Source organism: Magnolia sinica, chromosome 3, assembly GCF_029962835.1.
Source record: "Magnolia sinica isolate HGM2019 chromosome 3, MsV1, whole genome shotgun sequence".
NCBI classification, from domain to species: domain Eukaryota; kingdom Viridiplantae; phylum Streptophyta; class Magnoliopsida; order Magnoliales; family Magnoliaceae; genus Magnolia; species Magnolia sinica.
Window position 1 is genome coordinate 25,167,961 of NC_080575.1, and position 72,089 is coordinate 25,240,049.

At 38.0% G+C, this 72,089-nt stretch overlaps 1 protein-coding gene across 3 annotated transcripts; it reads left to right on the forward strand.

Moving 5' to 3' along the window:
• The first annotated feature begins 12,417 nt into the window (after positions 1-12,417).
• LOC131239718 (lysine-specific demethylase JMJ25-like) lies at positions 12,418-54,895 on the forward strand. 3 transcript variants are annotated; one of them, XM_058237555.1, is made up of 13 exons: positions 12,418-12,994; positions 13,101-13,231; positions 44,762-44,858; positions 45,476-45,608; positions 45,677-45,740; positions 45,863-46,616; positions 47,896-48,225; positions 49,112-51,139; positions 51,251-51,323; positions 51,471-51,556; positions 51,999-52,118; positions 52,585-52,646; positions 54,348-54,895. In XM_058237555.1, exons 1-13 carry the CDS (start codon positions 12,494-12,496, stop codon positions 54,484-54,486), a joined length of 4,518 nt encoding a protein of 1,505 aa, XP_058093538.1. In that variant the 5' UTR covers positions 12,418-12,493; the 3' UTR covers positions 54,487-54,895. The 3 variants fall into 3 exon arrangements, with proteins under 3 accessions (XP_058093538.1, XP_058093539.1, XP_058093540.1); XM_058237557.1 differs by lacking the exon at positions 12,418-12,994 and adding an exon at positions 17,583-17,800 and having other exon boundaries at positions 13,171-13,231; XM_058237556.1 differs by lacking the exon at positions 51,999-52,118.
• Positions 54,896-72,089: the final 17,194 nt, after the last annotated feature.

The following is a 72,089-nucleotide window of genomic DNA, read 5'->3' on the forward strand; positions in this document are numbered from 1 at the left end:
GAGAGACTTGTAAGGGAGAGAGAGAGAGAGTGAGATAGGGTGATGGAGTGATGGGGGATGGTTTGGGTTGAAAATGGCAAAAAGAGGTATGGTTGTTGTTGAAATTTGGAAAAGAGGAGTGGTGAGGTGGAAAGAATGGTGGACTTTAGTAAAAGGTGGTGATGGGTTGTTGTACTTGAGGTATGGGATGCTTTAATGGTTGATTGATGGGACTAATTGTAGAGATTCCCTCGAAATCCGCAACGCGCGGTGTTTCTTCGGAATAAACGCTGATCGGCATCTTCTTACCTGGGTATCGGTTCAGTGCGCAAGTCACGGCGTCGGAACCGCGGCGACGACGCGGTCGCCATGATATAACTTTCGGACCAAGCCGACGTCGGTGCGCGGGACCTGGCTTAGGATCGTGCGCAAATACCGAATACGGTGCGAAGGTTGCCGGAATTTGACCGAAAGGATCGCGGAAGCTAACGGAACAGCACGGATTAGGACACGGGTCTTACAAGACGCACCTCGAGCTCCAAGTTATACGAATGACTCAAATGAGATCAAAATTACATGAGCCCCACAATGATTTATTTATTATATCGATACTATTTATCCATTTTTCGTGATCATTTTAGAGCATTTGAAAAAAAAAATGACCCACAGAACCAGCCCGATCCAACTCGGTTCGAGTCAGGCCAACCGTGCATCGGATCGGTTTTAGTCAGATATCCCGGACTCGGTCCCAAATCAGATTGAGTTCGGGTCAGCCCATGTAGATTTTGGACCAAATTGAGTTGGACCCAATCCGATCCGACTCAGTTCGATGCCCAACTCTAGTTTTAGTTGCATGGCTAGTTCACATGACTCAGACTCAGGCAGCATTGAAATCCCCATGGTGTTGTGGCCCCACCATAGCATATATGTTTTATCCATTCCCCATCCATTTAGTAGCCCTAGAATGAGCAGATTTAAATCTCTGAGACCATACCACATGAAATAATGGTGATTTAATGTCAACTATTAAAAACTTACTAAAGGCTTACTAATGTTTATTTGCCATTTAACTTGTTGTCTAAATCACCCAGACCTAGATGACAAGGAAAACAAATTTAGCTTGATCCAAAACTATTGTGCCTTTAAAAAGCTTTTAATGGTGGGCATTCCATCAACAATGTTTTCTTTAATGTGGTCAATCTTAGATTTAAATCTAACTTATTTTTGGGTTCAGCCTTAAAATGAGTTGGTAAAATTGATGGACCACGTGGATAAAATCCATATATCATGATAGGCTAACAAACCTTCTCTAGCAAGGATTGTACCAACCTGGTACAAATGCTTGCAACATCCTACGCATTCATGAGGCAGGGGTACCTATCGGTGTCTAGTTGAATTTGGACCATTAGATATCTTGATTAGTCTGATTTTATACTGAAAAGCAATAGGCAATCTTGGTTGGTCTCACCGGCCTAGATTTCACAATTATCACCACACTAGCAAATCTGAGGCATTTATGTTGGCTCCCTCGATGCCACTTTGGTAACAAACAACAGGGCACTAATTCAAACAGCAAAGTGTCGATTCAGTGAGGTCGAGACCTAACTAAGTTACATCAGGTCATAGCCATTGGGCCCACCTATCTAGTGGCGATGCAAATCTCTAGTGGACCACAACATAGAAAGTATTGATTAAAAAGCCTACATTAAAAGCTTCTTAAAGCCAGTGTAATGTTTTATTTGACACCAGCTAGTTCATAAGGTCAAATAAACCTAAACAAAGGGAAAATACAAATATCTAAAGATTTTGTGTTCCCATATCACCACTCTTTCCTAGTATGGTTCACCTTAGATTTTGATTAGTTTTATTTTTTAGCCTATGCATTAAATGAGCTTGTATGATCTTGATTTAAAACTTGTGTACCCTTAAGAAGTTTTCAATGATCAATCATCACCTTTCTCACGCCCCAAACTCGGAAACCGGGCTTATAAAATTTTCGATCACCAAATCTGGCGCCGACAGCCTCTGTAATGCCCCATTCTCGGATTCCAGTACTCATATGCCAGATTCCGATCCCGAGATCCTACAAGGAGGATTTTTCAATGTACTTTTTTTGTAAGAAGCATAACCACAAGTTTACCCAAATCACAAAGGTAACATCATCATCACATATCCACTAATATAAACACTTGAATACAATTCTAAAAGGGAAATACATATATATGACAAATCCAGGCTCCATAAGTCAGTTACATGCTCCAAGCTCTACGTTGCTGCAGCCTAACATCACCTGCACGCATCTATCGTGCATAAGCTTATAGAAAGCTTAGAGGGTGGTGAAAGTGTGTGCACAAGATAAGTGCCAAGTATACCATAAAGTCCATAAATCATACATCATCGGAATAAGCGAAAATACTAACAAGATCATGAATTATATGATATCAGAGTAAGAGGAATATACTGGTAAGTCCATGAGTGCTATCAGCCGTACCAAGGCTATGCGATGCAAAACATAATGAGACAATAACAGATGCTGAGGATGCAATGTAATATACGATGCGAATGAAATGACCATGCAAGAACATGAAGTCGGGATGATAATAAGTAGTATCGCAGGCTACGGGGTCCACTACAAGGGACTTCTATCCAAACCAGTCCTATATCTAAATTTGGATAGTCCGACTCAATGTGGTAAACTCCTGATTTCAGGTTAGTCGCGCGCCCAACTGAAATCCTGGCCATGCGAAGGTACACGTAACAAATAGTTACGCACCACTAGCCCAAGTAGATAGTGCATGAATGAATGAATGGATATGCAATTTCTACTCAATAAGTCCACATATTAGTACGGTTACTCTCTGAAAAAAATCACCAGGGTCTATTACACTCCACACCGACTGCCTCCTCCTTAGCTGCACAGCCCAGTGAGTGGAAGAGACCTCACTATTCGCCTAGCCAGCAGTCTGCCAATACCTACAAGGCTCGTCAATAGCGGACCCATTTACGAGCTGGTCATACTCAGCCTAGCTTATAGCCCCCTCACTTGGGCGGATAAGGCCACAACCCCTTCCAACCAACCACGATATAATGAGAGACACGGCCTCATGGTATAGGCACCGACGCTCATATTCCACTCGGTCTAAACGTTGGAGCATCTCCTGGTACCAAGAAAGTTCTGAGATTTTCACCCAAGGATATCCTACGTGCCCACAGTGCTAGAACCAAACATTTTTGGTGTCCCATCTGGCCATCCATGACGTGTCTTGTTCACACCCCAAGTGCAAGGTTGTGATGTAGTAATAAACTCGGTAAGACCGAGGTCGAATCCACAGGGACTGAAACCTGTACGTTATCTGAAAATAACCAGATCTAGAACTAGGCCAAGATGAAATCTAAACCAATTGTGATTTGAGGAATAATGGTGAAATATTAATCTAAACTTAAAGAATTCAGAGAAAGGGAACTAGGGATTCGGAGGATTCACTTGTAGAGATTAGGGAGATCTTATGCCTGCTTCATAGATATTATACTGAACTTACTTGATATAGTTTTCAAGAGATGAAAGGTATAAGAATTAGGTATGATTCCATCACAAATCTATGCCTAAGAGACAAGGTAAACAACAAAACTTAGACCAATCCATACCCATCTAAAAGATGTATGAGTGTTAGGAGGGATTCCATCATCTAACCATGTCTATGAGACGATGGCGAACAACAGGGTTTCCGAACATCAAGATAAAAGAAAAAGAATTATTCAAGTCATCACAGATCTACTGTAATTTAAATCACAACAAATCATTAATGACTAAAAGAATTTCTTAAATCAAAACAGAGTCAATCAGTTCAGTTTAAATCAAACCTGTAGAAGCTCCCATCACGCCACAAGCTTCAACTCTTAGCCCTAGCTAAGGGATTTAGCCTAACATAATCATAGGAAAAAGAAGAAAAATAAAGAAAAAATACATAAAAATTCCAAACACTTCTCTCTCCGCTTCTCTCTCTCTATCTGACGTCCCTTATTCAAGCATACACTCTTCTCCACGTTTGGAACTCTTTTTATAGCTTTTGGAGTGGTGGAAATCGGATTTGGGAAGCTATCGCATGCGCAGCAAAAGCCTTTTTGCAGCCGAGTTCGGGGCTTCATAACTCTCGCGTTCCTTATATTATTTCTATAAAATCAGCGTCTCTTGGAAGTATTTTGGCTGGCCTATACGATGGACTATTTAGATCTGCCACATGATCAAAGATGGTGGGCCACAACTGCTTGGAAAGTCCGATTTCGCGGACGTGCGTAGCCTTTCGCACGTCCGGCGCTGACGTGATCGGTGGGCCCCATAGAGGTATTTTCTGGAAAATTCACCCCGTCCATTGGATTCAGGATGAAATTTCGGTCAAGAATGAGTGGTTTTGAACGTCCATTGACGCGAAATCAGAGAAGAAATCACCCAAACATCAATTTAAACATTGCAGGGCAGTCCACTTATGGCCTCTATATCGTGCACGTGTGCTTGTATGGGTCCAAAAGTTTAGCATGGGTTTGAAGAACTCATGGTCCTCTACAAGATGGACGGCTTGGATCATTCACTAGGATAATGTGTGGGGCCCACTGGCGTCCGCAAAACGGCCAGCGTCCGTCCGTTTACAACGTGAAACGGCAATTGCCGTTTTAATGAAGAAGATGCGGGTCAGCAACGCTGACCCGCCTTACGTGGTTTGGTGCGGCTCGGCACATGTGTACCTCATGTACACACTTTGGTTATACGGGGCCCACTGTAATGTATATGCAAGATCCGATCCATCCATTTGTTTCCTCATCTTATTTAAACCGCCGAGACCAAAGTTGAGACAGTTCCAGATATCAGGTGGGCCCAGAATCAACGGTTTATGGGCTGATCTATCAGTTGGGGCACTTCCATAGTGATCTGAGAGCTGAAATTTGATATGTACGGTTAATTTATGGCCCTCAGGCCATGTATAAAGTTTTGAGCCAATCAGATGGTGAGAACTATGTGATCTTGCAGTTTTCACCAATTTCGGGCCTCTTTAACGTAAATGGCTTGATTTGCTTGGATCCCTGGTGTGTAATTCCATCGATCTTGGTTCCCTGGAGTCCGTCCCTTGCCTTGGGTGTCATCAGAGCGTCAAATCCATGGGTTAAGCACCCTTTTTCAGTTCATGCTTGTAAATACACTCTGCATCACAAACACGATTAAATCAGGCTATTAAACGGTATCAATGATTGTAAATCCATGCAATAACTGGGTTTGATATGCAATATTTGACCCTCAACATGTCTGTGGAGGCCACGGCCCTGAGTCGCTAAGGCGTACAATGATCAAGTCACATATATGCGAGATGCATGAGTCACACTATCCAGTCATACAGCAATCCTGCGCGTATGGCGCGATAATGTAGGCACTTCGTCTCATAAGGAGTCCCGTAAATAGTCTACCCATAGCTTAAGCTATGATCAAACATTTCTCATATCAAGCATACATATGATGCGTATGGGCATGAATCATGAAGCTATACTAAGTATGTTATATGGTGGTGAACTATCCTTCCAATGAGGATGAGCCTAAACGACCAACACATAACAAGTATGAGCCTATCAATGGGCCTTAGGGAGAGTTATAATGTGGACATTTAACCAATACTAATCTTACAATGTGGACGTCAAACCAATATTGCTCCCAAGGCATGGCTCGCCATAAAACATCATTGTATATACCACGGTAAGATTACACATTGCAATGGTCCTATATACATCTCATTGGGCCTCGACCCATGGGCCTCAGATACATCAATGGGCCACATCAATGGGCCTTATGTATATTGCAATGGGCCATATCCCATGGACCTTTGAATTCATCACAATGGGCCTTAACCCATGGGCCTCAAATACACTACATTGGGCCTCATCAAATGGGTCGTATCAACGGGCCGAATCAAATGGGCCGAAACAAATGAGCTTCATGTATATCAATCGGGCCCACCCTTATCTATTTTTGAGATCCAACCTATTCATAAGTTAACATAGGGGTAGATGAACAAAATTATAAGCTTGAGTGGAAACTGCTATGACTCCTAAGAAGTTTGAATGGTGGATGTTACTGTCCACTATTTTAAATAATAACTTGAACTTTAGATTTGACTCATTCTTTAGCTTATGCCATAAATTGAGCTTTCAAAATAGATGAACTGTTTGGATGTAGCACATGCATCATGGTGGGTCCCATAGATGGATGGCCTGGATGAGACAGGGGGACCTATGGAGCTTGGTGACGCCACTCCATCAGTTATGGCTGGAGTGAGGGACATCGGTCGTCCCACCACATGGATGACGGGTGGGTATACATGCATACACTAGTGGGTCCCACGTGGGGCCCACCACAAAGTCTACTTTCCATCCAAGCTGTTGATAAGGTCACGCAGACCTGGATTGAAGAGTAAAAACAAATTTCAAAATGATCCAAAACCTCTGGACGCCCAAAAGGGTTTTAATGGCTGACGTTTAATCCCGTTGTTTCCTATGATGTGGGCCACCTGAGCCACGTATATGGATGATTTTCGGGGTGGCCCACTGCCCTAAGGGGGCCTACAAAATGGATGGTGTGGATATCCAACACACATCACAGTGGGGCCCACGAGTGGGACCCTGTCCCGCCCATCCGTCCATAGTGCGGTACGCCTGCGCCTCCTCAGCTCTGACAGCAGCAGCAGGCGCTGCTGCTACTTACATAATTTTATTTTATTTTTGAAAACCGTTTTCTTGCGGTTTTTCTCATGTGCGGCCCGCATCAGGTAAATCCACCCCAGCCATTGGTCTTTACTACTCAAGACAGACCAAACGAGCCCAATATTCAATATATCTTGGCGCATTAAAACATTAGGGTGGATTTCAATGGTAGACACACTGTTTGCTATGCCATGGCCCACCCGAAATTCGGATCAGCTTCATTTTTCGGCTTAACGCCTAAAATGGTCTAAGGAATGGAATGGATGGCTTGGATTAAAAACATACATCAAGGTGGGGCCTGCATGAGTGGCCCACCCAAAAGTCTTAAAAAAAAAACCAAAACTGTTCGTTGTGAGTACACAGCACTGTCGTTAACACTTCATTTACAAACGTCCAGCGTCCCTAGACCGTTTGCACACAATTAAGGTGGGTCCCACAGGGACGTGGCCCACTAGATAAATCTGATATTTGTGTTTTCCTATCTCCCTAAGGTAGGACCCACATGGTTTGAACGGTGTAGATCCTACACGTCCATCAAGTGGGTCCCATGAAGGTGGATGTCTTGGATAAAATGCATACATCAAGGGGCCAACAAGGGGAAAGAGGGAGAGAAAGAGAGAGATCGAGTGATGGAGGGACCCCGTAACTATGGGCCCTCCCCTACATGATTTAAAACATACATCAAGTGGGTTCCATTTCATATGGGCCTATCGATCAAAATCAACAGTGGAGATCCTTTCTCTGCCGAAATAGAAGGTCTAGATGACCCCTTTTCAAACTAGAAAGTAAACATCATGATGGGGTCCATGGAGAATGGCCTTATCATGGAATGATATTGAGAATCAAGGTGGGCCATCGGCCACATCTTAGGGTCTAAAGTGAGATCCATACCATTAATCGTAGGCCTCACTTGGCACATCATAAAAAACATGAAAACTAGCCTATAAAAGCACCCATCGTTCGATCTTCTCAGTCCGATGGAATGCCGGTCTCCTTGTGCTTCACTTTGACGAAAGATAGTGAGGTTTGAATGGTTAGGATGAAGGATTTTTGGAATAGGGAGTGGGCCACATATATCACACTTTTCTCTCACTTGGGAAAGCCATGGACATCCACTCTTTTGCTCTCTTTGTTGCCTGAAATTTGTGTTGGAGAAATGAGAGAGAGAGAGAGGGTTGTTGTAAGAGAAGTGATGGTTGATGATGGTGTACTTGACAAACATGGGTGTGTAAGGGAGAGGGTGAGAAAGAGTTGACTTTGGGGTTGCTTGACTTGAGGAGAAAGAAAACATTGATTGATTGATTGATTTGAGTGATTGATTGATGGGACATGTCGTAGAGATTCTCTTGGGATTGCAAATGCACGATGTTTTCTTCGAAATAAATGCCGGCCCACATCTCCTTGCCATGGTAACGGATCGGCACGCGAGACGCGGGATTGGAACCGCGGCGACAATGCTATCGCAATGGTACAAGTCTCGGATTAAGCTGACTCAAATCTACGGGATTCAACTTACGGTTGCGCGCAAACGTCGATTATACGTCGCAGGTTGCTGGAATTCGACGGGAAGGATCTCGGGAGTCGACAGAACAGTATGGACTAGGATACGGGTCTTACAACCTTAGATTTTGATTAGCTTTAATTTTTAGCCTATGCATTAAAATGAGCTTGTATGATCTTGATTTAAAGCTTGTGTACCCTTAAGAAGTTTTCAATGATCAATCACCACTCTTTTCATGTGGTATGGTTTGCTAAAGATTTTGATCAGCTTCATTTGCAAGCTCATACACTAAAATGAGCTCATAAAATGGATCCACAACATGTATATATAACACATGTCAAGGTGGGGCTCACAATATTACTAAATGGATGAACTTGTCAAGTCTCATCTCACTTAGGGCGTGTTTGGGCAGTGGGATTAGAAAGGATTAGGTGGGATGGATTCATCTGGTCATGTGCCAATTCCACTTCATCTTTAGGAAGAATGGAAAAGCTTGAAATTAGATTCGATGGAATTGCATTGCGTCCAGTGCTAATTTCACTCAATGTTAGTAAGTTGTGTAGGTCCCACCATGATGTGTGGCCTATATCCACACCGTCCACCCATTTTTTGAAATTATTTTAGAGCATGGACCAAAAAATCAGGTAAATCTAAAGCTCAAGTGGACCCTACCATAGAGAGCAACGGGAATTGAATACTTACAGTTGAAAACTTCTTTAGGGCCACATAAGTTTTGATCTACCTCATTTTTAGGCTCATGCCATCAAATGAGGTTACAAAACAAATGAACAGTTTAGGTATAACACATGTGTGTTATTCCCAATAATTTCAAATGATGGTGGGTATATCCATTCAATGTACCACCGTATTACCAACAAAGCATGACATTAATCTTATCCCATGGCAACCGGGACAATCCCTGCCATGGGTAATAATTATGTTTTTTTGAATCCCATTTCACCTAATCCCTTCTAATCCCACCGCCCAAACACGCCCTTAGGGCCTGTTTGATTTTCATCGTTTCACTGGGAAAAGGTAAATACCCTGGAAATGGGTGATTATTACCGTTTCACCTGTTTGAATATTCACGAGGATTTCACTTCTTGGAAACTGGTTCAAAAGTAGTAGTGGCCATTTTAGGACCCCATCTCGATGTATATGATATATCTATTCCGTCCATCTATTTTATCACAGCATTTTGAGATATGAGGAGAAAAATGAGTTAGATTTAACACTCAACTGGCTCATACCAAAAGAAACAATGGCCCCAAGAAGTTTTTAACGATAAGTATTTAATTCACATTTTTCTATGGCGTGGTCCACCTGAGCGTTGGATATGCCTCATTTTTTGGCTTATATCATAAATTTATCTGATATAATGGATGAACAGTGTGGACATATGATATACATCATGGTGGGACCCACAAATGTTTTACAATATTTGCCACTTTTACCTCCAAAAAGTAGGCCATCAAATCAGTTACGAGGAAGTGTGCGGCAACTAAGGAGGGAAATAATTATTACCATTTACCCGGATATTTCCTATTTCTTTGAAAAACAAACAGGCCCTTAATGACACCCCAAAAGGATGGAAAGTAAATACTACATCACGGATCCCTACTTAGGGCTTGTTTGTTTTTCAAAGAAATGGAAAATACCTGGGAAATAGTAATTATTCTAATTTCACTGCGTTTGAAAATTCATGGGAATTTGTGCCTGTTAAATTGGTTCAAAAGAAGTAATTTTAATTTTTTGAACTTCAAGGTAATGTGAATGATATATCCATTTCGTCCATCTGTTTTATTACAATATTTTGGAGCATGAGACAGAAAATGAAGTGGATCCAACACTCAAGTGGCTCATGCCAAAAGAAACAGTGGCCCTACAAAGTTTTTAATGGTAAGTATTTGATTCCCTTTTTTGTATGACGTGATTCAATTGAGTATTGGATATGTCTCAATTTTTTACTCATGCTATGAATTCAACTGGAATAATCGATGAACAGCGTAGATAAGCCAAATGCATCACAATGGGACTAAAGTTATTTTGTAATATTCTTGGTTTTTATGTCAAAAAGTAGTTATTTAAATCAGCTAAGTTGTAAACGCAGGGACAGTAATTATTACTTTTTTACACTGCATTTACCATTTCACCGGAGATTCAAGACGGAGGGATTAGGTTGGAGTAGGTTGGAGTAGACTAGATAGGGTTTTGAAATCCCATCCTGTCATCCTGTTGTCCTGTTTGGGCGGTGTGGTTTTGACGATGGATTGAGCTAATCTCTGGATTTGGGAGCGAATCCGCTGGATTGCGAAATCCCGTCGTGTCATATCTCGCCTCTTTGCCATCCCACGCACAGTTCATTATCTCTCTCTATCCTGTGTGCCCATCCAAACGCGGCAATACCTGGGCCACTGGATATAGCAATCCAGTGGGATTGCTTCTAATCCACTGACAAATGTATTGATGACAATGAAAGCTGTGCAATCCACCCTACTCCTGTCTAGTACAACCTAATCCCTCCGTCCAAACACGCCCTTAGGAATCCACAGGCTTTCAAGGGTGATTGTAATGTCCGAATTCCATCTATTTGAATTAAACACCTGCTGATGAAAACTTTTTAAGGGTAGCAGAGGTTTTGGATTAAGCTGATATTTGGTTATTTGGTTTTTCTCATGAATAGGTTGGATGACAATTAAAGAACAAGGTGGGCTTTAGATATGTTTCAAGGTGTAGTCTACTTGTGACTGGGATTGCCTTATTTTTTAGCGGGTAGACTTAAATGGAAAGATAAATGGACCGGACAAAACCCATATATCACGGAGCCCCCTTAGGGACCGGCAGGGGTCTGACGCCAACCAACACGCCGTGTTCCTCGATCACCGCACCCGCGCATGATAGCATCAGTACACCCCCGCACAGGCACTTCATACTTACTTCCCACGCACACGCTTGCGACATCCAGCACGTTCATGAGGCAGTGGTACCGATCAGGTGGTCTAGTCACGTATTTTGATTTTGGACCGTTGGATATACTAATAATCGCAGCAGCCTTGTTTTGAACCCTTAGGGTGTGTTTGGAGAGTCAAGTGGATGAGATTAAATGAGAGTAGGAGGGTTATTGCGCGCCATTCCATCACATCTGCTGTTTGGGATGGCGGGATGTATTTCAAACGGATTTAGCCAATCTCGAAATGCAAGTTTTCACCGCTACGTATGTGGGGTCACCGAGATATCAATGATATCCCCTCCCTCCATCATTTTCACCCGCCTGCATTCAGCTATGAATCTATTTTGTGGTAGATATAAACCAACGAGTGAGGCGCACTACAAGAAGCAGGTGCTGCCGTGTATCCGGTGACTATTACAAACCGATGAAATTAACAGAGATAACCACTGACATCTCCATCGTTACCTTAAAAACCATTCCATTCCTCCTAATCCGATGGGATCGGTCCGGCCAAACACGCGAAATATACATTCTCCGTAGATCTCTCAAAACGGCCCGAAGTTGAAATTATCGCCACATCACCACGGATAGCGCAGGTGAGACCCCGTACTCACACGAGACGGTGCGGCCATTACCATGGGTTACCGTGAGCCCCACCTTGATGTATACAGGCCGTACATCCGTTTTTAAAGATCATCTTAAAGCATTATCCCAAAATATAAAGCAGATCCAATTATTAGGTGGACCTTACCATAAGAAGTGTTTGACCGTCCTACCATTTAAAAACTTATTAAGGTGCGTTGATAAGGTCACATGAGCCTGGATTGAGGGAAGGGACAAATATCAGCTTGATCAAAAACCTTTGTGGCCCATTAATGGTCAATCAAAACTGTTTCTTATGGAACGGTCCACCTGATAATTGTATTTAATTCATTTTTGGGATACTGTCCTAAAATGATACGGAAAAATGGATGAACGGCATGGATACGTAATACATATATCAATGTGGGCCCACTGTAATCCCACGGTAAGGGCCGCATCGTCTTGTGTTAGGCCGGGGTCCCGCTTTCCATCAGCACGTGCGAGGCGTTTATACTGGGTGCCAGCCCATGCCACGTGTCCAAACATGCTTCGTTCTTGATGGCCGTACCCGCGCACGATAGCATTCCCTATTTTACGCAGTTTACTGGCTATTTAAACCGCCTCTGGTTTTCCCTCCAAGTATTTCATACCTCCCACGAGAAAAACAAGCTGCTCTGTCTTGGCGGGACGAGCGGTTTTGAAAAATACAGTCCTGCAGAAAAAACTGGTTTTATTCCACCATGGAAGAAGAGGAAGAAATCTCTATCCCTCCCATGAAACTCCGCTGCGGTCGAAGCGATGGAAAGTCATGGCGATGCAAGAACTGGCGAATCCATGACAGGAGCCTCTGCCAAGAGCATTTCCTTCAAAGCCGTGCAAAAGCTGAGAAAAATCTCAGGACTAAGGTTCTTAAAAGAGCGAAAACTACGGTTAGGGGTCCGCGATCTCCGCGTGAGAAACCAGGTTTGAAGCTTCGGAATGCGGAGAAGCTGGGAAATGAGGGTTCCAGGAAGAGATTCAGAGAAGTGGAAGATAAGGAAATTTTTCCTGAGAAGAAGCGGCCACGGAGGGCGGAGGGTTTGGATAGGCCGTTTCGAAGGTATGGAGGGTGGAAAGTGGAGAGGGAGATTGGGGTCAGAGAGAGGAAGGTGGGGAAGATGAAGTTGAAAGAGGAGGATGACTTGGAGGAGGTGGTTAATTTCAAGGGCTTGAGGCGGCGTTCATCTGCAAAGAATGCGGAGGTGGTTGGCTTGGTTTTTCATTTTGTTCTTGTTATTTATTTGGACTCGTTTGGCTTTGTGTTTTTCTTTATTCTTTTTTGTTTAGGGATTTGGTTTTTCGTTATAGGGTTTTCAGCCGAACCGTGTGACAGGAGAGAATGCTACTATGTGTCATCAATGTCAGAGAAGCGATCAGAGGGTGGTTCGGTGCAAGAAGTGTAGAAGGAAACGATATTGTGAGACATGCCTAAAGCGATGGTATATACTCATTTTCCTTTTTTTTTTTGGTTTTAACCTTCTGTGCAGGGCTTTCTTTTCAACAAAAGTTGACTGGAGAATGTGCACGCTTACATGAATCCTGTATGTTGAAACTTATGGACCCCACTGTGGATGGAGCCTGACTCAGGGATCATACTGATTGAATGAACGCAACTTTTGAGAGAGAGAGAGAGAGAGAGAGAGAGAGAGAGAGAGAGAGAGAGAGCTCATAAAATGGCAGGTTTCGAAAAGGCCCCTGTACCTGTAAAGTGTTTATAGCAAGGTATTCCATAACGGTAACGATGGCTGTAACGACCACCATTGTTACCTTTACGATATGGGGTGTATCAACTGTTATGGGGGGCTGTAATGGCTGTTACAGTCTCTCTCTCTCTCTCTCTCTCTCTCTCTCTCTCTTCTCTTCTTTTCTTTTCTTTATTGAAAAAGATAAAAAAAAACTGTATCAGCCCCTAATGGACTGTTATGGGGCCGTTTGGCCTTTAAGAGGGGGGCGTAATGGGCTGGGCTTTACAGGTCCATAATGTGTAATGGTTGCCAGCCACTGTTACCTTTACATAATGGCCTTTACTGCCCTGTAACAGCCTTTACGGCACACCATAGCTTACAGCCTATGAAGGGTTTGCAAGTAATTATAGGTATCCAAATAGCCTTCGCAATGTCTCTACCTGTAGGCTCTTTACAACTAAAGGATTTTAGAGGCAACAAGGTACAAATGAGACTGAAGGAATGTTCTCCTTTGGTGGTTCCAAGTATGTTCAACTCCCTAACAATGTGATATTACGGTTTTGACTGGTTCCATTTGAAGGCCTCTAGTCATGGTTTTGAAAAACAGATACATTTCAGGACTATTGGTTGTTACATAACCGTATTGGCCAACCCTGTTATGTGATACGGGGTGAGTTGGTATGTTATGAAGAAAATGGGCCACCCTTATTATTATTATTATTATTTTTAGTTTCAATTTTTCTCTCAAATTTTCACTTCTTTCTTCATTTCAAGAATGAATTTTATAAGATAATTTTAAACAAGATCCAATCCTATTTTGAGGATTAGAGCACAAGATTTGAGTGGGATTTGATGAACATCAAAAGTGGAGTGGATCATTTTGGGAAATATCAGAAGTGGTAAACCTTTGCTTTTTTTTTTTGTCTTAATTTTGTTTTATTTTTATGTAGCAGGTTGTAATCCACCAAATTATACATGCTTTGGGTACTATTATGGCCTATTTGGTCATCTTTTTGCAGGTCAATCTGACTGTGCCTAGCAGACAACACTCATACAAAATAGTTGCCCATTACACCATCAAATACATGTCCAAAACAGTAAAAGAGTACATCTTTAGGGTCCTCTCTCTCTATACATGTATTGTGAATTTCTCTAGCAAAAAAGGGCCAATCTGGGAATGTATTGGCCAATACAGCTCCTGTATGAAGTAATTTCGCTTGTAACATTCTGGCTAACTAGCTTGCCACTGCTAGGGGTGATTTTGATGGTTAAAACTTTCCCTTTAGATACAATCTACTCTAAAGGACAAGCAGATCAGTCCAAGGCATTTTAAGACCATCTTTGATTCTTATTTTGATGTCGATGCTGGTGAGTTGCATATTTAGAGATGGAATAGTTTGTGTTCTTTAAACTTCCATATATCAATAAGTATTGATTAGATAATTTTTAGTCTTTCCACCTTCAATCCAAGTCTATTGTAGTTAATGTGTCCTCTTCTTCAACATTGAAGGATGGTTGAAATGTTGTTGGTTGAAGTTGGGCCACGTGGATATGGAATGGACAACTATTGTTGATTATATAAGTTACTTGTTGCCATGGTATTTTTTAAAAGGATAAGGCAATAAATTTGTTGAAAGGATACCTGATGCAAAGCCAATAAGAAAAGAATACAAAGAAATGGAAAAACAAAGTCATAGCACAAACAAAGAAGAAACATCAAGAGCATTGATGTGTTTTGTCCCCGAACCCCAATCCATAACATCCCTTTTTGATTTCCATACAACATCCCACGGTCCTTGTTTGTTGAGGAAGCCTCCCCCACCACACACGAAAAGAAGAAGAGAAAAATCTAAAGGATAACAAGAATGATCAACTACCAAGTTGCTAACCTCCCTTGAGCAAGAACAATATGATGCACCTTCCAATAGCACAATTCAAGATGGGAATCCATCCCATGAACCAGGCCCAAGCTTCAGTGTTCAGCCCATGATTTTTAGCCTAACTGCATTTAAGTGTTTTTATAATACATGGCTTTGGGACCATTTTGCATGCATAGAAAATGGAAATAAAGTGAAGCATGCCTTGGAAAGGTTTTTTTTTTTTTTTTTAATTCTTTTTTTATTTAAAAAAGGATTTTGACACTTGTGTTTTTGTCTTAGAAAGATGTTCCATGCATTGGGAACCCATGGTTGTTATTAATGTATTTATAAGGGGTTATAATTGGTTCATATAATGGACCCATTTGAAATGTGAGAAAGAATACATTTTGAGTTCTAAAAAACATATATTATTTCTTGTAAATTTCTAGTAGAAAAAAGAGTTGAGTGGTTCCTCTTTGGTTGTGAGTGAGTCCAACCCATATCGATCGAGTGATTGTTAGTTCATTGGCACCATTCACCATCGTTGTGACTGTAGAAATTTTCAGTTTCGACAGGTTTGTTGTTTGCAACATTTTTGGTACTTCAAGTTATAATTTTCTGGTAATTCATCATCAAGTCTAATTTCATCCTACAAAATTTCATTTCATTCCTAGTTTTAGAAAAAAAAATATTAAAATTTCTGAAGTACCAGCTACTTAAAATTGACAATTTTTTGGACAATTTCAAAATGTCCTAAAATAAGTCTCATTTAAGTGTAGATTTTATTTTTGTTTTATTTATCTCTGAAAGTAGACTCATCGAGGTTCATTTTGGATTTTGAATCACTTCAATTGGAGTTGTATTTAGGAAGATGCGCCATTTTGAAATTAGTGTTTTTAAGCTGTCCATTGCAAATACATCATGCGGCATCATCACATCCAAAGCAAATCGACTCGACTACTGATTGAGGCATCACCCAGTCAAGATTGAAGATCTTTATAAATGATGGCCACACTTGGTGTGCAAAGGAGTAGTGAATAAGTGATCAATAGACTTGGCCTCATGCACAAAAGACAATGTTGGGGAGAACCCATCGACCTCTTCTAAAGATTATTTATGGATAAAATGTGCTTCCTACCAACCAACCAAACAAAAGATGGCACTTTCAGAGGGGCAATATAGAACCAAAAAGCGTAGAAGAAATCATGGTAGCTAATGTTCAACATATTCCAAATCATCAAATAGAATGATTTGCTGCCATGGTAATTGATTTTCAGTTTAGAACAAGATGGATGATGACTTGGTGCAACTCACAGAATAAAGGCAATAACCATATTGAATATTGATGCATCGTTTCTTTATGGTTCTTGCATCCTTAAATTTCAACTTTAACCAAAATGCACCATCTCGTTAGTATTCCTTCCATAACACCACATCAAGTTGTTATACAATCACACTACACACTAATGGTTCTCGAATTGTTGGACCTTAAATGATACTTTTTTATACATAGATGATGAAGTCTTTCAAAGATCTATTCTTATTTGCATGATCCTTCTAATCGGGTGCCACTCCTGTTTTAGATTGTGCTTCAACTCTTGCTCCCACTCATATCTCTAACTGTTTATACTCGCTAACATTTTGAAACAGACATTCCTCCAATATCCACTCGTGCACTCTAATCTCTCGTCTCTTTGCTTCCCACTTTGTGCATTTCAAGTCCTATTTTGTTTGGGATTGCCGCCACCCTTAGATGGTTTGAAGTTGGTCCTCTATAACTAATTAGCAACATGGATTTGTTTGCATTTTGTCTATTTTGTGAACTGATTGCACTTGTTGCTTGTCTTGTTGGAGATTTTAGTTTTCTTTTTGCTTGGATTTGGGGATGAAAAATGAGTTGTATTCTTCAACTTCAAATTGTTTGATAGGTGCTCAGTGAAAATTGGGACATGCCATATTTGCGAAGGAAAATGAGCCATATACAAGTTATGGGGTGGCCTTTGGAGCCTATGCTTTATTGGCAACAAAGTACAAATGAGATTGAATGCATCTTCTCCTTTAGCAGTTCTAAGTACATTCGAGTCCATCCAAACTTGGCTTTATGGTTTTGACTAATTGCTCTATTTGAAGGCCTCTACTGGCAAGCACCTTTTGACGACAAATGGATCGGTTCAAGGCATTTGTTAGGCCATCTTTGATTGGTTTTTTTTAGTTTTATTTTTATTTTTATTTAAATGTTGATGCAGGTGGAACTTATATTTATAAATGGAATAGTGTCTATGAATTAGTATTGTTTGGTGTCTTGGCAAGGGAACAACCAATGTTTTCAGGGCTCTCCCCCATTAATCTGAATCCCCGTGTAGGTAATGTGGCCTTGTCTTCAGCATTGAAGGATAGTTGAAGTAATGCTAGTGGAAGTTGGGCCCTGTGGATATGTAATGGACCATCACCATTGGTGACAATGGTAAGTTATTTGCTACCAGTAGTTTTTTTGAAAAGGTGAGAAACACACACTCTTACTCCCTATGCACGCATGTGTTCTCAAACCCATGACCTTAGAGATGAGACACACAGTGTCTACCACTGGGCCAAGAGTAGAGACCCTATTTGCTACCAGTAGTTGATTTGTAGTTAGAATAAGATGAATGCATACACAAAATGCCCTTTAAAATATGTATTCACAAAATAAAGGCAATAACCAAAGTGATTTGTCTCATTTATATCTTGGGGATCGGTTTCAACATTGACTTCAATTGGAGAAGCATAATCTTCTATTCCTATAGTATTTCTCCTGTAATACCAAACTATGTTGTCTTGCCTTTATAGTGACATAGCATAGAAATTGTTTTTGCATTTTTCCAAAGTTCGACTTCAACTTAGATAGTATCATCCCATCAGTATCCCTTCCCTCCCTTATCACCACATCAAGTTGTTTTTATAGTCGCACTGAACACATTGTTGTTGCATTGGGGCTTCAATTGATGCTTTTATTTGCATAACTAGTGAATCCTTTGAAAGTCTATCCTTGGTTGCATGATCATTCTAGCCAGTTGCTACTCTTGCTTCAAATTACAGTTTCATATGTTCTGACTAGATGCCACTCCCTCTTCAAATTTAAAGCTTATTTTCCCAACTTCAAATTGCTTGATAATTTGGTGAGTGACAATTACGCCTTGTGAGGGTTGTGTTGGAAGTTGTTTTCTTCTTCTTTGAAAAGAAAAATGGGGCATAAAAAAGTTATGTGGTGGCCATTGAGGCGTAGTGTTTTTCTTTATTGGCAATGAAGTAGAAATGGCATGAAGGTTTGTTGTAGGCAAGGTAAAGGACAAATAGATCAGTACAAGGCATTGTTGGACCATATGCATTGTTGTTTATGTTTTTACGATAACCTTAAATGGCTCTTCAGCATGAGAGAGAGAGAGAGAGAGAGAGAGAGAGAGAGAGAGAGAGAGAGAGAGAAGAAGAAGAAGTAGAAGTAGAAGTATTATAATCTTATGGGAATATTTACTCATAGGCATTGCATATGCCTGTGCGCATATGCGATCGCACATGCAACCGCATATTTGTTTTTATTTTTATTTTTTTGCATATTTGTTTTTATTTTTTTGAAAAATTAAAAAAATTGAAAAAATGGGGAAAAATAAGAAAAAAAGATGTAAAAAATATAAGAAATTAGGGGGACCTTTCCTAAGTTAACAGATAACTAATTTTACATATTTAAAATATATTTGAGTGAAATAAAATCAATTAAACAATGGATTAAGCATCAAGTCATCAACATTCAACAATATAGTTAATAAATAACACTTAATAAGTAAGAAGTAACAACTAACAAGTAATAACAAAATGAATAAGGTATTTATTTATTATTGATAGTGGAAAATGAAAATATAATTTTAATTTACACACTAACAAAAATAATACCACATGCTATATATATGGACTTATTAGCTATTGTGACATTTGATCACCACCAAGGTGTCCCATATCGGTATCGGTTGGCGTAACGGTGACCTCCAAAACCGATAGGATACAGGGGCGTAACGGTGATACGGGGTTGTAACGGTCGTAACGGCGCAAAATTTTTTTTTTTGCTAAAAAAATATGGATTAAATTCGGAATATTCTAAGCATTCCAAATATGCATTCATTTATAAATTGAAATCAGATAACCTGAATTTGACTACAAAATTCATGTTTATGGTGGTGTAACGGTCCACTCTTTGGTGAGAAGTTGTATCAAACTGTCTGATGAATTTATGAACCAGATAACCTGAATTTGACTACAAAATTCATATATTTAATTTTCTAACTATCTACTATCAATGATAAATATATTAGAATGAATGTAATATGAAAATATCTGCCATTTAGATGTTTGCAATTATTTTTGAGGGCCAAAATTCATGCGTAAATAGAAAAAAATAAAAAAATAAAAAAAAATGGCACCCCAAATATGTAAAATGTACATTAACATGTTCTATTATGATTAACACATCATATGGCATCATTAAAACAGAAAAAGAATCATTAAAAAATGATTTTTTGAATTTTCAAAAAAAGGGCTAAAATAAATGCGTAAATAGAAAAAAATATAAAAAAAATAAAATGGCACCCCAAATATGTAAAATGCAAATTAACATGTTCTACTATGATTAACACATTATATGGCATCATTAAAACAGCAAAAGAATCATTAAGAAATGATTTTTTGAATTTTTAAAAAAAGGACCGAAATAAATGCGTAAATAGAAAAAATATAAAAAAATAAAATAAAATGACACCCCAAATCTGTAAAATGCACATTAACATGTTCTACTATGATTAGCACATCATATGGCATCATTAAGAATCATTAAAAAATGTTTTTTCAAATTTTCAAAAAAAGGGCCAAAATAAATGCGTAAATAGAAAAAAATATAAAAAATATATAAAATGGCACCCCAAATCTGTAAAATGCACATTAACATGTTCTACTATGATTAACACATCATATGTCATCATTAAAACAACAAAAGAGTCATTAAAAAATGATGTTTTGAATTTTCAAAGAAAGGGCCAAAATAAATGCCTAAATAGAAAAAAATATTAAAAAAATATAAAATGGCACCCCAAATTTGTAAAATTCACATTAACATGTTTTATTATGATTAACACATTAAATGACATGATTAAAACAGCAAAACAACCATTAAAAATTGATTTTTCGAATTTTAAAAAAAGGGGCCAAAATTCATGCGTAAATAGAAAAAAATATAAAAAAATTATTAAATGGCACCCCAAATCTGTAAAATGCACATTAACATGTTCTACTATGATTAACACATCATATGACATGATTAAAACAACAAAACATATTAAAAAAAGTATAAATACCTATTTTTGACGAATTTCTGAAAAATGGCCCATCGAGCTTTGATTAAAAAAAATCTATAATATAATGTATTTTTTTATCTCAAATACCTAGCCAAGGTTGGTTGAAATTAGTAGTAGGAGAGAAACAGTTTGGAAGCAAGATGTTTCAAAAAAACAGCAAAAACAGAGCTTAAAATGAAAAAAAAGTTACCGTAACGGGCCCGTAACGGCCGTTACAACCCGTAATGGGCCCGTATCGGTCGATACGGGTACAAAATCGGGTAATGGCTGATACGACCCCGAAACGCGTAACGGTTTCCACTGTTATCGTTACGGTCGATACGTAACCGTTTTTGCACACCTTGATCACCACCATCGTTATCCTCGTTGTCATCTCATTCTTCCATATATACTTATTTTGTTTCTTCATCATCTTTATATACTAATACTTCATCAACATCCAACGGTGGATCTTCAATTTGATTATCATCTCCTCCTTATGTCTTTTTAATCACTTGAATGGGTTAACTGTTACTACTCACCCCTCCTCTCCTTCGCCTTCGAGCGGAAGTAGAAGTACATTCTCTATGTGTCGATCCATATGCGACATCTTCAACTTGGGCTCATGTCAGCTCCTTTCTAGTAAAGACTGGGTTCTTCATCTCTATGAGCCACTCATTATCTGCATCCATCTCATTTAAGCAGATAAGATTATGAAAGTCAGGCTTTTCTTTCCTAGCTTGGAATCGTTTTCACGATTTTTGATTGTATTGGATGAAGGCCAAGTTGTTGAGCTTCTTTTGTGCAAGGCAATTTCTTTTCTTGGTGTGAATCTACATGAAAGAAAGTGTATTAGGCATTAGCTTAGCTTATACTTAAAATTATCCCAAACTATAATATATTAACATTTTTGTGTTTTCCAAACTTATTGCCTCAAATGTGTTGCAGTTTTTTCGCAACTGCTAACAGAACATGTTAGTCTAAGAATCCTCATGGCCGGCTTCCTTAGAGCCAAATCATTCCTATTCGGATCCACTTCATAGTCAACCCATTGATCAACTGAGAAAAATAATTTAAGTAGGTTAGACTTTGTAGATTAGATCGTAAGAAACTATTTGTAAGAGAGTTGAAACATTTGTATTACTTACTAGGTTGTTTCATTGTTTGATGTCTAATGACGATATCCCTTGAGAATATGTCATCACTCCTTGTATAAGAGTCAAGTAGAGTTGAGATTTTGTCCCGTTATTCTTTATCTGGAACCATTCTTTATAACACGTTAATAAATTCAACTATATGTATAGTTTGTGCTTCTGTTGAATTAGGGGAAGCGAATAAACTGGTTGGGTTAAGGATGTTGGCAACCGAATACAATAGAGATGACAAATTGTCACATCTTTTATTTATAATATCTATAATGAGCTTGTAATAATGTTTTCTATAGTTAAAATGGTATATGATCTTATTTCTCACTCTCTCCATCGCATTATATATTATATTATATTATATTATATGTATATATTAATTCATTGTTTGCTTCTCATCTTCGTCCACCAATCGCAATACAATGACTAAGGGCTCAGATGCTTTTAACGCCTTTACTACTTGTGTCTAAAAATTTTGTGAGAAAATTGTTTGTTGAACTTGTTTCCCTTTATAGCTTTCTTTGACCAATGCCCATTTGTAAAATTGGCTGACACTACAAAGCTTTTGAGTTTTGATTTTTTTGCATTTAATATTTGTAGTGTTAAGGAAGGTTGTAGCGAAACGGGTGACTGTTGGAAGTAATAAGTTACTCCTAATGTATTTTCTCATTCGACTGAGAAGAAGGGCATGTTTGTACCCAAAGACCGTGATTCTTATTGCTCTTGCAATCACTTTTAAAAATAACATACCTATATCTTCTATCATAAGATCAACCAAGGTGTACCAATGCGCTAAGGGTGGGTGTAATGGTCCTCATCGTTATTGATACAGATATGGCCTGTATCGGTTGATATGGGGCTGTAATGGCTAATACGGTGCTTATAACAATTTTATTTTATTATTATTATTATTTTTTTGCTTCAAAAATTTTGAAAAAATATTCAAAAAATTTAGAAAATTATAAATATTCCAAATATGTATTCATTTATAATTTTGAACATGTTTATGATAGTGTAACGGTCCATTCTTTGGTGAAAATGTTGTATCGGGCTGTCTGATGAATTTATGAATTTGACAACCTAGTATTGGCTAGAGATCTTTCATATTTAATTATCTAACTATATATAATATCAATATTAATTAATTAGATTGAATCTAATACCAAAATATCTCATATTTGTAGGCATTGGTGTATTACATACCTCATGACTCGTGTACATTTTATTTCAACATACAATCTAGGGACTTTCATGTCCACTTATGTAATTCATATATCTAACAAATTAATATCATTTTTCCCAATAAATCTTAAGAAAAAAATTTGAAATTATATCCAAATAAATAGTGTTGTCGATTTAAAGTTGATCTGGTGGACCATTCAATGCCCTAAATCAACGTTAAATTCATGTAATCTATTGACACTTATCTCACTAATGGATTGGTGGACATTTATTGAAAAGTGAATAATGAAAATTATCAAATGATCTTATTTCAGAAAAACAAGTGTTTGCAAATTAATGGTGAAAATCGTTTAAACAATTTAATTTTGAGATTGTGACTTGGCAACTACAATGCTATAATTTAATTTATTAATTATGAGTTATTGTACGCCTCATGGACAATATTTAGGGCCATGTACATGGGGCCTGCCATAATGTATGTATTGTATATAAATGATGTCCATTCGTTTTATTAACTTATTTTAGGGCATGGTCCAAAAATGAGGTAGATCCAGATCTCGGGTGGACCACTAGTGGGTGAGGCCTTGAAATTGGGGTCTAACTTGATGTATTTGTTTATCCGGGCTGTCAATCTATTTTGCCTACTCATTTTAAGGCATGATCCAAAAAATCAGGCAGATTTAAAGCTCAGGTGGACCACTATGAATGATGCCCAGACCATACGACCCACCTTGATGCATTTGTTGTATATCCATGTCGTCCATCCTTTTTGCCAACTCATTTTAGGGCATGGTCCAAAAATTGAGGCAAATCCAAATATTTGGTGGACTACACAGTAGGGATTGAATTCCCACAATTAAAACTTTTATTATTATTTTTTTCTTATTAAAACTTTAATTATTATTATTATTATTATTATTTTATAAGTTGCGACTTGTGTTTTCCCTTGATCCAGGTCCATGTGACCCTATCGGTAGTTTCAGTGGTAAATAAACATTATAGTGGGCCATAAGAAGTTTTTAACAGTGGGCATTCAATCCTATTGTGCGGTCCACTTAAGATCTGGATTTGCTTCAGTTTAGGGACCATGCCTTGAAATGGTCAGTAAAAGCCGATGGGCGACATGGATATACAACACATAAATCAAGGTGGACCACATGCACTAAAACAGTACAAGTGCACTAAGGGCTTGTTTGGTTTTTCAATTACCTGCGTAGTTGGCGGTAAAGTAAGAATCATTACTTTGTGCCTATAAAGACAATGGTTGTTAGAGGAATATTACTTTCCTCCCCCATTGTTTGATTTTTACACTTTTTCAAGTAAAACATGCATCACTTCACTCCATACATGTTTGGGCAGTGAATGTAGTTGTCAAATCAACCTTATGGTGTCTAGGCTCTTATCTATCACGTGAATGGAATTCTTGTTTGGATACAACTTACATCATATGCTGATCTAGTAGGTGACCGTTGCATGGTAAATTTGGACCATAATATGAAATAAAACGGAAGAAGAACTATTTCCGATTTCACAGACCGGAACCCACCTTCGAAGAAATCTTCGAATGTCCGACCAAGCACAAAATTCGTGCCCGCACCTACACCTTCGACCTTCACATTAGAAAAAAAAAATAAAATAACACTGTCATTGAACGACACATGAGAAATGTATTTCCATGTCAAAAAAATGGAAGTAATGGGACACGAAAACAACACCTGAATATGGTATTTTGGAAGACAAAAACTCTGCAAAGCAGTCGTAGGAGTGAGTCTGAAGAGAAGACGTAACCCCTCTCTGATATGTAGATTCGGACCGAGAAGTGGGTTTGAAGAGAAGTATGTCCGCTAGTGGGTTTAAATGAGCTATGGTGCGTGCGGTTAAAAGGAGAAGTGGGTTTGAATGGGGAAGACGAGTGCCTGGTATTGATCTCACTGAGATAGGAGGATTGAGTGTGAAGAGAAGACAAAGCATCTGATTGTGATGTCACTGAGAAGAGAAGACGACCCTTTTGTTTATTTATCTTCGGACCGAGGGAATGACGAGCTTTAGTAGTCATGCGGACTACCAAAACTGAAAACGGTCATTTCCACAATCCTTTATCGACACGTCGTCTCTCCCATTGATTACATGTAGGGCGGTCGAGATATGGCACCACTTGCAGTTTTTGATTCCTGCGATTTTATAAATTCTTAAATGCCTGTATTTGTTGAATTTTTTAAACGACGGTGAGATGTAATAATTACTCAACTGCCTCCATTTACTGGTAGATGGGAAAACCAAACAGCCCTTAAGCGGCATGCGCTGCAGACTAAACAAAACAAAGTGCATGGTTGTTTTATAGCCACGCCACCTGGGTTTTTTTTTATTTTATTAGAGAGAGAGAGAGAGGGCGGAGAGGGAGTCTCACTAGAGGGGAAAGTGTCAAACAACCATTTACTGTAAAAGCATAAGCTGTCAGAGTTAGGGGTGCACATTTAACTGGTAGAACCGTAGAACTGGATCGGAACCGACCAAACGGTCCGGTTTGGTCCGGTTCTAGAGTGCAACGGTTCCGGTTCCGGTTCCAAAAATCAAAGAACCGGTAACAACGGTTCGGTTCTCGGTTTGGGGGTATGTAGAACCGAACCGAACCGTGAACCGGTCCGTAGAACCAAACTGTGGATCCGATCCGTAGAACCGAACCGTGGAACCGAACCTTGAACCGAACCGATGTATTTTTGCATATCTTATAATTATTTTCTCTAGAATAATTATTTTCATAAATGTATTTTTGAACACCTTATACAACATCTAAACCATTCATCAAATGGACCACAACATGGATGGACATGGGCTTGCAATTTGGTTGGATTATAAAAAGCCAAGAACCGTGGAACCGATCCGGAACCAAACCGGTTTTAACGGTTCGGTTCCGGTTCGGTTCTAGGGTGCCAACGGTTCGGTTCCGGTTCCAAATTTCCTAGAACCGTTAGGAACGGTTCGGTTCCGGTTTCACCCCAAAACCGGACCAAACCGAACCGTGTGCACCCCTAGTCAGAGTGTGGCGTATCAATGTATATCTAGTGACTTTATCACTCCAACACCCCCCCGCACGTGTGGGGTGGGAACTTCGCACGGGAACCATAAATAGGCTAGGCTTGATTTCCCGGTCCTTGGGCCGGACCTGATTTTCTTGACCACCCTGTGGGAGAATAATATATTAGCGAGGCATATTTTCTGCTCTCGAGATTCGAACATAGGACCTGCTTTGATACCATGTCAAACAACCATTTACTCTAAAAGCTTAAGCTGTTAGAGTGTGGTGTATCAATGTATATCAAGGGACTTTATCACTCCAACAGAAAGAAGAAGAATAAGAAGCAGGAGCTGCAGCAGCCACAACAGTGTTGTAGAAGAAGAAGAAGAATCAGGTTCTTTTTTTGTTTTTTGTTTTTTTTTTAAAATGTTTTCTTTTAGGGTTATTGCTCGGAATGACTGTTTCGGTTCATTTTTTCTGGACCTTCCCGTATCGTGTAATAGTAATCGTTGTTACCGTTACATATTGACCGTTACGGCCGATACGTAACCGATTTGGGACACCTTGAGATCAACACAATGCGCTGCATAAGGGGTTCAAAATAAATGACGCCTCTTTTTCATAAGAAGATGACCAACATCTATGTATGAGGTTGCGCTGTGAAAAAGGCGAGCTAACAGTCCTAGAGGGGGGGTGAATAGGACTACGCCAAATAAAATTTCAAGGTACTGAAATAATAAATAAATCAGAATAAATCGCTAATCTCAATAGCAGTAGTATTGAGAAATTGATTTAAACTTTGTTCATAGGACAACCTTACACCAAAAATAAAGTTTTAGGTAGGACAACCTGATTTCATGAATGTTATGAGGATCAAGATCACAAACTAAGCAAGAGGCAGGAGAGAGCTATCTATTACAAGCATTCACCACATAAGCATAAACAAATTACAATCATTCACCATAGATACACAACTTAAATTGTTTATCACAAACACCAGGAGTTATAGTGGTTTGGTGTGTACACCAACTGTTCAGAAACAGCCACACCTACTCCACTCCCAATAATTACAAGTGATGTGATATTTGTGTTCACTAATAAACAAGGTTTTCATAGGTTCACCTTAAAACCTATACAGTTGTGTTTTTAGATGGTTTATCACAAACAAAACCCCATGCTGAGATTTTCTGGCTATCTCAGTCAAAACCAATACATGAGATGTTCTAGATATCTCAAAGAAACAAAAAACAAGAGTACAGAATGATACTTATCTTCTTCTTGAAAATGTTCTGGATGTAGCCTGTAGAACTGCTTCGCTTGATGTAGAATGTTCAATGTCCAATAATACAATCAAGGGTACTAGGTTCTAAATTGATTTTAAATTAATTCAAACCTCAGGCTATTTGTTTGAATTCCTTAGGTCTCAAAAGAAGAGTGATTACTCTCTTTTCTAAAAAGTAAGATTTATAAACGAGAGATCAATGAATAAAAAAAAAGCTATATAAACAGAAATATAAAATATCATGCAATAATTTGATGATAGTGAGGACTTCTCTCTTTCTAAGTGGAGGCTTTTCTTAGCTTGGATTGATAGTTTCAGAATGAGAGAAGTCCTCTATTTATAAATGTTGTTGCTTCGACTCGTCTAAGGTCTCATTTGAGTCGTCTAAGATCTAACTAAATTTCAAATTTTGGGCACGATCGGATAAAACTGTTCTTTGACTGTTTGAAGGCCCTGCTCGACTAGTCGAGGGCTCTCTTCGACTGGTCGAGCATAGTCACTGGACCTTGAGTCGAGCACCATTCGACTGGTCGAAGTTGTCTTTTCGATTGGTCGAGCAGCTTGCTCGATTGGTTGAGAAACCACCAGGAATATCCGATTTTTAAATTTAAATCTTGGACTGGTCTAAGAAAAACTTAGATTGGTCGAGCCATAGCTTAGACTAGTCGAATCAAGGCTTAAACTAGTCGAACTAAAGCCTAACCAAAGTATAAAAACCCGTATAAGTTTAACATATGAAAACACCCAAGTCTAAGGTCTTTCTAGGGTCATTTATACCTGAGAAAACTGGACATTGAAGTGTATATGATGAATCTTCTACTTGAAGGTGGAGCTTGATCTTCTACTAGAAAAGTAGTAGAACTTGAATACTCTTTAGCTTGAATTATCTATGACTTGAACTTGTGCTTGCACTATCCAACTTCATGGTTTGTTCTTGAAGGTGAACTTTCCATCTTTCTTAAAGGTGAACTTTCCATTGTTCTTGAAGGTGAACTTTCCATCACTTAAGATGTTTTATCTCATCGAAATTTGACAAACAAAAGTGTGCACAACACTTACACGTTATTTGTAATTACCTGGACAACGTATTCCTCCCCTACTTAACTACTATCTAGTAAATTAAATAAGTAATTTGTAGTATATGAATCGCCCTATTCATCCACGGACTTCAAGAATATTGTCCCAGTTGGACAATTCACCAAAAAGTTTATGAGAGACCCACTGGATCTATTGGTCCATTCGTTGGCCTTGAGTGAACAACCATATGTTTTCCATGATTCCTTATGTTCGGCTATGAAGGATCGTGTATAATCAACTTCGACTTTGAAGCACGTCTTCCTCATTTCTTGATGTGAATGAGGTTTAAGCCTAGGTCCAAATTGACCTGTTGCATCAATAATAACTTTGAAGCTTTTCATTTTAACTATGTTGAAGGCAACACCAGCTTGGTAAAACCACTTAGTAATATATTGAATAGTGGTTTACTATTTTTTTTATTTATATTGGTTTTCTAAAGTTGTTTGAGTCTGCCCTTTGCCCCGACCCCTTTGGTCGACTGTATTCTTAGTTTGTGCTCTACATCATCTATACATGGGCCCATGCCCACGAGTTCTTTTCGAGGTCGATGGTCCAGACTGGTCTCTCAATTGGGGGGAGGGTGGTGTAGGATTAGCTTCATTTACATCAACTTTGTTTATATCCTCGTGCGTATCTTGTTTCATAAATTCCTTTTGACGTGTGGCATTATTGCATCTCTTTCTCGATTGTTTATTCATATACTCCATGATTTTCCTTTGAATTTCTGGAGCAATGTCGTTACATGTTATGATGTAGGGACATGTGATAGCCTAACCCTAGATGCATGCATAATCAGGATGATTGGATTCAAATAAATAAAATAATCAACGAATTGCTTTTTAATCAAAGGAATTATGAAAATCTCAACACAGAGATGATATCATTCCATTAGGATCATGCCCCTAGCATAAAATCACATAAACAGTAAAAATGGAGGACCTAGGGATATAAAGATATTCCAGATTTAGCATAAGTTAGTCCACGGTCAAGCTTGGATTTGATTCTACTGACTAACCATCTCTTTTTTCCGTTTAAATCAAAAGGAATGTTCAGAAGAATGAAAGGGATGGAGAAGGGAGGGTTTGAGATGAAGAAACTATGGGTCCTTTGTCATCAAAAGAAAAGAAGGTGAATTTCTTATCTCTTCCTTCACCTCAAAGATCTTGGAAGAAGGAAACCTGAAATCGGGATGGAATCGTCAACGCCCAAAGGCCAATCTCGAAACCCTAATCTCTTGATAAAAGAGGAAGAAGAGATACGAATTTCTATTCATTTAATAATTCAAATAGGGTTATATATAAGCCATGAAAAAAGTAAAAGTGCGTTAAAGCCCCTGAAACTAAGAAAAATAACAAAAAGATGGAAAAAAAGCAATAAAGCCCCTGTAACAAGGAAAAAGAAAAAAAAAAAGCCTAAAACTAAAACACCCGTGTGGCAGGGTGTGAAATTCGACATGCGACAGGGTGTGAAATTCGACCTATGGGCCTGTGATCAGGGTGCTGGCATGCTGCTCCTGCCCTCGTATCACGTAAAAAAATGGCTCCGTTGGACCTAATGTCCATCCACATCAACTCCTCCGCTCGAGTACTTTGTCGATGACGACGCCTCCTGTAGTACACTCTAAAGGGTGCACCACTGATGTCCGCATCATGTTCTTGCATTTGATCCCGGTGTATGCGCAAGGTGTTGATTGCGCCTTGCAATGCCATTGGAACCCACATAACTCACATACTATGCGGGTCTTATCTATAGTACTATGATACCGCTCATACTTCTAACCTAGGTCATTTGACTTGAGTTTCAAATAGGAAGATTGGGGAGAAGACATGGTGATGTAGAGCGGGCCGCAGACACTTTCATGTTCAAGATGAATCAAAGAAGGCCCAATCAGAGACAAATCATCAAGAACGTCAGAACCATAAAACAGGCATATCTTGCAAACCGAAATGAGTTACTCGACGTACCATATATGATTTTGGGGTAGGATGAGCTACTTTAGCCAACCAACCCGGCTATGCCGGGTTGCCCATGTCGAATTTGCGAGATTCCATCCTATTAACGGTGAAATTCCATGTTTAGTTCCGTTTTTACTATAAATAGTAAGTTTTAGTTTGATTATAACTCTTCATTCATTGGGCTTTAGGAGTTGTGTCCGACATGAAAAGTGCTTATAATAATTAGGAGAATAACGTGGTTAAGCTACATACGAAACTTACTATAAAAAGTAAATTTACTATGTATAGTAAGTTGCGAATTTCTAGGAGTTTTAGTTTTAGTTTGCTTATGATTTCTTTCCTATTGGTTGGTATCCCTATTTAAAGGGTTGTGAACCCGTTTTTATTAATTAATTAATCAATTTCGAATTTATTAGAATTTATTTCTATTTGCTGCTTTCTTTCCACGTGGATTCGAGAAGTCTCTGTGAGGAGTCCAGAGAAGTTCCGTGGATTCGGAATAGTTATCCTCTTGAGGAAGACAATGCTTGACCTCACGTCCTCCCCTGCGTCACATGGTGTATTGATTCTTCTTGTTACAACTTGTAAAAACTAAATACTAAAGTAAAGACTAAAGAGATGGGAGAGAGAGAGAGAGAGAGAGAGAGAGAGAGAGAGAGAGAGAGAGAGAGAGAGAGAGAGAGAGTTACACAATTCCATAAAAACAAATAGATAATTATACAAAAAAATTTGAATCTAAAATTCTTGAATCTTGTAGTTATAGACTTGTAGTATCGTAGAATGTAGATTCTTGCATTCTTTGAACTCTTGCTTGATTCTTGAAAGTTGAATCTTATCTTGCAAGTTGTAAAAAAAAAATAAAAAAAAATGTCTGGATTGTTGAGTCTTAAATGTAGAGAAAGATATAGAAATATAGAATACATTCAAATTTCAATGGAAATGCATGTATAGATTGTAGGGAATGAGAATGAATGAATGTAGATTATAGGGAATCTAGAGATTAAAGAATGTAGAGAGAGAGAGAGAGAGAGAGAGAGAGAGAGAGAGAGAGAGAGAGAGAGTGTATGAATGAATGTTATCTAACTATCTAATATCTAGAGAATGAATGTAATAAGAGAATGTAGAAAATGAAATGAGAGAATGTATTTAGAAACTTAAAACCAGAAACTAGAAAGAGATAGATGTAGAAAATGAAATGAGAGAATGTAAATGTAACTGTGTAATGTAAGAGACTAGGAATTTGATGTATTCTTGCTTCTTAGATCTTGATTCTTGATTGAAACTTGAAAGAAGTTGGAGCTTGGGCCTTGGAGACTTGGAACTTGAGAGTTGAAAGATGAAGAATATTAAAGAGTGAGGGATTTGAAAGTATTAGAGTAGAGTAGAGTTTGAGTGAATGTAACTTGCAAATAGAGGGGACTTGAATGCATTTTTATAGACAAAAAGTCTAGATTTTGCAATAAATAAATAAATTCCCAACGATCAGATTTCTGACCGTTGGGCACATATGTGATCACATACATTGCATACGCTTGCATATCCCATATATGTGATCGCATATATGCGTTGATCACATATACCATCACTGCATATGCGATCAATGCTTATATATGCGCATATGCAACCGCACACGACAACACTGTCGGTAATAGATTGCTTATTGGATGGAAAGTTAATCCTTTGCATATAAATACCTTTTTAATTGAAGATGGCCATTTCGCTTATAGAGAACCCCGACTAGGAGCTCCATTTAAATACTTCATGTACTATGCTCGGGTACATGAAGCACAACCTTCATATTGAGAAATACGAGGAGCTTGCATGAACTGATTGACCATAAACGTATTCCATAATAGTAATGGTGGTCGCTACGTTGTTGTTGTTATACTAAGGGCCGTAATGGCCATTATGGATTTTTTACTATTACATAATTGTTTTGGAATACCTTGTTGACCACACTGACATGATATGTGAAATCTAGTTCTGTAATCTCTAAATATATCATTTGTTTTTTTCAAAATGTCAACAATATCTTCTTGGATCATTAAACAATTCTCCTTGTTCCATACTCAACTTTTTTTTTTTTTTTTTATATTCATGGGAGTTTCGGTAGGCTTGTCTCCCAGAAGACCTGCCTCATTTAGTAGATCTCATCAATTTTGTTGAATAATGCCAACTTGCTGCTTGCCCCTGTAAAGAAGTAAGTAGTCATGTGGAGTACTTTGTATTTTACTTCATAATGTTAGAAGTTTTATAGCATGCAGAGTACCATAGTGGACTCTCTCTCTCTCTCTCTCTCTCTGCTCTTCGTATAATCTCATCGTTCTATATTATTATTGTTGAAGGTTCAATGTGGTATCAAAGCAGGATCTAAAGCTATGTCGGTAGGACCCATTGATGATGTTATCCACCCATATGGATGGGGTTAGGACTGTACAACTAAGTTATTTGATGATGAAGAAACTGCACTTTTTTGTAGAAGGTGATCTTAGAAGGATTATGGTGATTTTTGGGATTTTTTTTTGGTTTGTATCGGAAATACCCTAGAAAAACTTGAAACAAGATTTAGGTTTGGTGTGGTTTATGTGGAGTTTTTATGGGGATTTAACAGTGTTGTCATGTGCGACCGTATATGCGATCGCATATGCGCATATCCATATGCAAATCGCATATGCGATCATGGCACATATGCGATCGCATATTGGCCATGGCATATTATTTTTTTGCAAAAAAAAAAAAAAACAACATTTTGCTTATAAAAAGGCTTCCAAATCCCCTCCATTTGCAATATTCTCACTCAAAACTCTCTTACTCTTACATTTCTTAAATACAAGTAGTCTTAATCTCTCTCTCTCTCTTGTATTTCCTACTTCCAAGTGATTTTAATCTCTCTCTCTCTATCTCTCTCTCTCTCTCTCTCTCCTACATTGCCTCTCTCTTGGAAGTTGGAAGATCAAGATTAAGGCACTTTTAAGTTTCAAGGAAGATAGCTTGTTGATTTTCGACAATAATAAATAAATATCTTGTTAATTTTGTTGTTACTTCTTGTTAACTATATTATTGAATGTCGATGACTTGATGTGTAATTGATTTTCCCTATATATATAAATAAAATTTTCGATTTTTTTTTTTTAAATAAATAAATATGCGGTTGCATATGCGATTGTGCAATCGCATTTGCGCATAGGCATATGCGATTCGACAACATTGGGATTTAATGCTTTGATTCGTTCAATGGGATAGGTTCGATGCCTTGCAAATTTGAATCTCTCCAATCTATTGGGATTTAAGAGTTTTGTGATATTTTTACGTGGTGGTTTTGCCTCCTAACCCTTGCAATTTCTGTTTTTAAATTTTTTAATGATTATAACTGTTGTTCAATGTCATCATTAAGGGCTAGTTTGGATTCATAGAAAGCATATGAAAGGAAATGGTATTTCTTGGGAAACCTTATTTTTGGGAAATTGTGGGTAAGGAAGCATGATTTTCTTTCTTTGTTTTTTCAACAAGTTTTTCTTAGAAATTTATAATCTATTTTCGAATTTATTGTTTGACGAAACAAATATATATATTTTTTCTTGAAAAACATTCTAGGCTGTCACTAGCATGTGCTAGATTAGCACTTGTGGCACATATGGGATACTTAAAGATGATAGGGGCACATGTGGCATGCATGGCATATGTGGGGTGCTTGAGGTTAAATTGAGGCACGCTTAGTGCATATGAAGTGCTTGAAGTTTTATTGTGGCATGTGGCACAAAACACATTGGCACATTTGACATGTAGTAATTGAAGCTAGTTGCAGCATTAGTGCATACTGGCACATGTGGTATATTTGGAACAATTGAAGATGGGTGATGGCACATAGATGCACATGGAGTGCTTTGCACATGTGGGGCGTAGGAGAAGATGAATGGTGGTGTATGTGGCACATTAGCACATTTGGGTTGCCAAAGAAGATGGTGTTGCATGTGGGTTGCTTTACACATGCATGGCATGAGAAGATGGATGGTGACACATGTGGCATAGTGGCATGTGGGGCATAACCAAAGATCGATAATGGCTCATTTGGAAGATTAGCACATGTGGCACATGTAAGGCAATTGAAGATGGATGTTGACACATTTGGACTTAACCCTCAAGACACCCATTTTCCTTGCACCGTGGGAAAATGCCTTTCTTAGGGGTGAAGGTGGGTGGGAAAATAAATTTGTTTATTTTTAAACAAAGATAGAAAGTGGGAAATAATATTTCTCACAAATTCCCACAAATAAAGGCTTAACAAACAAGGGAAAGTGAGTTTCATGGTGAACAAGATTACTTTTCCTTTCATTTCCATGAATCCAAACCCAACTATTCCGTATCGGTAATGGTGGTTGCAACGGTCACCACCGTCACCGATACAGGTATCGGTAGTAACGATTGATACGGGGATGTAACGACCTTTACGACCTCGGTAACGGTTCTAAAAATTTTTTCCAAAAAATTCTAAAAAAATATCTTGAAAATTTAGAATAATGTAAATATTCTAACTTTGTATTCATTTTTTGTTTTGAACATGTTTATGGTAGTGTAATGGTCCACTCTTTAGCGAGTGTTGTATTGGATTGTTTGATGAATTTATGAACATGGTTATGTCTCTAATTTTTACACACTACAATCAAGCATTAAAATTAGAAATTGGGAAAAAAATGCATATATACCAATTTCTTCATTTTTTTTTTTTTTTGAAAATATGGCCCTCAGAGCCTTCTATTTGCCTAAATCACTTTAATATACTATTTTAATCCTAAAAAACTATAGTATGAGTGGTTGAAATTTGATGTAGAACGATGTAAGAAAATTTTTGGAATGAGAAAAGTGAAAAAATTAGGAAAAAATAAATTTTCATAGAAAAAAGAAGTGGTCGATTTTCGACCATTATAGTGGATACGATCGTTATGCCCCATGACGGCTGTTATGGCCCCTGTAACGGCCGATACGGTTTTAAAAAATCAATTGTCCTGTTTCACCCTGTATAGCGTAACAGTCACAACCGTTATCTATACGTGTTGGCATTTACAGCCGTATCATAGTGGGTACAGAACACTTTGATCCAAACAGGCTCTAAGGGTGGTTTGTGAGTTTGTAATATATATTTGGGATGTGTTTGATGAAACTCGAAGGGAATGCTATTATTTGGTGCTGCAAATCACCTAAAGTTTGTAGATTATTACATTGAAGTTTGACTCTGGAAACTATTTAGAGTGGTCAAAGTCGGCAAGGATGTTTATTGGGGAAGACGGGAGTTGGGTTATCTCAATGGTAAAGTTGTGAAGCCATGTACATGACTCTGAATGTGCATATTGGAAAGCTAACAATATGGCCATTATGTTATGGTCATTTCACTCAATGAAGTTGGAGCTTGGTAGGACGTTGATGTATTGCAAGACCACGAATGTAATCTATGATTTTATTGCAGCTTCATGCTCTCTGAAGAGGAACATGGTGATAGTACGTCAATTGAGATGAGGAATTGATCACTTTTATTAGGGTGAGAAGTTCATAGGTGATTACTACATTCATCTTTGTGGCATGTGGCTTGAGTAATCATTAATGAGGTCATGTTGTGATAAAGAATGCAGGGTTGGAATTGAAGAACAATAGATACTTGGTTTCTTGGTCGATCTTATTGTTGAGAATGAGATTGTTCATACCCATATTCTTAGCAAGAATCCTCTTTTGTCACTTCGGATGGTTTTCTTATTACTGTAGTGGGAAGAAAATCGTCAAAAAGAAATGCTTGTTGCAAATAATATTGTTCCTATACAGCTAACTACAACAGACTCTTCTCATAGTTGTGATGGTAGTCGTGGTAGATTCCAGAGTCATTAGGATCATGTTGGTTGATCTAGAGGTTATTTTGGTTATGATTGTGGTAATCCTTCTAATGATGATAAAGACTACAACTAGTGGGCATACTCATCATATAAGAGAGTCATGTTGGGACTTGGTTAGATGGCCTCCAAAGACAACCTACCCTACATACATCTGATGAAGTTGCATCATGCATGGTTAACCCACAATGCACCTCATGACATGCCTTCTTTGGGTGGTTCACAACAAACCAATTATTGAGATCTCTGATACTAGCCGTCTACTTGTTACTTTTCATGGTGCATCTTCATCCCTTTGGTCTAGTTCTAACCAGTAATGTTTTATGTATCGACATTGCACCCTATATTGCTCCCTTAGGATATGGCCACATATTGGTATTGCATTGGAAAATATTGTGCGTATCAGGGAGTGTATGATAGTCTAAGGGAAACATTGGGATAATGATGCAATTTTTTGTGAATCATTAAAGAATCATCAGAGAAATGTTGGGAAATTTTAATAGAACTCCAAGAGATGTTAAAAGAGACACGAACTCAAAACATAAATAAAAAAACAAGTATGCATAATAGATTTCCATTGTATAGGGGCCCAAACTAGACTCCATCGAACAAAGGTCATGGAACCATGTCCAAGATGAGTTTGTATCATTCAAAAATCATACAATACAAGTAGAAACCATAGTGCATCAAAAATAAAAAGAAGTAAATATATACATTGAATGCATATTTGTGTGGTGGTACGAGGAGGTTGGAAGTTTTTCTCTATTGCCATTGGAGCAGCCATATTACGACAGGTCCACAATCCACATGATGATGACACTATGCCTTGGTCATGACTTGATGATACCAAGCCATGTGCTCTCTAACATATTGTTGGTACTCATCCTCCCCAAATTGCAATAGTATGCCCATTAGTGGATAATATGTAGAGAACATGACTAATCATCGGATGTAATTGTGGCTAGGCTCGTCATCTTCTTACCCATAGGAATACCTTGAATACGTCTGACCATAACCTTATCCTTATTTGTATTTGTAGGCTTATTCCTGACCATATCCATAACCACCAAATGAGTACGACAGTGTGTTGTAGCCAAGGTATTCATAATAGTCGATACGTAACAGTAATGGTTAATACTGTTACACAATACAACTCCGAAATGGGGCACCTCTGTTTTTTGGGTTTGTAACGGCCGTTACGGCACTATACTGTAACAACTATTATGCAAAAGAACCCTAAAGAAAAGGGGAAGAAAAAATGAAAAAAAAAACATACATTTTCTTTTTGGGTTGCGGCTGCTGTTCCTCTTCTTTCTTCCCGCCCCTCTTTATCTCTCTCTCTCTCTCTCTCTTTTCTTTTCAGTTTTCCTCTCTTAGAAAAAACGAATGGACTTCATGGCTGGAGCCACACTTATTTTTTTTTCAATGCTTTGCAGTGCAGTGCACTTGCACTGTTTTGTTGCGTGGGGCCCACCTAGATTTATGTGTAGTATATATATGCCATCCATCGGTTTTTCAGGTTTGTTTTAGGGCATGATTCCTGAAATGAAGAATCCAAATCTCAATTGGACCATGCGGTTGGGATTGGATGCTCACCGTTAAAATCTTCATATGGCCCACTATAATGATTATTTTCCTTCAAACCTGTTGATAAGGTCACATAGACCTTGATGTAGGGAGAACACAAATAACAACTTGATAAGAAAATGTCCTAAGAATTTTTTAATGGTGGGAATTAAATCCCTATTGTGTGGTCCACCTAAGATTTGGATTAGCCTCATTTTTGGACCATGCCCTAAAATAAGTTGGCAAAAAGGATGGCCTGCATGGATATACGACGAATGCATTGAGGTGGGCCCCACATTTAAGGGGATACTTACTAGTGGTCCACTGAAAATTTAGATCTACTTGAATTTTTGGACCATGCTTTAAAATGAGTTGGCAAAACGGATTGATGACATGGATATACAAATACATCGAGGTGGCCCGCCTGGCCCACTAGTGGTCTACGTGAGATCTGGATTTGCCTAATTTTTTTGACCATGCGCTTAAATGAGTTGCCAAAATGGATGGATGACATGGATATATAATACATAATCGAGTGCACCCAACTTGCATGGCCCTGAAAATTTGTATATGAGGTATATATCAACTCAAAATGAACGAATTAAAATTTGGGACCATTGTTGCTAAGTCACAATCCCAAAATTAAGTCGTTTGAACAATTTTCACCATTAGTTTGCAGACACTTGTTTTTTGAAATAAGACAGACCATTTGATATTTTTCATTTTTTACTATCTAAAAAATGTCCCCCAATCCATGAGTGGGATAAGTGACAATAGATTGCATTAATTTGAGGCTAGTTTGGGGCATCAAACGGTCCCCAAATCAACCTCGAATCGACAACACTACTTAACCCATTTTAATTTTAACTTTTTTTTTTCTTAAGATCTATGGGGGAAAATGATATCAAATTATTAGGTATATGAATTACATAGTAGGATACAAAAGTTCCTAAACTCTATATATTGAATGAAATGTATTCGAGTCGTGAAGTATGTAGTGCACCAACACTATAAATAATAGTTAAACTTGAAAAAATAAGTTGTTTTGGTATTGCATTTAATATAGTAAATTTATATAAATATTATATAGTTGCAAAACTAAATATAAAAGGTTTGCAGTTAATTTTAGGTTGTCAAGTTCATAAATTTATCAGATAGCTCGATATAGCATTCTCGTCAAAGATTGGACCGTTACACTACCACAAACATTTTCAAAATTATAAATGAATGCATATTTGGGATATTTATAATTTTTTGGATTTTCTGAATATTTTTCTGGATTTTTTTAAGCAACAATTTTTTATTTGATCGATACAGGGGTGTATGGCCTATTACGCCCCTTGTATTGCCCGTTACACCAATTTGGCGTACCTTAACGGTGGGCATTGTAATGCTCACCGTTACTGCTACGGAACACCTTGGTTGTAGCCAATGAAGTTGCTCATGCCATATCAATATGATTCACATATTACTTGTATGGTCCTTCTAGTTAGGTGCCGCTCGTACCTCAATCATGCTTTAGACTCATGCATGCGCTTTCTCATTCTAGACTTTTACCCTTAATAAGATTTTCAAATAAGTGTGTTCTGCACTTACACTTGAATTTGTTGCAGCTTGTGCAGTTGTGCCACTCTATATGCAATTATAATTTGTATATGTAATTGGAGTTTCCTTGCTAATCATCGTCGTTTATGGATCCAATTTTGCGTGCAAAAGCCTCCTCTTCTCGTCCTAGTCATTTCTTTTAAAAATATTTTAAAGCAGATAAATTATTTTATTTTATTCTTATAAGAGCTTAAATGATGGTTTGGTTCAACTTTAAGGTTTTCCTTGGGTGGTATCTCTTCAAACTCAAATTGTTTAGCCTTTAAAAAAATAAATAAATTGATTTCTTACTTCTAGTGTTTCAAAATGCAATATTAAACTTAGAGATTTATCTTTTTTTGATTTTTCATATAAAAATAAAAAATTTATCAAAAATATTTTTAAAAAAAAAGCTTAGTTAGGAATTTGCATTTTATGACTTTTGACATCAAATTTGAAAACATGACTACATTTATGCTTTCGCCCCCTTATTTTGAAGTCATATAGTTCGTGGCCATGCTTTTAAGTCCAAGTTCATATGCGAATTTAGGGCTAATCATTGAGCCGAGTCGAGTCAAGGTGGGTCAAGCTTGGCTTGGTTCGTTCGTGCTCTCCTCGAGCTCAGCCTCGAACTTACCATTGGAGCTTGGCTTGTTTGCCAAAGCTTTCGAGGCGAGCTTACCTCGAGTCGAGTCAAGTTCTACCCGACCTAACCTAGCACCCAACTTGCACCTGACTCAACCCAGCAACCCGACCCAACTGACCCAACCCCCAAATCAAATATTCAATTAACTCTGTGTGTGTGTGTGTAGATATATAATATTAGATAGAGCCATAGAAGGTACCTTGTTGTTTGTGCTGAGAGAGAGAGAGAGAGAGAGAGAGAGAGAGAGCTCGGGCAAGTGCAGGCCGTATGGTTGAGATAAGTCGAGCAGACGTTGAGTCAAGCTTGGGTGAGTGGTTGAGAGAGGGAGAGAGAGGAGCTCAAGCGCATCGAGTTAGGTAAGGAAGGGAAAGGGTAAGAAAGGGGTGAACATGTACGGTATGGTTTAAGTTTTAATTTTTTTAATTTTTAACTATAATAATATTAAATATATTCGAGCCGAGCCGGGTTCGAGTCGAGTCGAGTTAAGCTCTACTATGTTCGAGCTTTGCTTGTTTTCAAAACGAGCTAGGTCATATGAAGCTTGGCTCGCCTCGAGTCATCGTTCGAGTCAAGTCGAGCTAGATCGAGCGAGCTTTTCAGGCTAGCTTGGCTTGTATATAGCCCTATGTGAATTACGGAATATATTTATATGAGACTTTAAATTGACGATTTGATAAAATTTTGAAAAGCAAGTTTTTTAGTTCTTAAAGTTTTTTTTTTTTGGAAAATGTTTTTGGAGTTCTAATGATCGCATTCTCTTGACAATTATTTTTAATTTGCACTTAAGTTTTCAACTTAAAGTCTAGTGTTCACTCCCCAAGTATAGGGTTGTGATGTAGTAATAAACTCGGTGAGACCGAGGTCGAATCCCAAGGGACTGAAACTTGTACGTAATCTGAAACTAACTAGAACTAGACTACTTTGATCTAGTTTTCAAGAGATGAAAGGTATATGAATTAGAATGGATTCCATCACCAAACCATGCCCAGGAGACAAAGCAAACAACAGAATTAAACTAATTACCAACTAATCAACAATGTATGAAGGTTAGGAAGGGTACCATCATCCGACCATGCCCAGGAGACGATGGTGAACAATAGGGCTTCCTGACGTCATAAACATAAAAGGAAAGGAACATACTAAAAGCTATCGCAGACCTATTGTAATTTTAGTCACAACAGACCATTAAAAACTAAAAACATTCCCTTAAAATCAAACTAATATCAAATTCAATTCAGTGTAAATAAAAAGCACCAGCTAAAAGTCCCCCATCACGCTACAAGCTTCACCTCTTAGCCCTAGCTAAGAGGTTTAGCCCAACATGATTGGGCTTGATCTCTCAAATAGTAAATAAATAAATAAATAAAAATTAAACTCTAAAGAACAAACTCTCTATCTCTGACGTTCTCTGACTTCAAGCACTCCCTGGAGAATTCAATGCCTCTCTCCCTCACTCTCTCTTCTTTTTATAGTTGTGAGGGTCGGCTGAAAAAAACTTCATGCGTAAGTTTTCTAACGCAGGCGGCGATCTGTGCGTAACTCTTTATTGAAACTGTGTTTGCGCTGATTGATTGGTGGGGCCTATTATTGAAGTTAACGGAGAAATCCACTCCGTTCATTGGAATCACAAGAAAAAATCACTCAGAGACGGCTAGTTTTAGACTGCTGATGACGTGGCCCTCTTGCCGGTACAGTTCACCGTCCGTCTTCCGTTTGGATGAATAAAAACTGATCTCCACTGTCTTCTAAGATTCGGCCATCTAGGCTTGGATGAGAGGGACCTTGGGCCCTTAATGGACGGTCCAGATCCAACCGATGAAGTACGGTGGTGGCCCACAAGATTCGCCAGCAGGCTCTATTGCGAAACAGAGCCTGCGCGTTCAGCGCTGTGATGGTCGGTGGACCCACGATTGATGTCGGTTAAAAAATCCACACCGATCATTGAACTTTACTCGAAAAACCAATTGGAAATGGCTAATTTTTTTATTAGAATCGATGTGGCCCACGTCGTTTTCTATTCCGCTGTCCATTTTGCGATTGACGGTGCTCTTACATGCTTACATTTGCATGAGTCTGAAGAGAAAGCTTGGAGATGGTCACGACTCCCCTCTGGAGTAGATGGACGGCTCAGATCATTTAAAGGAGCAAGGGGTGGGCCCCATTGAGTGAAACCGGCGGACCCACGTCCGCCGCTGTGAGCATTATCTGATTTGAGAAGAAGAGTCAGTCAGCGCTTGCTGACTGACTTTCAGATGTTTGGTGCACGCCCAGTGCACCTGCATACCTTGTACATGCACTACATGTATGGGTCCCACAGAGATGTTTGTAAGAAATCTACTCCGTCCATCCATTCTGCCATATCATTTAAGGCGTTGAGTCAAAAATTGAGGCACATCCAGATGTCATGTGGGCCCAAAAATTGACGGTTTATGGGCTGATCTATTCGTTGGGCCACTTCTATTGGAATCCAATGGCTGAAATTTGACGTGTACGGTTAATTTATTGTCCTCAGGCCATGTATGGAGTTTCGAGCTAAACGAATGGTGGGAATCCAGTGATCTTGCATTCTGGACGATTTTTGGGCCACTTGAGCTTTAGTTTCCCGATTTTCTCGGATCTTTGGTGTGTAATTCCGTCAATCTTGGTCCCCTGGAGTCCGTCCCTTGCCTTTAGTGTCATCAGAGCATTAAATCCATGCTTTAAGCTCCCTTTTCAGTCCATGCTCGTAAATACACTCTGCATCACAAACATGATTAAAGGGGGCCATTAAACGGTATCATGTTCGTAAATCCAAGCAATAACTGAGGTCTAATATATAATATTTGACCCTCAACATCTAAGTAACGACTTTAATTTGCAAAAAAAATTGTACATGTGACATATGAACTTGAACTTAACCAATTAAATTATGGCAACCATTGTTGCCAAGTGACAATCCAAAGATCAAATTGTTTGAATGATCCTAACTGTTGATTTGCAGACACTTTTGAAATAGGACCATTGGATATTTTTCGTTCTTCACCGTCCAATAAATGTCCACCGATTTGGGGCCAATTACATTAGTGGGATGAGTGCGAATAGATTACATGTATTTGAGGGTGATTTGGGGCGTCTAGTGGTCCCCCAAATCAACGATACCATTCAATCGAACTTAATTTCAATTGGGGAAATGAAGTCAAATGGTTAGGGATATGCATTTGTGGGACATGGGTCATAGCTTGCATGAATTTGGGTCTGATTTGGAGGCAATTAAGTGGCCCCCCAAATCGGCGACACTATTTATCCAACTTTATTTTTAATTATTTAATTATTTAATTTAATTTAATTTAATTTATTATTATTATTTTTAAAAGTTACTTAGGGGGTGTTTGTTTTTCATTTCCCCCATGTAAATTCCTGCAAATGGGTAATGATTAATTAAAATGTAATCCTTGCTCTTTTTTCTTGGCCGACAATGACTGCTTGCTTTTTGTACACTAAAACCGAGGATGGTGTGAATTTCATGTGGGGCCCACTGTGATACATGTGGCTTATCCACACCGTCCATCCATTTTGCAGGGTGATTTTAGTTCATGAACCCAAAATTGAGGCAAATCCAAAGCTCAAGTGGACCACACCACACGAAACAGTGGGTTGAATGCCTACCATTAAAAACCTTTTACGACCATGATTTCCTATGGTGTGGGCCATGTGAGCTTCCAATTTGCCTCATTTTTGGGTTTGTGCCCTAAAATGTTCAGGTAAAATGGATGGATGGTGTGGGTATATCATAAACATCATGGTAGACCCCACATATTTAAATTAGCCTTTTTTGGACTAAGTTTCAAGGTGGAATTACCCCTGGCTATCAAACGGATGTAAATAACAATAATGAGCTATTTACATCTACTTATCGGTGCTTACCTCCATTTACAACAAAGCAAACATTCCCTTGGGGGGAATGATGCCAAATGCTTAGGGATATCATTGGTGGATGAATGCCATACACCATAGGAACTTTGGGACTTTAGTTGCGACAACATTCTTACTAAAGAGTAATCCATTATGAACATGTTTAAAACCACAAAAGAATACATATTTGGAATCCTTAAATATTTCTAATTTCGCCCTTTTTTTTGGGATTTTTGGCGCGCACTCACACACACACACACGTATTACTATTACGGTGGCGTATTGGACGTTATGTGTAAAGGTAATGGTGGGGACTGTTATGCCCAACATTACCGTCACGGCACACCTTGGCTAGAACGTTCCTCCCTAAAATTTGCTCATGCTCCCACTGAATTTCCCAAGTTTTCTCACCTTCATTGCAAGATCCTTTAAATCAGGTGTTTCTCCCACTTTGAATCATGCTTCAAAGTCTTGCTCCCGCTCCCACTCCCTAGTTGTTTATACTCCCTAACATTTTGAAATAGACGTTTCCCTGCTCCACCTTCATTTGTTGTCATATTTGCTTCAGGCTTCATGCACCGATTATTCTTACTTGTAATATTTTGTAACATATGCATTGCATGCAAACTTGCTCATGATTCCTTGTAAGCTTTTTGCAACTGTATCGTAAGTGGTTCTGACATTCCACCTTATGTAAATTTTTTGGAGCATGAGATTATTTGGGTTGTAACTTTATTATTTTAAATCTAATTTGTGAAGGATACCATTTTAGTTTCCAATCCACTCATTTTGCTTCTTATAATTTAAAAAGTTCTGAATTTTTATTTATTTATTTTTGTCATTAAATTCAGGTATCCTCATATGTCAGAGGCAGAAGTTGCAAAGGCTTGCCCTGTCTGTCGTAGAAATTGCAATTGTAAAACATGCTTGCGTATGGATATACTGGAGGTCTGTTTTGGGGTATCTTGCAGCATATCTTTTACTAGATCACTATTATACATTCTACTCAAGCGTTTTAAATAGCGTGTAGCAAAGCATTCACCGGCCCTTTGAAGCTTGAGGCATAAGCTAAGGTCTCACTTTGTTGCACCAAATATCACGAAATTTCATGATATTTTGCACTAAATTTTTGAATAATAATGAAATTTCATGATATTTGGTGCAACCAAACACAGCCTAAAGTAATTGGAAAAATAGGGCAAATCTTAAAGATAAAGAAAGGGCAAAGGATCTAATTTAACAATGTTACTTGTGTTAACTAAAATCATTGAAAAGATTTCTAATTTTTATAGAAAATAGAAAAATGTCCGAAATCCTTGAAAATATTAATTGATTTTGATATTTTGTAGAAAAATAACTTTTAGTGTAAGCTAAGTAGCATGCAGCTTATGCAAATTAGCATATTGCGTAGGCTAAACACAACTTAAGCTATTTCCATGAGCTCCATAGCGTTAAGGGTAAGCTACGCTACGTAGTGTAAGCTACACACTATATAGTGTAAGCTATTTAAACCACTGATTCTACTTATACAGATGGCAATACCTTATTTTGTGCTTTGCCTGCAGAGTTCAGAGAGGAAAATAAATGAAGTAGGCAGAATCCGTCATTCTTGCTATTTGATACATGTACTTCTTCAATTTCTGAAACAATTAAATAGTGAACAGATCAAGGAAAAGGAGATAGAGGCTAATATTCGAGGTATGATGTGCTTGAATTTGCTATCATTTCTTTAATTTTTCATCTGACTGAATGTTTCATTGGAATAGGAATACCATTATCTGAAGTAGAACTTCTCCAGGCAGGCTGTTTCAGCGATGAGCGCGCATTCTGGTTGATTTTCTTCCCTGAATAGTTATAATTTTTTTTTTTGCACTACATTGGACATTTCCTAATTCCTTTTGTTGGTTCACTAATTTGTTGAGGATTTAATCTCAATGTCTTTTTTGGAGCAGTGATAATTGCAAAACTTCTATTGTTGATTTTCATAGAAGCTGTCAAAATTGTTCGTATGACCTCTGCCTTCATTGTTGCCGGGAAATTCGTGAAGGCTGCATAAAGAGACATGATGAGGATGTCGTTATGCAATTTCCAGATAAAGGTAGAGCTTATCTGCATGGGAAAGAACCAAACTCTAGCATTACTGAACAAAAAGATGCTTCAGCTGTGTGTGTGGATAAGAACTCTACAAATTGTGTTGGGTCATTGACTGAATGGAAGGCCAACAATAATGGCAGTATTTCTTGTCCCTCGAAGGACATGGGTGGATGTGGTGAGTGCCTTCTGGAGCTGAAGTGTATCTTTCCAGACAATTGGACTTTGGAGTTGGAAAGAAAGGCAGAAGAAATAGATGGCAGCTACAATTATCTCGTAGTGTCTGATAGCTCTTTTCAGTGCTCCTGTTTTAATAAGAACGGACAAATACATCTTGGTAACAAGAATTTAAGAAAAGTAGCTTCGAGAGAAGATTCCAATAGCAATTATCTATATTGTCCTACTTCTAGAGATGTTCAGCATGGTGACCTAGAGCATTTCCAGAGGCATTGGATGAGAGGTGAACCGGTCATTGTTCGTAATGTTCTTGAGCTTACGTCTGGCTTGAGCTGGGAGCCAATGGTCATGTGGCGTGCATTACGTGAGAGGACGAAATCCAAGGCTGTTTCTGAATCTTTCTCGGTGAAGGCCATTGATTGCCTGGATTGGTGTGAGGTTAGTTTCATTATACTCTTGATTCTAAGTGTTGAATTTTTGCTATCTAGGCTTTAGATACATCTCATTATTTGGGCGCATCATTGTAAACACATTTTAGGGTTCTGTCTTCCAATGTTTACAAAGCCCATAATGAAAAAAAAAGGAAAAAGAAACTAAGCTCACATGTGTGTGGAGCCTTGCCCATCCATATGAAATTACAGATGAAAATGTCACATTCATGTGTACAAGATCTTTTCCATCAGGTGGGTTACACTGCTTAGCTTGTCCGGCTTAAAAACTTATTCTTTTTCACTCAAGATGATCATTGTACAAAACATACCTGCTGGCGAAACAAATTTTTGTGCACAACCATTTGTTTTGTGCACTGCTTGCCTGATTGAAACAGCCTAATTTTTGGGTTAGAAGATTTAAACTGTGGCCTACCTGATGGGAGGCTTACTTCTTGCACACATGTGCCATATTGGCATGTGTGCTTGCATGTGGATGCCCAGGGCTCCATACTTGTGCAGGCTTAGCAAACTTGATATGGTTATAATGCAGGACTGGTGCTAGGGGCTGAGTTTCTGTTTCTTGTATCATGCACAATGGTTTTTTTTTTCCTAAATGGATTGTTGTCTTGATATAACTATTTATATGTCTCTCTTCTGATGCTTAGGATGTGGTCTTTGTAGGATGGCTCCAATAGCATGTGAACCATGGTTCTAAGGCTCAGATTCAGTACTATGTGTTCTGGTTCGATACCATAAATCACCCACCCCTCAAGTCACTCCTGACTCGGGCGAGTTGCTGAGTCTTTACTCGGGCGAGTTGCTGAGTCTTTTACCCATGATGTGAACAAGATCGTTCTGCCTTTTCGGTGGACACAACTCTTGTTTATATTTGCATTTAGAGTGCTATGACAGGTTTCTTGCTTTCTTTGCTTGAAATCTCTCTTGGCTTGTCGAGTAAAACTTTTTCTGAATACATTTCTCAAGACATTTATGTTTGGGTGTTTGCTCCTTTGAGTTCTTTTGTATGTGGTTACTTGAATGAGGAACTGGAAATCCTTTCCATTGTCTAATGGGCTCTTCTTTGATGCTGGTGGTATTTTCATTTTCGTATTTGTTGTGCAGAAGGATATGTCTGGTATTTTCATTTTTGTATTTGTTGTGCAGCAGGATATGTCTGGAAGGATCAGTCAGGAATCTTGATGGATATTTTTATTCTATGGTTTTTACATTGCCAGGTATCATTGTTCCAAATTGATAAAAGAATTATCTTTTGTGACAATGTGCAGGTTGAAATTAATATTCACCAATTTTTTAAAGGATATGCAGAGGGGCGAAATCACAAAAATCTATGGCCAGAGATTCTCAAGCTGAAGGATTGGCCACCTTCTAATTCCTTCGAGGAGAGATTGCCACGCCATGGTGCTGAATTCATCAGTGCCTTGCCATATAAGGAATATACAGATCCCAAGGTCGGTCTTCTTAATCTGGCTGTAAAGTTGCCAGAGAAAACCCTGAAACCGGACATGGGTCCTAAGACATATATTGCTTATGGGTTTGTGGAAGAGCTTGGTAGGGGAGACTCTGTAACTAAGCTTCACTGTGATATGTCTGATGCGGTAAGCTTAATTCTTTCATATCCAATGCCCTGTTTATATTACATGTGAAACCTTGGTCTTTGCTGAGAAATAAGTCATTTAGTATTGTGGCTGAGTCTATGTGAAACTTGCCGATATTATGTAGATTTAGAGACTTGGTGCAGGGAGATCAACCATACAGAATTGACTAGGCCAGTTCTGACTGATTCAGCGAGTTTTTGGACATTGGTGTATATATTCTTCCTGTTGGTGATGAGTAATGAATCAAATAAATAACTGTGTGTGGATTCACTGATGTTAAGAGTTATTTGCTATGTTTAGGAAATGAATGTATAATGCTTTGCTATCTTTCCACACACACACACACACAAACCCTCTATAATGCTTTGTTGCTAAAATCTAAATCTAGTGGCCTGTGTCTCCAATTGCACATTTGTTTTCCTTGAATGAATTTGTTTCAATGGGAAGGCTCCTAAGATCAAATAGTTGGATATGATTTTATTATTCTGCATTGGTTGGACTCCTAATTATACATCCTCTGGTTCGTCTTGGAGCTGCCAGCTATAGTTTTTGTTTGTTAGTTATTCCTTTGTACTCTTTTCTTTATATAAAAAATTGTTACCTTAACAAAAAAATTGATACAAGTTCCGTGATTGAGTCTCAAGATTTTACAGTGGGTCTTTTGAGTTTGGTTACTGATACAAATAATTTTTCTTTCTTTTTCTTTTTTGTGCAATATTCATTAAAGTGAGAGAATGTGCTATTGATATACTTGTTTTTTAGTAGTTTTTGTTTTTGTTTTTTTTGACACTAATGTTCTGCGTGGATTAGAATTTTTGGGTGGCATGGTTATCTTTTTCCCTGCAAAATCCCCTTAATTTGTTATTCCCGCTACATTATGGCCCAGGTGAATGTTTTGACCCATACTGCAGAAGTTGTTCTTACCAAAAATCAGCTTTCCAGAATAGAAAAGCTGAAGAAGTTGCACAGGGCTCAAAATCAGAGAGAGCATCTCTGTATTCAACAAAATCAGGAGAGCTTTGGTGAGAATCACGTGGCACCATTGGCTGGGAAGAACCTGACAGAACAGGATGATTTCAAGTCACATATTATCACTACCAATGGAAAGTTGCTCCAATCCCAAGATCGGGGCCTGCGTTTCAGTATTGTTCAACCAAAACAGGAAATGATTGATAAATATCACGCAGTGCCATCTGCTAGGAAATTCTCGCAAGAGCTAGATGATTTCGACATGCATAATAACACTGCAATCGATGAAAAACCAGAGGGTGGATCTGATGGGCAAAAAGTAGATGCCATTGTCATTGATTCTGAACCCAAAAAGAATGAGTTAGATGTTTCTGTTGGGAACCAGAAAAATGCAAATGCTCCTGCCTCATTTCTTAGAGCTGTAATAAATAAAGAACTTTCAGGAATTGAAGAACGCAATAATCCAGACAGTTGTTTTGGCAGTGTCAAATCTGGAGCCCCTGTAGAACTTCATGGTAATGGGCACATAGTAGGGAAATCTGCCAGTCTGTCTCATGAAATGCTTGCAACTGAAAAACGTGCTGATGTGGAAAAAGGGGATGCAGTTGTTATTGACACCAAAATTGAACTAATCAAAGTAGATGTTGTAGCTAGACAATCGACAGATGATGATGTTGGTAGCTCTTGTTTTAAAGCTGAAATTGGTGAAGATACTGGTGTTGTTGCTTTAAAGGTTGAAGAAAATGAGAAGCATGTTGGTGTAGAAGAACAGGGTGTGGGTAACACTTGCTTGATCCTTAAAAGGGGAAGCAACGAAGAACCTGCCACCAATGCCTTGCATGGAGGTAGCAATGCTTGTTTGCCTGGTAGCAGAACTGAAAGTAGTGAAGCACTTCATATAGTGGGTGATGAGCAAGATGGAGGAAATGGTTTTTCTGGTTTGCAGCCTCACAAGGGGGTTTGTGATTATCAGGAAGAAAAATCCGATAACTGCCGTGAAGTTTCTGGAAAGAGTTTGGAGAGAAGAAAGAATATTCGAGGTAGAAAAAGGAAGAAGGGAAGTAGACATGTGGTTTCAGGCAACAGTTACAAGAAAACGGTGAAGGATAGTAGTGCTCTGGAGGAATTACAGGATAACAAAGAGAATAGTTCTTTGGTGGTCAAAACTGAGACCTGTGAAGAATTAGGTAAGAACGGTACATGTGATGGGGTGGATGCTGGTTTTTCCGATATTAGAACTGCTACTGCTGAGGCACTTGAGGCCTTGAATGATGAAAAAAAGGAAGAAAATGGTTCTTTTGGTCCTCCACCAGAGGGAACCAACAACAATGTGGTGGAGACTAGCAACTGCAGAAATATTTCTAAAGATTCTGAAAAAAGTGCTAGGAAGCAAGTTGGGAGTACGAAGCGAAAGTGGGGAAGAAAACTTGCAGTTTCTGGCAATAGATTGATTTCCAAAATGGTGACAGTTGGAGCTGGGGGGGAGTTGGTGAATAATTGTGACACCAATTCTTTTGTTGGCCAAACTGATACCCATGCAGAACTTGATTTGAGTGGGGCACGAGAAGAAGGTGATTCTGGTTTATTTGATATTGAAGCTGTAACTAATGAAGCACTTGAGGTTTCAATGGGTGATCAGCAAAAGGAAAATGGTTCTTCTGACCTTCGATCACTAGAGGCAACTAATTGCAATGTCAGTAAGGAAAATGATGGCTGCACGATGATTACTGAAATTTCTGACAAAATTGGAGAGGTGAAGCAAGTTCAAGTTAGAAAGAAGAAAGGGCGAAAACATGCTGTTTCTGCTAGAAAGTTGATATCCAGACCACCACCTGGTGGTGCTGTTTGGGACATTTTCAGGAGAGAAGATGTTACAAAGCTACAGGAATATCTTAGGAAGCACTCAAGAGAATTCAGACACACCCACTGTTCTCCAGTAGAGCAGGTAAGCACTTGGTTAAAAGCAAGGGGTGTTTCATTTTAATGTTGTTGACATTTACATGATTATTATTATTATTATTATTTTTTTTTAATAATTTTTTTAATGTTTATTTAGGTTGTGCACCCTATTCATGACCAGACTTTCTATCTAACTTTGGAACATAAAAGGAAGCTCAAGGAGGAATTTGGTATTCTTCCTCCACCCTCCCTCCCCTTCATGTATCAATGTTGTCTTTTTGGTTTTGTTTTTCTTTACTTTGCTTCTTTCTTATGCGCGTGGGTGCCTGTACTAATGATTATTATTACAATTCTTAGTTCCTTTGCTGTTTGTGTAGGAATCGAACCATGGACTTTTGTTCAGGAACTTGGAGAGGCAGTCTTTATTCCTGCTGGGTGTCCTCATCAAGTCAGAAATCTCAAGGTATGATGTAAACTGTATGCTAGGTAATGCATGCTTTTGGACTATTCGGTCCCAAAGATTGTGCAGTCCGACACAATATTAATCATTCATCTGTAAGTAGAATAAGAAAACATATGCAAAATCCCATATCGCATAATGATAATGAGTCAGCTTGTCTCATTGAATGGCCAATGCACCTTAGTTGCATGATTGTTCTAACTAGGTGCCACTCTAGCTTTAAATCACTCTTTTGACATGCTCCCACAGCTGTTTATACTTGCTACCATTTTGAAACAAACTCTTCCCCCAAATGCTCCCACTGCCTAGCTGTTTATACTTGCTACCATTTTGAAACAAACTCTTCCCCCCATATCTGTTGCTGCTTCCCTTCACATTTCATGCTACTTTAGGGCACACAGAAATTGAGCACTCATCTTTTGAAGCTCGTCTCCCTCCTGTGCAGTCTTGTATAAAGGTTGCGCTCGACTTTGTCTCACCTGAAAATGTCCATGAGTGCATTCGCTTAACTGAAGAATTCCGTTTGCTTCCTCAAAATCACAGGGCTAAGGAAGACAAACTAGAGGTGAATCTACTCCCTGTATCTATTCATGTGTTAATATTGGTGATCTGCTCATTAAGTCATTCATGTGAATATTTCATGTGCACATTGTGCTGTCAAGGCATCAGGATTGCCTGTTGAGCTTTCAGGACAGGCCAACTTTTCCATAAGTTTGGTCCGACTTCAGGCATCAAAATTCAGCCTTTTTTTTTTTTTTTTGTAGGGTAGGGTCATGTATAAAAGCCTGCTGGTTGACAGCCTTATGAGCACCAATAGACCCAAGATCCCTCAGAGCTAATAAGCATTTTGAGTGGATATTTCTTTTCACCAGTAGACTTTGGTTAACTCCATGATTGTTGCCCCATAAATCGGCAGCTCAGATTAATTAGCTCTGTGCTTACCGAGTCTACCAGCACGTGTTATGATTTGCAGACATGTTTCTCACATCCTTCTTTTGATGACCTTCTTTCAATTTTCACATGTGAAACAGGTGAAGAAAATGACTCTTCATGCAATCAACCAAGCTGTGGAGGAATTTGAATCCACTCGAAGGTGGATATGAAATCTCATGTGCTTGTTTTGATTCAATGCCAGATGATTTCATGCAATATTACTTTCTAACGGGGGACAACTTTTCATAATGACTTCAAAGAGGAGATAACTAGCATGAATCTTGTGAGGGGTGCTAATCTCACTGTGCTTGGACATTTTGGATCATAAAATCACCTATGTTGCAACTTGGCTTGCTTTAGTTTTTGCCCAGTGATTTGATAATGAGTGTAATAACATCGGTTTGGATCTTATATGTGGTATCTTACCTTTTGGGTGTGTTGTAATCAGTGTTGTCAAAATTCTATGATTTACATTTTGACAATTTGTGATTTGAGTCAAATCTTAAGCAGAACGATTTGAATGCGACCTTGAATCCCTTTTTATATTTATCCTATGATTCTTTGATTTGATTCCTATGATTTACGATTCAAATTCCAATTTGTGATTCAAATTATACATGTTCTTTACTATTTTAAGCTTCATTTGACTTTCATTTTATGTTTTTAATTTGGTGGGGGCTTTAAGAATTGTTTAGAAAAGATAAATTATTTTATTTTGTTCTTTATAAGAGTTTAAGTGATATATTTTCTTCAAGTCAAATCATGGAGCTTTTTTTTTTTTGTTTTTATAAATGATTTCTTACTTAATTTGGTCGAAACACCAAATTGATTCATGACCGTGGAATGTTTTTATGGATGGTTATGATCATGTTGACTTATGTATTGTGGAATGATGGTTAGAAATCAAAATATCTTTTTTTTTTTTTTTGTAAGTCCACAATCAAATTCCACTTTTCCACCGAGATTCTATGTTTAAGAAAGGTAGCATGAACATAAATTATTAAAGGATCCTTGTATGTTTTTTAAGGGAATTTTCTTGATAGACAAAAAAAGAAGGAAAGATAAGAATCCTTTAGAACTATCGTGACATGGTCTTGGTGCATATTGATGGAAAAAGGATGATTGGTGAGTTTCTTTTTTCTGATTATTATATTTCCCAAATTTTTTTAAGACAATCATAAAAAAAGTCTTATGATTTGCAATTTGATATACCGATTCAATCCCCATTACAATTTGCGATGCGATAACGATTTTGACAACATTGGTTGTAAACCTTAATTTTGAAAACCAGCGTTGTGTTGGAACGGTCATTGGCTTAGGGTTTAGACTATCTACACGGGCATTAACTAACTTGTCTCACTTCCAATGTGGGGTTTCAGTCTACTCTTTCAGCAGTAACATGGTCGTTCATGTTTCACTGAAAAAGTAAAATAGGTTTGCCTTTGAGGCTGGGCTCCTATGTTCACCAGCATTCAGAAAATGGTGATGCTTATATGGTATTGTTGTATGACAATCCAGACCATCCAAATATTGGAAATGATTGTGCTTGCATAAGCAAAAAAATCAGACTGGCTTAGGGTTTAGACTATCTACATGGACATTAATTAACTTGTCTCACTTCCAATGTGGGGTTTCAGTCTACTCTTTGAGCAGTAACATGGTCATTCATGTTTCACTAAAAAAGTAAAATAGATTTTCCTTTGAGTCACCACAGCTTCCTCAGGCTGCATCATCACTGCCTTCTGAGTAACCCCTGAAATACTATCGAACAGAACACTAGATTTGCTGTGTGGTTTAGTTACTTTGAAATACTGGCATTCATAAGAACCATCTTTAACTTCTCTGCATGCTGTTTTTTCAGGTCTAAGCCCGTTCCTGAAGATGAGAACCTGGCAGTGGAAAAAAGACCGGAATCAGACCCACTGCAATCATCTGAGCATCTGCCAACACCGGTGTCACCACAGCTGCTTCAGGTTGCATCATCACCGCCCACTGAGTAAACCTGAAATACTGTCGAATAGAACCCTAGATTTTCCGTGGTTGGTGAGATCTCCTTTTTTGAGCTTCCAACATGCCAAAAATTGCATGTTAGTTTTTCTGTAGATGTCTCGTTTTGTGCAGATTGTGTTTGTACTGGCCCTCTCTGGCTGTTGTTTTGGACATAGCTGTGAGTAAAACATCCAGATGAGATGTGGGTTTGTGTTGTTTCTTATTGCCATGTAATTTGAATGTTTGTATCTTCAGCTGATGGTGTTGTTATAAAGAACTCTTTTTGAAATTCCATCATCTACAAGGGAAAGCTTAGCCTCAGTAATATGAATGTTTGCATCTTCAGCTCTGGATATTGTTATAAAGAGCGTCTTTTTGTATTTAAATTTTCTAGAAGGAAAGCATACTCTGTTTATGTTCCTTGAGTGATTGTCAGCCTACTTGTAGATGGAGAACAGGGTGTGCAGCATATCCATACTGGGTCGCAATCTGTCGAGTCAGGTCGTTACTGGGCTTGTAGCTCAGTGGTCGGTGTAGGATGTGGACCGTTCAATACTCACAATGCAGGCATTCCATTTTCACTGTTTGATAGAAGGAAAGAAATCCTGAATTCTGCTTGGACCAAACAACTCCTGATGTGGAAGGCTGGACTACTGACTGGACGGTTCCAGTGGTAGGAAGAATGGCTAAACAATGCTCCACTTTCAATGTTCAGTAAGGCTTGTACTAAGATTAGTTATTGTCATGTTTTTGGGTCATGCCTCATACATGATGGTGTCACCAGATGGGCCATTTGGATCATATAATCATAGAGGTACGCAGTAGCTATCTACTAATACATTCTGTATTCCAGGGGTTTTGCAAGAAGCACATTGACAGAACTCGTATAGGATTGAAATGTGAGAGTTCCAGAGTCCATCAGGTCATCTTCACCTTGGCATGCCATGTTCTAAAACATATGACAGTCCATTGATCATGTATTGTTGCCCACTGCTTTTCTGAAAAAGTGGAAGATAGTAGAGGGTCAGTAGAATGGGTTCGGGCCAGTTAAGGGACAGCCCAAGCCTGACTCATTTACTAAATGGGCCAAGAATTCTAGCCCGAACCTGACCCAAGACCCATTACCCTCTGACCTGACCTGTTGAATTGTGAAGGGGTTGGGCTCAACTGACCTGACCCCAACCTGCCATGACAACTCATGTTCAAGAAATGGAATATGACGCGAAAGCTATCCACAGCCTAGCACAGTACACGCACTAAAAAAAATTTCATATATACTCGTTTATTTGTTCTGGGTCATGAGTTGGGTTGGGTCAGATCAACTAGCCCAACCGGTTGGTAACCTATCTGGGCAGGCAGGGACCCATTAACTTAAACGTGTTACATTTTCAGTTCATTTGCCCATTGAGCTTGCACTGAACCTACCTCAAAAGTAGGTCAGGCCAGTTGACCTACCACCCAATCACACCTGAACCATTGCCATCTGTAAAGTATTCACTATGCATTTCTACCGTATCAGCCCAAATTTCCCATCAAACCCTTAGCGGTCATGCCTCCCTAATTACAAGACCTATCTTTCATGTTTGCAGTTAAGGAACAACAAGTTCCTAGGATGAATATGGGTGAAATGAGGATGTTGAATGGTGACTAATAAGGCTAGGAAGGGTAGAATTATAAATGAATGTGACGGAAGTTTAGGAGTAACATTAGCAAGCAATTAGGTAATGTAAAGTTGGCTTAAATGATTTGATTATGTGAAATGGAGACTAAGAATTGTACCACTCAAGTTGAAGACTCTAAAATGGTGAGGTGAAAGCTCAAAAGGCTTGGGTGGAAGTTGTAAGAAAACTTTGAGAACCTATTCGCTAACCGAAGTTATGGGCATGAGAGAAGTCATGTTGCCGATCCCTATTAGTTGGGAAAAGGCTTAGATGATGGTGATGATGATCCATCATATTTGTAGCATGTGACTTCATGCAGCCAATCACACCATCATTGACATGTGCAAATATTTATTCATTAGATTATATTGATATTTTTCAAGATTTAAGTTTATATGCATGGATGTGATTGTTTCATGCTTTCATGATGAGATGTTGTTAATATTCATCAATTAAAAGCCTTGTTCAACTTGTTATAGTATGTAGACTATTGTGCAAGTGTGTACACCGTGAGTAATGCATATTGAGATGCATCTTTGCCTTGATATTTGAGATTATAGGGATGAGATCTTATACAGAGTGGCACGATTTACTCCGTATTTAGTCAGATTGTGTAAGCCTATATATTTTAGTGGAGATGGATTGCTCCCTATATGTGAGGGTTCGATTTCCCTCATTGGCTTTACCCGATACACGTGGTTGTGGGTGATTATGTGTATTTGCAGGGATTAGTCTTACTTCAAAAATGAGGTGGGGATACCCTATGTCTTAAAAAAAAAAAAAACAAACAAATTTTTTTATTTATTTAGTGGAGATGGATTATATACAGATTAAGCCTGTGCGATGATTAGATGGATGTTAAACACTTAAATCATTTATGTAAAAGTACCTTGGTTTGCTAGGTGACTCTAGTCTTTATTACTTTGCGTGTCGTGGCAGAGCTGCAATGAGGCGACACTATTTTGGCGTGCATTATTAAGGTTATTTGTATAGATTCAACTCGATTAAAAGTACGCTAGAAAGTGTCCAAATCAAAATGTCATGAAGGTAGATAGAGAAAGATCAAACATGATCACATAGTGGTGATGATGCATAAGAGACTTATTTAAGACACCAGACCGAATGGACAGTCATATTTTACTATTAACATTTGTGGAAAAATTATTATTTTAATATTTTTAATGAGTTTTTTAATCGACCAAGTTTTCAAAGGTAAAATCTTTTTTATCTCAAAAGAATAGATATGTATGCATCATAATCGGAGTTTGAGATTTGTTCACATGTACATAAGAAATCAAATGTGCTCGATTAAGTGTTATCAGATGGAAGGTGTAGATTTGGTTTGATGTCATTTTCTAGAGAGGATTATAGTCTTAGAGGTCACATTGATCCACTTAATTGGAAGGTGTAGATTAGATTTTCTTATTAAGATGTAGTATAGTTATTAGGCACACTTATTACTATGATAATATAAGAGATATTTTGAGTTAGTTTCTAATTGGAATTTCTTGAGGATAGGGATATATGAATGTAAGTATAAGATTTTTTATTTAAGGTACTTTTCTCTCTGCTGAAGTCCCAGTCTTAGAGAAATCATTCCTTCTCAAGAACCCTAGTTCATTAACTGTAGAGATTTTCAGTGTAAAGTGTTCTTTTTCCTCTTGTGGTGTAAATGAAAATTTCTGTTGGGATTTGCTTCATCTTTGTACTTGTTTTCATGTAGCAAAGTAGACAACTATGATTATGCCTTCTAAATTAGTTCATTCTTGAAAATTTTAAAACTAGTGTTTTTCTATGGTGCTTCCGAGCTCAATTGGTACAGGATCAATGAGAATTCATAACTAATTTTCTTTATCAATTTCTACTTTAATGAGAACATATGTAATGTGCACATGGGTTGTGAAGGATAATTATATGGCCCAATGGTTATGGGATGGAAAAGAAGCATTTGCACTCATCGAAATGACAAATCTCTCTTAACGTCATATGTTTTTTTTTTTTTTTTTATAAATTTTCTTGGGAGTTATTTAGATGCTTGTAAAATCCTTTAATTATAAAAATTTTTTATAGGTAAAAATATTACAATGGATATTTAGATGTTTGTAATAAGTTGGATGGAATACATATAACATAGTGAACTTCAGATTACATATGGAAGTGTCTATGGTGTATGTAAATGAGTGGGAAGTGAGATGGAACAAAGAAGATAAAAGATATAAAAGAGAAGAGAATGCAAAGAGAATGGATGTCACGCCCCAAACTCGGAAACCGGACTCACAAAATTCCCGATTGCCGAATCCGGCAACGACAACCTCCATAGAACCCCATTCTCGGCTCCTAGCGCCCATTCGCCAGGTTCCGATCCTGAGATGCTATGAGGAGGATTTTCAACATCAGTTTAATTCGTAATAAGCATAACTAAAGGCACAACCCACAAACAATAACCAAAAACTCCATCACATTTTCACTATAATAAAAAACTTTACAAGTACAATGAGCATAAAGGGAAATACAATGATGACTCCAAAATAATCTACCACGTGCTCAAGCCTCAGCGCTGCTACGATCCAACGTCACCTGCACGCAACGGTCGTGCATAAGCTTATAGAAAGCTTAGAGGGTGGTGAAAGTGTGTGCTCAAGGTGGTAATGCAGTTAAGCAGTATCAGAGTAATGCGGAACATGCTGATGAAAACCAAGAATACCATTAGCCGTACCAAGGCCATGCGGTGCAAAGCATGAATGATGTCGGCCATGCAATGCGAAATGCAACTCAAGCATACAAATCCTCATCTAAGTCCACATGTCAATACGGCTCAAATCTGGAATATCACCGGGGTCTAGTACACTTCAAGCCAGATTGCCACCCCATCGCGGCAATAAGGTGAGTGGAAAAGACCTCACTATCCGCCTGCCAATATCGGACTCGGCTAGTCAATAACGGACCCATTCCTCGAGCTGGTCAGACTCAGCCTAGCATTACCTCCTACTCTCAGGCGGGTAAGGCCGCATGCACCCCCTTCCAACCAACCACGATACAGTGGAAAGCGCAACCGTCTGGTAATCGGTACTCGACGCTCATGCACCCACTCGGTCTAGACGTTGGAGCAACCTCTTGGTACCATAAGGGTTTAGGGACTTTCACCTAGGGATATCTATAGCACCTCATATAGAACAATATTTTCGGTATCCAATCCTGCCAACCACGATACGTTAGTGGAGGCTACAACCCTGATGTCGCTAGGGCGTATAGTAACCATATCACACAATGCGAATGCGTGAGTCATACTATCCAATCATATAGTAATCCTGCGCGTATCATGCACTTATGTAGGGCAACACCCCCTATCCGGGAGCCCCTAAACAATCTGCCCGAAGGCATTTGCTATGATCAGTCACTTCTCATATCAAGCATACATATGATGCGTATGATCATGAGTTATGGAGCTATACTACACATGTTATAAAGTAATGCATTATCCTTACAACGCAGATGGCCTAGACGGCCTACACACAACGAGTACAGGCCTATCAATGGGCCCTAGGGAGAATCGTAATGTGGACGTTTAACCAACATTTAAACGTGCAATGTGGACGTCAAACCAACATTGCTCCCAAGGCACGACTGTCATAAACATCATTACATAAACTATGTTGGGATTGCACATTGCAATGGACCTTAGGTATATCCCATTGGGCCTTCAATACATCAAATGGGCCGTATCACATGGGCCTTACATTCATCAAATGGGCCGCATTAATGAGCCTCACTAACGGGCCTTATGTACATTGCAATGGGCCATAGCCCATGGGCCTTAAAATGCATCACAATGGGCCTAATCACATGGGCCTTATGTGTATCAAATGGGCCTCGCCAATTGGGCCCCATATGTACATCAAATGGGCCTCAACCCATAGGCCCCAATACATCGAATGGGCCTCATCCACGTACCAAGGTGGGGTCCACTTGAGCTATGGATCTGGCTCATTCTTTATGCCCATGCCATAAAATAAACTTTTTTTTTCTTCTAGTGACGTCCAGCGTCCCTGGACGTTGCACATGCGTGGAGGCTTTGCTCAAGTAGGCCACCTCATGATGAATGGTGTGTGTACAATACCTAAAAGGTGAGCCCCACTTCTAGATATTTTGGATAAAAATACATACCTTGTGGAGGGGTCCATCCAAGTGGGCCACACAACCATATCATAATCTCATAAAGAAAAAGAAATAGAGAGGGAGAGAGAGAGATAGAGAGGGAGTGGGACACGCATGATGGAGGGACCTCGGCACATGGGCCCTCCCTTCAATGATCTACAACATAAATTAAGTGGCCATTACATGTGGGCCCATTAAATCGAAATCCAATGGTGGAGATCTCTTCTCCACTAAATTAGATGGTCTAGATGACCCTAAGTATGCAAGGAAAATAAACATCATGATGGGGTCCATGGAGAATGGCGCCATCATGGAATGATCATGATGATCTAAGTGGGCCATCGGCCACATCTTAGGGTTCAAAGTGAGATCCCAACCATTGATCGGTTGGCCTCACTTGACCCATCTTAAAAAGATTAAAACTACCCTATCAAAGCACCCACCACTTGATCTTCTTGCTCCCTTGGCTTCCTTAGCTCCTTAGATTTGATTTCAACGGAGGGGATGGGGTTTGGATGGTTGAGATGGGAGATGAAAGGGTAGGAAATGGGCCACACTTGAAGCTTGGGAGGAATGGGAGAGGCTTAGACGGATGGTGCTCTTGGGTTGCTTGGATTGGTTTGAAAATGAGAGAGAGACTTGTAAAGGGAGAGAGAGAGAGTGATGGGTGATGGAGTGATGGATGTGGTGGGTGATGGGTGTAAGGGACCTTTTTGACTTTAGGAGTTTTTGGTGTAAGAGAAGTATGGCTTGTGTAAGAACTTTTTGACTTTTGGGATTACTTGGGGATGGGTGAAAGGTGATGTGTACTTGATATGATGGGATGGATTGATTGATTGATTGAGGTGATATCTCGTAGAGATTCTCTCGAGTTTCGCACGTGCGGCGCTTTCCTCTCAACGCTTTCCTCTCAACGAACGCTGGCCCACATCTCCTGGCCAGAGTATCGCATCGGCGCGCGAGTCACGGCATCAGAACCGCGGCGACGACGCGGTCGCTAAGGTAAAGGTCTTGGGTTGAGTTGACTCGGGTTGACGGCATGAGAATCAATGTCGCGCGCAAATACCGGTTAAGGGTCGAAGGTTGCCGAAAATTCGACCGGAAAGACCATGAAAGTTTATCGAATGGTACTTTCTAGGATACGGGGCTTACAATGGATGAAAGATGTGAGGTTCATGCCCCCCTGTCATTCTTTTATACCATTAAATTTTTATAATTACATAAATATCCTTAATAACAAAAGCAAAAATTTTTTCTATGTCATATATCAAAATAACGAAGTAAAGTAGGTTGACATAGGCACGTAATATATTTATTAATGATATCCCTTAAGTTGGAGTATAGATATTATTTTGTTAAGCTTGAAATATATGTGTAGCCTGATTGGAATAAAGAGCTTTAATAAAGACATCAACAAGTTATTCTTGAGATTGAGCATATGGAGTGGTGATTTTGCCATTGAAAACTTCTTTTACATATAAAGTGACATTTAACTTTGATGTGTTTAGTTTTTATTTACTAAATCGTATTGTTTACAATGTATGAGGTAACCTGATTATCATAAAGGTATTTGCACCGTAAATTTTATTTCACGCAATAATATCTTAATCTATATTAACTGAGAAGACGTATGAGCCACTACTCTGTATTTTACTTCACCACTTGATTGAGGCACCACACTCCGCTTCCTACTCTTCCATGTGACTAGATTTCTTTCTATAAATGCACAATATTTAGTTGTGGATTGTCTATATACTAAGGAAATTGTTTGGTCTGCATCTGAATATCTTGCGGCATAAAGATGACCATTCCATTTATACAAAATTTCTTGACTCGGTTTTTCTTCAAGATAACACATAATTGAAATAATTGCTTTTATGTGAGGTATTTTTGAAGAAATCGTGAATTAGCTTATCCCACTCACTGAATATTATATATCTAGTCGAGTAATATTTAAGTAAATAATTTTTTCAATCAATCTTCTGTGCCTCCGTAGATTCACCACTACATCTCCTTAATAACTTACAAGCTTATGATTGAGATCCATTATAGTGTCAATTAACTTGGTCCCAAGAAGACTCATTTCTATAAGTAAATCTATTACATATTTTCATTAAGATAAATTAACTCATTTTTTAGATCTGACTACTTATATATCAAGTATCGAAGATAATCCATATCTTTTATATAAAAAAAATATTGTTGAATATACTTCTTTAGTTTCTTAATCCATTTATTGTCACTTCCAATAATAATAATATTATCCATATATACTATGATCAGAATGAGACCCAAGATACCCTTCTATGAAAAAACATAACGATTATTATAGATTCTAACAAAGCTATAATTTAATACAACCTTGCTGAACTTATCAAACTATGAAGGTTGAGATTGTTTCAACTTACAAATTGTCTTTTATAATTTATACACTTTTTCAGGCTTTCTTTAAGTAATAAATTTAGAAGATTACTCCATTAAAAATTCTTCTATACGATTACCATGAAAGAAGATATATATATATATATATATATATATTTACGTTAAGTTGGAACATGGGCTAGTCATGATTAATAACGACTATGTGAGCCTTCAACCATTCAATCGTACCATTAGCATGAAACATGACTATGTATATCCACCTTCAACCCATAATATATTTATTAGTAAGAAAGGTAGTATTCCAAGTGCCATTTTAATGAAGTGCATCCTTCACTTCCTCCATAGCTTGCTTCCACTCTTTATATAATAAAGCTTCCTTATATAACTTGGGAATAAAGTAAAAATATAAGGACACAACAAAGTTATAGAAATTTATAGATAAATAATGAAAAAAATATACTTAAAGATACGTTGACTAGTATATGCACGCTTACTTTTTCTTAGAGAAACATGATTATCAAATGTATCTTAAGAACTTGCTATATTACAGGTATTTGAAAAAGATATATTTGACAACACATCATGATCGAATGTACCATTTGTTTATTTTTATTATGAATAGATATTTAGTTGAGGCACAATGAGAATGAGAGATGCAATAGATGATGTAAGTTGCATGTATCTATTAACGACAACTCACATAGAAATAATTTTTATATTAAGATATTTTTATTATGAATCAGCACGAGCGCATAGTACCTTTTACCTATATATATATATATATATATATATATATATATATATATATATATATATATATATATATATATATATATATATATATATATATATATATATATAGTCTTTCAAGTGAGAATATCTAAGAATACCTCCATTAACAACAATTGGTATGTGAATAATTTCTACATTAAGAGATTTGTTGTTTTTGGAAAAAAAATGGATAGATTAAAAAATGTAACTTTTGCACGCGTGCGCACACACAGTCTTCCAAGTGACCAATTATAATAATGATGACTACTTTATGTGCGAGAATATCTAAGAAAAATACATTTAACTACTTGAGGATCAAATTTATTATGGTTAGATACCAACCGATGGACAAAACAAATACATTAAAAAAAAAAAACTTTAGTCGGTAAAGAAAATAACAGAGTATTTAAAAATAACATTTTATGAGGTGATTGAACCTTTTAAAAAAATAAAGGTATTTGAAAATATGATGTGAGTATTATATAATTCCAAACATTTATAGGATCATTCATGTGAATTAAAATAGCATGAGTTATCTTAAGAAGATGACGATTTTTAATTTTTGCAACATTATTTTATTATAGGTTTATGTGCATGATGACTGATATATGATCCCATTTTTTTAAAAAATAAAATAAAATTGACTAAAAGCTTAGGTATGTACTCCTTGCACTATCAGACCGAAACATAAAGACCTTCGAATTAAACTAATTTTGTACATTCATATGGAATATTTAAAAATAAAAATTAATTCATACATATCTTTCATTAAATAAAGATATTCCATTCTTGAATAAATTATTAACAACTATAATAAAAATGCTTAAACTCATGTATACTGAATTTTTAACCGGACCTCAAACATCTTAATATGCTAAAGATAAAGAAACTGAATGACATTTCTCCACATGGTGTATAAAAGTAGCACGATGATGGTTACTCAACTCACACAAATCACGCTTTAGACATGACATATCAATGACAATGAAGGGATGACACCCTTAAGAGTCTTCAATGATGGATGACTGATATGGTAGTTTCTTTAATAAGTTGAGATGTTTTTTTTTTATATTGTTGTGTCTAAAACGTCACAATTAATATAATATATCTTGTCATGCTTGTATCTTTTACCAACATTTTTCTTCTTTAGGTTTTCGAAAACACATTGTGAAGGATAAAAAGTGACGTAACAATTACAAGATTTATTAAGTTTTAAACAAACAAAATGTTTAAAGAAAAGTTTAGAATAATAAAATAGATGATAATGAAAAAGATGGACTTGTATGAATGGTACCCATTCCACATATTTTGGAGTAAGTATTATCTATTAGAGTGATAGAAAAACCTATTAAAGAGCCACTAATAAATGAAAACATATCGAAATGACATGTCATATGGTCAAATGCTACAAAGTTAATCACTTATAGAGTAAGAGACTTTAATCTTAATTAAGTCATACTTGAAGTCACAAACGTAGTCATATGAGTTGAAGTAGCTATAAAAGTAAGAGTAACGGGCCAATTTTAGAGATTGTTCAATAACTTAGAGTATTCTTCTAAGTCAGAGTAACCATTTCACCAGTCATACATGTCTGTGGAATACTAAATAAAGAGCTAGCAAGAGGGGACCCATTGTTATCTCTAATGTGGGAAGCTTGATTAGCCCATATATGCTTCTTATGGAGGTCCCAAATTTTTTCAATAGAATGATTAGAGAACTCATAATGTATACACTTTATAGGTTTATATCCTCCGCTACAATTTCCCCTCATGTCACCATGATCACCTTTTCTATTAAAACCATTATTATAACTCTGACTAGAGAACAATGCTAAAGTTGAGCTATTAGGGGGCCCTACTTATATAACATAAAAATACATGCAAGATACATGCTACAAATGTGCATATATATCGTTTAGAGATGTCATATCTTTTCCATCCAAAATCTATTCAAAAGCAGTTCATACTTACATTTTAATCTATATATGAACTTGGTCACTCAAAACTCTTCACTTTTCTAACATAGTTTATCCAAATTGGTAGTCAAATACTCATACACATTCAGCTCTTCCCACATTTCTTTGAGTTTGAAATAGTATTCACCTAATAATTATATCCTTGTTGGATCTTGAATATTTTTTCATATCACTGATAAGTACAAGAGATGTTTTTACAAGATGAATACATTTCTCGTAGAGCATCTTACACTTCCTTAGCTGTATCTAGAAATATGACATTTGTGCTTATAAATGGTTCTATATTATTTCATAACAAGGTCATAATTTGAGTATTTTCCTAAATTCACTGGTTATAAGTACCAGAGTCTTCATTAAGTTTTTTTGCAGTCATATATCTTAATATTCCATTGGATGTGAGAAAAGCTTAAATTGACTTAAACTATTATAAATAATTTGTCCTAGTTAGCTTATAAGAATGGTCTATACCCTAAAAAATGAAATAGGTTTATAAATTAAAATTCGGGTCACTTTTTATGTAGATAGCAAATAAAAGAAGAGTACCTCACAAGCATAGACACTAGTTGACCTAGTAAAATTGATTGGCACCATTGTTGAACACTTCATACGATGCACACATCACTTCAGACAGAATAATTATTTAATATGTCCACAAATTCCGACTGGCCATAAAGAAATATAATCGAGAACAAATCATCCAATAGGGAAAAATAACCCATATGTTTGCAATAATCACTATTGGGAATGCAATAAGCCCTAATACAAGTTGTTGGGCGCGGAAGCAACCTTAGAATCAAATAATGTAATATAGGAAGAAAATTCAAGAAATCACAGAGAGCATATAAATTTTACGTGGACAAACCCTTTCAGGAAAAAAGTATGGCACAAAGTGACGAACAATTCATTATATCAGAAGAATTATAAGAGATGGAATAACTTACAGATGAAAAACCCTAAATCTCCCTTCAAATACTCTCTCTGCGTTAAGCTCTCATGTGATAACCTTAATCGCATATTACAAGCGCTTATATACACTTTCGTATGTAAGTAGAAACAAAATCCACACTTACGTAGAACCTTCACACATTGTTAATCGAATCGACAGGGTTCGACAGACCATCGATCAAATTGACATAACTATCAATCGAATCAACAGGACTCGACAAACCATCGATCGAATCAACATAGTCGTCAATTGAATCGACAACGTTCAAAAACGTCCAGCGAGCAAACATAAATCTTTGAAATTTTCTTGATCAAATTGACAAGGCTGTCGATTGAATAAAAAACTTTGTTCCAACATATAGATTAAAGAAACTCGATCAACAATCTCCATAGTGACTTTAATCTTCAGATAATTTTTATGGGACATATTGAAGCTCCAGTGGACCACGTTGTTAGAAGAAATGGAGATCTGTCCATTATTAAACTTGCATGGGTCCACTTGTTGGAGGTGTTTTATCCAAATTGTTTATCTATTTTTCCTAGCCCACTCCTGGGCATGCACATGCCTAGAAATAGATAGGGCTATTGCAGATGGACCCACATTATTTTAAAAAAAATGAGAAGGAAAAGAAGAAATAGCTACTGAGACCACTATGAGCAGCATTGGGAGCGGAAATGCCTAGCATTGAGACCTTCCTATGGCCCACCATCTGGTACGTGTTTTGAGTCCACACCATCCATCCACCTATCGTGGACCCAGATGAAGCATATCCAAGGCTCGGATGGGCCCCTTACAAAGGGCAGCAGAGATTGAGAGCATGCCATTGAATACTCATTAAGTCCCACCTGTTTATATGTGGTTTGTACCCACATCGTCCTTTGTTTAGGATTCGGATATAAGGCAGATCCAAAACTCAGTCGGGCCCCACTATGTGAGATAGTGGGGCCCAGGTATACAACTTGATGCATGTGTTTTATCCACTTGCTATCCACCCATCCTGTTGGATCTGTGGGCCCAAAAACTCAAGTGGGTTGCGACACCAAATGAAGCAGATCTCAACTTCAGGAGGACTGCACCATGAAAAACTACGTTGATTGAATGTCCATCGTTAAAACCTCATTGGGCCCGTTGACCTCGTGTGGGACTTGCTGTAGACACTACCACGATGTGTGTGTTTTATCCATGCCACCTTTTGCATGGATAAAATAAACCTTCTTCTAACAACTGCTTCATCACCTTCATGTTGTGGTGGAGGTGATTCGACAATGCAAATTCCCAACTAGGGATTCAACAATATACATCCCAAATTAGGAATTTGTTATACAAATACCTAATTAGGGAATCAACAATGCATATTGTTTCGACAAGAAACGAATGCGTTTGGTTTGATAATTATCATTCAATAATAACAAAGAAAAAAAATGAAAGAACAATGATTATAAAACATTTTATTCATTTTGAATTTATTTACATCTTCGTATTTCTCTTGATTCTGAAGAAAGTATAATGAATTAACATAATGAATGAGGGGAGAGGTAGCTCAATGGCAATTTCGTCAGCATTTCGGCATATTAGATGTTCATCACAAAGGCCAAACTTGAGGTCCTTGGTTTGGTTGCACGATGGACATTGGTTGTCCTTCCACTTTCTCCTTCGACTTCTCCACCTGATTTCTTCTCTCCTTTCTCTTGATGTCCCTTAAAAAATATTGGCCGTGCAAATGAACCAGTTGCGTGAATGGACTTTCCCTTCTTCTGGAGCTCTCTAAATGCAGAAACTTCTATTGTTCACAGCAGATATTCATGGGGTAACTTCCATTGTGCACCGTACAACGATACTTCTGAGAAAACTTCTGTTGTGCACCGCACAACGATTCTTCTAGGACAACTTCCGTTGTGCACCGCACAATGATACTTTCGGGGCAACTTCTGTTGTGCATTGTACAACTCAACTCTTGAAACAACTTCTGTTGTGCACCACAAAATTTCTGTTATGCATCGCATAACTCAACTCCTGAAGCAACTTCTTTTGTGCGCCGCAAAACTTCTGTTGTGCACCGCACAACTCAACTCCTGAAGCAACTTTTGTTGTGCACTGCACAACTCAACTCCTGGAGTTCCTTGAACTTCTCTTACTTCTCTCTTCTCAAATGAGGATGGGAGGGGGGGTATTTATAACCTTCCCACACATGTGAAGGCTATTCGCACACAACAGGGAGCACGCAACCCAGGGGCGCACAACTGATTCTAGCGCAGAACTCATCGGGCGCACAATCAAGAGCGTGCAACCCATTAGGCGCACAACCAGGGGGCATAACTCATCAGGCGCACAACCCAAGGGGAGAGAGAGAGTGGGCGCACAACCCAAGGGGGAGAGAGAGAGAGGGTACACAACACAAGGGGAGAGAGAGAGTGAGAATATTTTTGTGCCATAATAGATGCCCCCTTGATCATTCTTTGATTGATTTACAAAATTAAATGGAGGATCGATTTTCTTCTACACAAAAATTCTTTCCTGGTAAAGGACTTTTCATGAATGTAGAGCTGATTTTATATCAGAGAAGGATCGCTTGCACGAAGAACTTCAATAGTCGTACTCAGACGAAGGATCATGCTTAAACAAATTGCTTATTAAATGAATCACAATCGAAGGAATCAAGCTCAAATGATTTATAGTCGAAGGATGGTTAGATGATCAAGTTCGGATGAAAGACTGAATGTCCGCACTCGAACAAAAGAGTGACTGCCTCCAATCAGGAGTGCCAAGTGAATGCCTCGAAGAGAGGATAATGGCGGCAACCAAGGCACTCTATTTTCATAGCGGTCAATCAGATAGAACGTCCTTTCATGAATAGGGCCGCAATTGCATCCACTACAGTTTTTACTCCCATTGTTTGCGCAATTATTTTCTTTTCATCGAAACTTTTCACTGTAACAGCTGTCGTGACTTCATCTTTAAGTAACTTAATCAGAGAACTGTCCTTTAATGATGCTCCTGGTCAATAATCTCTTTGATCAACTCCTTCATTCATAGTCTGCATAATTCAAGATTTTGAATGGTTATCTTTCTTGCTAAATTAATCGGAATTACTATCTCAAGATATCATAATTTTGCAATTTAATTTCATGAAGTATATATTGAAAGCTTTTAGAATAATTGTAGTATTTACAATATAATAATAATTTAGTCATTCCATCTTTGTGCTTATCAATGAGCTTTGGATTGCATTTGTTGTATTCTTTGTTCATTGTATCATGCTTTCAAAGATGTCATTTTCGGCTCTAAAGATTCAACCGTTGAGTCTTTTCTAGTTTGTGCTCCTTAGCATTTCTTCATAGGTTGGCTAGGAGTGTATTTTCTTTGGACCTTTGCTGATTGATATCATTACTAGAATAATAAAAATTTATGACATTAGATCATATGACTGGGCCTTGATATAGAAACAACTTTTGAATGTTCACATTGGATCACACTTCATAATTTCTGGTTATAATTATCCAGATCATGCTTCTTATAGTTGGATGTGCTGATGGGCTCATCAATATTACTTAGTGCATAATTATTGCCCAGTTGATTGTGCCATATCAATTCATCTGCCGTGCATAAGAAATTATAAAAAAGACCAAGGCATAGATTATTTTTAAAAAAATAGATCATGCCCCCTCTCTAGGCCAACTTTGCATAAAAATTTCTTCATAACATAATATTTACGAAATAAGGCCTATTGATACCCTTGAAGAATATATAGCATTTGGTGCTCCTTTGAAGAATCCAAAGAGTACATTTGAATTTTTTAGATCGTCCAGAGGAGAATGATAACTCTTCATATCTTCATCCTCCTCCACCTTTACAGATTTTATGAGATAACGGTCCTTCATTGTTGAGAAAGTAAGAGAGAGGAATGCATCATTATTCTCTTTGTAAGGATAAGTAATTTATAATTAAAAACTCGTAGTCGATTTTGAAGAATTTAACTTCTGAATAAAAGTAGCAAGTATTTTGAACAAACTTGCTATTGTTATAATTTGAACATGATTCAAGAGAAACGCATTTTGTATGTTGTTTAATTAGTGTTTGAGATTTTCATCAAGCAATTGCATATGTGAGCATATCTTAAAATAGATGATCATATATTAATGCTACACATAGTTTAAGCTCTTGAGTAATGGAGCTAGTATATTTTTGACTGAACATACTTTGACTAGATATGACTTGACTTGACTGAACTTGACTTGACTGGACTTAATTTAATTGGACTTGACTTGACTTGACATGACTTGACTCGACTTGACTTGACTTAACTGTACACTTTCACACAGCTTAAACTCTTGAATAGTGGAGCGATCACAGTTTTTAGTTGGAGTCGGATCTTAAGTGAATGGTCTCTATAACTCTTATGAGTTTGTTGGACTTATCGCAACCGGGGAGTTCACAAACCGCGATCCATCAGAGAGCCCAGTGAAGCTATCGGGGCAGTGAACTCGGTGGGATTAACGCACAGGGTTGGCTGCAGTAACTCTCTAGAGTTCACGGGGCGCACAAGGTTACCTTTGGGGTACTAAATCCAAGGCCGGCAGTCCATCAATGAGGGGGTATTTTTATTCTAGAGGCCTTGTCCTCATGAGTTACTACCGAAATCAAGCAATGAATCTAAGGGGACTTACGCATGGTTGGCCTATCTATGGACAATGACCAAAGAGCACACACTACAGCCCACTTTTTCTTCACCTGCAAGGTCAGGCTCATTCATGGGAGGACATTTTCTTCCTTTCTCGTGACGCTGTCGGAAGCTATACAAACGACATTAGTCTCACGCATGACTGACCATTGTGGACTTTTTGGCCGCTTAGGGCTTTTAGTCATTGGCTCCATCCGCTGCTCGCATGGGTATGTATGTGATGGCTTATACGGGCTTTTTAGGGCCGCTGGCTTCTCATTGCTACCCGTATAATATATATATTGTCGATGATGGTAGGTCTTATGCGTAATTGGCCGTATACGTTTGGCTATGCTAATGTAAATGATAAATCGCTATCGCTGTTGTGGTATTTATATATGGTTAACTGTATAAGCTTTGCTGAAGATAACAAATAGATAATTGATATATCGCCACTACTGCTATTGATGAGATTTTATGATCATAATGGTGTATCAGCTTGGCAATAATATTAATTTCAATAAATTTCGATAATAGAATAATCTTTGCGTCAATGATATAGCGATGGCAATGGTGGTTGTTGTTGATTCAGTAATAATTGTCAACGCTTGACGATCATATGCTTGGACTTAATATACTTGAAAATCTACTTTTTTATTCATATATGGAGAGGAGTATTAGGCATTGGTATTCTGAGACTCTTCTATCATTCTGCTTATCTTGCCCCCTTTTGATTTGGAAGTATTATGTTGATAATCTTCGAAATAAAAAATGTGATTATCTTCAAGGATGACATATGAATTAACACTAACAGGTATATTGATGAAAATTTACCCCCATGGTGAACATACTTGTCTTGCTTCTCCTTGATCCGATTTCAAGATATGAAGAGTTGCGTCTTTATTAAAATGTTGTTCTTCTATCGAATGACTATTTTCAATCGAAATCATATGTCATTACTTTCTCTCTTGTTTCATATGTCTTCTTTATGATAATTTTACTATCGTCGATCATCTTCTATAGAATAGTCTTTAGTGCGAAGCAATTTTCAGTTCATTGTCCGAGAA

Excerpts from the sequence above, each read along its gene's own strand:
- LOC131239718 (XM_058237555.1), top strand. The coding sequence starts at position 12,494 with ATGGAAGAAGAGGAAGAAATCTCTATCCCTCCCATGAAACTCCGCTGC. Across the intron at positions 12,995-13,100 it reads CATCTGCAAAGAATGCGGAG|GGTTTTCAGCCGAACCGTGT; the intron begins GTGGTTGGCTTG and ends TTTTCGTTATAG. Across the intron at positions 44,859-45,475 it reads TGCGTATGGATATACTGGAG|AGTTCAGAGAGGAAAATAAA; the intron begins GTCTGTTTTGGG and ends CTTTGCCTGCAG.